Source organism: Rhinopithecus roxellana, chromosome 12 (genome assembly GCF_007565055.1).
Source record: "Rhinopithecus roxellana isolate Shanxi Qingling chromosome 12, ASM756505v1, whole genome shotgun sequence".
Lineage (NCBI taxonomy): Eukaryota > Metazoa > Chordata > Mammalia > Primates > Cercopithecidae > Rhinopithecus > Rhinopithecus roxellana.
The window spans coordinates 114,606,500-114,659,297 of record NC_044560.1 but is presented as its reverse complement, the minus strand read 5'-3'; the positions used below and the strand labels follow the sequence as shown (position 1 = coordinate 114,659,297).

Below are 52,798 nucleotides of genomic sequence, written 5' to 3'. Positions count from 1 at the left end.
GCCCATTTGGCTGCAGCCTCACTCCCGCCTTCCTGCAAGAGCTCGCTGCTGCCTGGGGCCTTTGCAGGACTGTTTCCTCTGCCTGCAGGGGCTCGTCCATGAGAGGATCCTGTGGCCCCCTCCGTCCAGGCTTCTCAGATGACAGCTGAGCAGACAGCCCTCCCCTTACATTCAGACTGGCCCCACTGCCCCACGCTCTCTGCCCTTTCCCTGATTTATGTTTCTTACAGCACGTTGCACTGCTGCACACAGTGCATTTATTTGCATTTTGTCTCCCACCACGAGGTGAGCTCAGGAGGCGGGGGCAGCTTTGCTCCCTGCTGTGTCTGCAGCTCCCACTGGGAGCCCGATCCACAGTGAGCTCCCTGGGAACACTCGCTGGATGAATGAATGAAGGGGAGCCCAGGGGACCGGGGTGGTTCATTTATTCCTCATCCTCCTGAGGCCTGGGGAGCACTCTAACAACCAGACGGCCAAACAGAGGAGGAGGAGCAAGAAGGGGACCCGGGAGGAGGCCCACAAGGTCCCAGGACAGCAGGAGAGAGTGAGGTCACAGCAGGTGGGAGGCAGCGTGCTGGACAAGGAGGGGTCCACCGTGATGATGCTGAGAGCCGGGGGAAGAGGACAGAGAAGTCCTCCTGGATTAGATCTGGCACCAGGAGGCCTTTGGTGCCCGGGACAGGGGCGGGGTCTCACCCGACTGTCCAGCTCCACCCCGTCCTCAGGCTGTGTGTCCTTCACGGCAGCATCTGCTGGGACACAGCAAGGCGTTCGTCTCCTAGGAAGCTTCCCTGAGACCTCTCAGTCCTGCCGGCACCTGCCCAGCTCCCAGATGGGGCCACTGCGATGCAGGGAGGGGCTGCGATGTCCCCGAGCTCCCACAGTGTGGGGTGAGATCATCTCACCCTGAGCCCCAGACCCTTTCCAGCCTGTGTCCCTTTCCCCTTTGCCACAGAAACTTTGGGGCCCCCATCTCCCTCCTGGCTGGTCGCCTCCCCCATCTCCCTCCTGGCTGGTCACCTCCCCCATCTCCTCCTGGCTGGTCGCCTCCCCCATCTCCTCCTGGCTGGTCGCCTCCCCCATCTCCTGGCTGGTCGCCTCTTCCTGTCACTCACAGAGATTTTCTTCCTGGGTGTCGGCAGCTGGACTGGACCTGGGGGAGGAACGGGAGCTTTAGGGGCAGTGTATGGACCAGGGGCCGGTGGGAGTCTCGGGTCTTCGGGCAGAATTACCTCCTCTGAAGGCCTCTGTCTCTGGGCTCTGGCTCCACAGCCCCTGCAGGATGTTGGAAACCAGCCTTTCTCTGGGCTGGGGGAAGAAGGACAGAGCCTCAGCCCTGGGAACATCGGAGCCCCCTGCCCCCTCCCACAGCTCGAAGGTAAGGAAGGAAACCTGAAAACACTCCTGCCTCCGAGTTCCAAATGCCCCATGAGATGGACAGAGCCCGAAGGACACTTTACATTTGCAGATGGGACTGACATTAAGTGCTTTCTCCACTCGCCTGGTGAGAAATGCTGGAACAGTTCCTCAAAGCTGCATTTGCCCAGTGGTTTGGATTCCCTTTGGCTGGTGCTCTGAGCCCACCCTCAGTCGTCCCACAGGGTCTCCCCTTCCCTACTCACCCGATGTCCAGCGTTTGCCCTGACCTCGATGTCGGAGGACGAGGAAGAGGAGGAGGAGGAGGAAGAGCAGCAGGACGAAGGCCACCAAGACGCCGGTCACAACCCCCAGGTGCCTTCCCAGACCTTGAGCATGATGACATCAGAAATGGGGGTGATGTCATTGACATGAGCACCTACTGTGTGCAGGTGACTGCTGGACCTTCTGTTCGCCACCTCCAACCCCCACAACAGTCGTACAGCACGGAATGGAAACACAACCCACCCACCTTACAGATGGAAAACTGAGGCTCAGAGAGGGGAATCGCCTGCCCCAGGAGCCCCAGCCAGGAAGCGGCAGAGCTGGGAAGGGAACCCGGGAGTCTGACCTGCAGCCCTTATTCCCTGCACCAGAGCCGAGCCCCAGAGATGCAGGGAAAGAGCCTGACCGTCCTGAACCACAGCGCTGCTCCCCTCCCCTGCCCCAGGTCACCGTCACTGCTGCAGGTGGGACAGGACGGGCCCCTGCGGAATGGGTCTGGGAGGTTTCCCTGGGAGGCCTCCTCTCCCAGGAGGTCACAGCTGGGAGTCAGAGCTGAAAGGAACATTCCCACCCGCAGGCCTCTCTCCTTTACATTTGGAGAAACTGAGGCCCAGGCAGGGGAGGGGCCTGTCCATGTCGCCACCTCCAGAGGAGGCTGAACCTAGGACAGAAGCCACGTCTGCCTCCCCTGGATGCCGCCCACCTTCCTCTGCAGAGCCCCCACTCACCACTCTGGGGGTCCGACTCCATGGGGTTGAGGGGCTGGTCCTCAGGGCCTGCTGGGTCAGGATGGGAAGGTGAGGGCTGGGGCTGCCCTGCTCCCCACGTCAGCCCGGCTGCTCCTCCCCCAGGCTGGGCCCCATCACCTCCCTCTGCCTCGACCCCCGGCCCCTCACTGGCCCAGCCTCAGAGCCCCTGGGAGCCTGTGGCCCCTCCTCTGGCTCTGCCCAGCTCCCGAGATGGAAGCCCGAGCTTGAGTCCTTGAGGGGAAAGGGTTTCTCTGGGAGATTCAGGGCTGCCCCGGGGGAAGCCATGTTCCCTCCGAGCCCAGAGGCCTCAGGGACTCACCAGGTGTGGGGGTGGGACCGGTGGGTGGTGGGCTGGGACTCCCGGAGGGTCCTGGGTAAAAGAAAGAGAGGAGGCTAAGGAGCGGGGCTTCCCTGAAGAATCCCCCTCAAACCAAATTTCTCTACATGAGCCCTGTGGCCTCCTCAGGCCCCTCCCTCCACCCACCTCTCCTCTTCATGATGCTGTTGATACCGCTGAGGGTGGGCATGCCTGGGAGGGCCCTGTTGTCCTCCTCCCCTCTGAGGGTGAGCCCCCTCTGGCTGAGCCCCTCTCAGACCCCCGCTCACTCCATCCCAGCCCAGAGCTCTCCTGGGGCAGGATCTGAGCTGAGTCTTTGAGCTCAGAGAGGACAGGGTCAGGGCCCTCACCTGAGATCACGAGCTCCAGGGGGTCACTGGGGTGAGACAGCAGGTAGGGGTCAGAGCTGCGTGAGCCGTAGCACCTGTAGGTCCCCGCGTGGGCTGAGGTCACAGGACTCATGGAGAATTCAGCCTGGTACTTATAAGATTCCTGCATTGATCTTAGATGTAGTGGGGGATGGGCTACCCCCTCTTTGGTCAGAAGGAAAGTATGGAACTGCCCCCGTGACTGACACAGCAGGGTCACGTTCTCTCCTGAGGCCACCTTGGGGCCCGGCTGCACCGAGAGGGAGGGTCTGGCACGGATCTGTCCTGGAGAGAAGAAGGATGGATGAGGGGCTCCCACCTTGCTCTGAGCTGACACCTCCCCAGGCCTCTCTCTGGGGCCCTCAGTCTCTCTGTCTCTGTTTTCTCTGAGTCTCCCCCTCCCCGCCCATCCCCTGTCTCTGTCTGTCTCTCCCTTCCTTGGGACCCCATCCCTCATCCCAGCCATCACCACCTGGGCTCCCCCGGCAGGGCCTGTGCAGAGCCTGGGTCCCTGACTGAACGCTCAGGGCTCCTCACCCGAGATCAGGATGTCCAGGGGGTCACTGGGGGCCGACCACTCGGAGGAGAGGTTGTGTGCACCGTAGCATCTGTACTGGCCCCCGTGGGAGCGGCTCACAGGGCCCAGGGTGAAGTTGGCCTGGGAGAGCCCAGCATGGGGCTGCCGGCCAGGGCGCTGGAGGAAGTCACATCTCCACTCCTTGTACAGAGCGAATCTGTCGTAACCGGCATCAGAGCCACACTGGAGGGTCAGACTCTCCCCAAGGGCCACAACAAGACCCGGCTGCACTGAGAGTGATGGCTTCTTAGAAACACCTGGGAAAAGGTGCTCATGGTTTCCAGGAACTAACCCTCAGGCTTCCCCACAAACCCTCCCTCTCCCCCTGGGCCTCACCACTGCTGATCTTCCTGTGTCTCTGGCCCCAGGAGCCCTGAGCCCTCTCGTCCCAACATCATCCCACCTGGAGCTGCCCTGAGACGCGGCTTCTCCCCACCTGCCCGGAGACTCAGGGAACTCCAGGCAATGCTGTGAATTTCTCACCTGGGACCAGGAGCTCCAGGAGATCACTGGGTAAAGACCACACATAGGGAGCGCGTGAGTCATAACCATAGCACCGGTACCACCACCTGCGACTCGGTCTTACGGGGCCCACAGAGAAGACGGCCCAGGACCAGCCATGGGCATGGGACTGGGAGTTGAGATGTTGTGGGTGTTCATCTTCTCCTTCCTCACACAGGATGAAGCGGTCAAATGCCACCTGTGAGACACACTGGAGGGTCACATTCCCTCCTGAGGTCACCACAGGGCTGGGCAGGGCTGAGAGGGTGGGTTTGCTGTAGGCTCCTAGGAGAGAAGGTAGCACCGTGTTAAATGGGACTCCCACCTCCCACATCATCCCCAGGGCTGGGCTGTGAGAGGGAGACGCCCCTAAGAGCCGACCCCCTTCCTGAGGACAGAGCCTGGGGCTGGGACCCCTGAGTGTTCTCTCACCTGTCACCATCAGCTCCAGGGGGTCACTGGGCTCTGACCAGACTGCAGTGTAGCTACCATAGATACAGCGATACCGCCCTCCATGTTCCCAGGTGATGGATGCAATGGCGAAATAGCCCTTCTTGACAAGCTCTTGTCGTATCCGTCTAACCCAGGATGCTGGTTTTTTTTCCCTATATAGATGGTACTCATGAACCTGAAAGCTCCCCTGACACCTGAGAGTCACAGGACTCCCCTCGCTGATCACAGACCCTGGTTCAGCCCAGAGAGTGGGCTTGGGAAGGGTCCCTGGAAGGAAATCAGAGATTGGATTCTAAGTCATTTCCCACCCAACAGATCTCAGCTCTTGATGGCAGGACCCTCCACACGCCCCCATCAGTCAGCCCAGATCTGCTAATCCCCATGCCCAGCTGCATGGAGGAGGCCCCTTGTCCCCAGTGAGGACGAGGAAACTGGGACAGCTGGGGACCAACTCACCTGCCTGCACGTGGATCCTGGGGCCCAGACTCAGCCCTGGAAGAGAGTTCCCTGTGAGAGGTTTGCCCCTGAAGCCTGAGCAGGTCCTCCCCTCCCTGGATCTTTGTGAGCCCCTGGGGTCTCCTTATGGACCAGAGTTTGGCTGTGGGGTGAGGTCCCTCCTAGGTTAGAATCTCCCCTCCCTCTTCAAATCTCACCGAGACAGATCAGGACCATGAGGATGGCGGTCATGGCGTCTCCTCCCACTGCCCTGCTCTGCGGATGGATGAGCCCTTGGTACTGGCAGGACAGAGACACACAGGTGTGGTCACTCAGAAGCTGGGTCCTTCTTGTCATGGGGTTTTGTCATCTGCAGCCACACAGGAAGTGGAACTGCCCTCCCCAGGAGCCTGGCTGTCATTCCTTTAGGGCTGAGGTAGGGGCAGGCCCAACCCCTTTGTAGACATTTCAGACTGTAATGGGGTCTTTCCTGACCCGCAGCCACTGTCTGTCTGGTTTATCCTCGTCTCACTGAGAGCCGGGATGTAGCGGCAAATAGAACTGGTGCTTCCTGTGTCTGTCCTTCCAGATAAGGGTAGCGGAGGCTTCCCCTTCACAGTCTCCCACGAGGTCTCCCTCCCTCCTTCAGCCGTCCATCAGCACAAGGTTGTGGGGTCCTTACCTTGCCAATTATCTCTCCAGCCCTGGAGATGCTTCAGGGAAGACGCAGGTCCATGCTGCAGGCAGACTCAGATCAGCAGAGACGCATCTCCCATCTCGCTGTGCCGTCCAGGCTGAGCTGCGTGTGGCAGTGAGCACAGAGGAGAAATGCAGGGAAATAGGGGAAGAAAAGTTGACTTCTTTCTTGGCACTGGATTGTGAATTTTCTTGCAAGCAAATCGTCCCCTTCTCAACTTCCCTTTTAAAACTTTTTTGCTACAGCGTCCAGCCCCACCCAGCTGGGAACAAACCGCTGAGTCTTTCCTTCCTCTTTAGTGCTCCTGTGCCCTTGGCCGTCCCTCTGCTCCTCCATTCCTGCTCAGCATTTCTGGAACAATGACTTACGTTTGAGCTTTGATTTGGGGAGTGGGAGAGGGAGCTGATATTTATTCAATGACCGGTTATCATCCACTGCCTGTGTGACCTCGGGCAGTAATGAACCATCTCTGAGCCTCAGTCTTTTCCTTTGTGGACTGTTTTCACAAATCCCACTCGTCACCATGGTTGTGGGGTCAGTGGTGCCTGGGACATTGGGAGGGGCTCATTTGTGCTTCATTGCCAGACCAGGGTAAGATCTGAGGTGTCTGGGACATGAGAGGATCTTGGTGTTGGATGGTTGATGCGTCCACTCATGATGTCGCCCCTGACCCTAATGGAGAAGTGTACATCAGGCATTTCTGAAATACCCAGAGATTCAAGGTCATGAGCAGAAAAAGAGGTATGGAAGTTCTCAAGGGTAGACGGATCCACAAGAAAGAACAGAGGCCAGAGATGAGATGCCACAGGGTGGCGGGACCATCGAGGGGTCATTAGGGTGGAGGTTTCCACCACTGAGTGGAGCCGGGAGAGGAACCTTGGGATCTGCAATGACAGAGAGGGGCTCAGGGCTCCAGATGAAGGTGGGAGGCTGCGTCCTCCAGCCACACCTGAGGCTGGAGTGGACCCCAAGCAACCCAGGGGAGTCACCTCAAGGGAGTGCACCCAACCGTCCTGTGATAGAGCTGCTGGGATTCCAAAGAAAGAAGCACTGAACACCAGGGTGTGCATAGAGCATTTATTAGGGAGACTTCCATATAGTGAGGCATTTTTGTCTCCTTGCCCAGTGTCTGCTTGTGCATCTCAAGGATGTGCTTCCACATAGCAGTATGTTCCTGAGATGGACAAGGAGACACTGGGTGTTCTACACAAAGCTTTAACCAACCCACCAACCAACCAAACAAACAAAAAACCCTAGAGAATATTATCTCTCAGTACAATTGCTTTTTGGAATACATGGCAATTCGTTTCAGTACCCTCTACATGTACCCAAATCTGACCGTACTCCAGTCTCGATGTTGTCTCTGCTTGACCTGCATATAGGAAAAGTTTGCTGTTCATACACGCAGGTCTTGCTTCTCACAAATGCCATAGTTTGATCCCTGTTTGGTTGAAAAAAGTGTGTATATAAGAGACCCCAGGAACTCAAGTTTGCCTTGCTCCAGGGTCGCCTGGATTTTGAGTGTATTTGGGAATGAGAAGCAAGGATTACAATCTGGAGTGCATGGCATGGCAAGCCACAGTGCATCCAGAGAGGGAAGTGTGATATTGGGATATATACCGGTTTTCACCCGCAGTTCCTTGCTTGTAACTCCCATAGCCCTTGTTATAGTCTTTTGTTATAACATTGGCTGTGTTGGGCCTCAGGGGAGGCCTCTGACTTCCTCCTGCCCTTCCTTCACCTGCTCAAGGCAAGAATCTAATGTTCCCTGCCTTTCTGATGGTGGATCTTAAGACCCTCCCAGAAGACGGTCTCACCCTGTTCCTTGTGGGAGGAAATGCTGACATCATGAAGCTTCCATAAAAGCCCAAGAGGACTGGGTTTCATAAGTTTCTGGATGGCTAAGCATGCAGTGGTTCCTGGAGGGTGGCACCCAGGGAGGGCATGGAAGTCCCGTGCCCCTTCCCCCATGCCTCCTCCTATGTGTCTCTTTATCTGTGTCCTCTGCAGTGTGCTTTGTATTCAACCAGGAAATGTCCATGTCTCCCTGAGTTCTGTGAGCTACTACAGCAAATTAAACCCAAAGAGGGGGTCATGGGATCCCCAACTTGAAGTCGGTTGGAGGTCTGGACTTGGCAATGGTATGGAGGGCAGTCTTGGGGACTAAGCCTTCAATCTGTGGGATCTAGGACTGTCTCTGGGTAGACAGCGTCAGAACTGACTTAGACATCCCAGCTGATGTCTAAGTTACTGGGTTTGCGGAAAAAACCCCACACATCTGATCCTACAAGTCTTCTGTGTTGATGAATGTTGATGATTGGTGTAAGAGTAGAGGAAAAACACCTTAGAGAGAGCTCTCTGTACATAGAGAGGTAAAGGAGGTTCTTATCAGCAACAAAGGAGAGGCTGACAGAGCTGCTTAGAAACAGAGTTCCCTGATTCCAGAGGTTCAAAGCCAGAGCTGCTGTCAGTCCGCTGCAGGAGATGTCGTTGCTGGGAAAATGTTCTCTCGAGAGCATCTTATCTGAATTCCTGACATCCTAAAGAATATCTAGTGATAAACCTTGTCAAAGCAGGAGATGGGTGAAGGACATGAAAGAGTTTCTTGTGGGGTTTTTTAAAAGTCCTTAGAAACAGTTCTCATCTGAGACCTGGAAGCATGAGCGTCCCCTCCTTCAGGCCTTTCTGGCCCTGTGGGGTATGAGTTTGACCAAAGTCATCTCATCCTTGCACCTGTGACTTTCCTACTGGGTGTCTGCAGTGAAGCGATTGGGTTACGAAGTTTAACTTGAGAGTTTCAGGAATTTGGTTGAGGGGAGGGCTTGTTTCTACATCATTAGCAAAAGGGTTAATTTTTCAGTGTTTTCTAGAAACAACCTAAAGTGCTTTATCAGTACCTGGGAATACTCAAGACCTCAGCTTGGGTTCCAGCCTGCAGGTGGAAACAGGCATCTGTCCAACCCACAGAGCAGTCATGGCACTTTGTCTCTCTCTCAGAACAAAGCAAAAGGTATAGGAAACCGTGGGACCCTAGAAAAACTGTGGTTCCCCCTCTTCTGTATTTGTGGACAGACCCTGGGATAGTTCCGCTCAGTGACCCCAGCCACACTCAGCACTAAGCCACTTTCCCGGATGGGCATGACACAGACTCACTTTATCATTGCTGGACCGGGCATCTCTCACACATGAGTGTGAGACTCACATGGGCCCCACCATGCGGGGCACAACACAGAGCTGATACTAAGCTTGGAAGCATGGACACTGCAGGGTAGAAGCAGCTACAGCAATGCTCCTCATCAGCTTTCATTCCTGAGTGAGCACTGGGAGAAACTGTATAGAAGATCACGCGTATAGGAGAAAACCCCACCCAAGAGAAATAAAAATCAAAGCGTCCATTACAAAAAAAACAGGCAATTATAGAAACGAATTAGGAAGCTATTGTGACATGAAAAATAGTAAATCATATCAACACATTTAGAAATAATTGCTTCAAGGACAAGACACAGCTGAAATGATGAACATTGTATTGGTGTGGAATATCAATTAAGTTTTTCGTTAGTCATCAGAGAAAAACTAGAAATGAATAAAACAGAAAAAATAATTAATGCACACAAGAAACAGAATGGAGAGGAAACAGATATCTCTCTATGTGTCACACTTTCAGAATGAAGGAAATGAGTATGTTAGTCAGTAAATACTTGCAAAGAAAATGGTTGACATTTTTATAGAAATGAATAAAGAACATGAGTTTAACGCAAACAAATTAATAAATAAAATTCATGTCTTAACTATGATAGAGTAAAAGCTACCTAGAATAGATTAAAAGTAATTTCAAAATTACTGGAGAAAATGAAAACTATTCTCAAAGGAAAGACGAGCACATTGGGACTGGATTTCCCAAGAGTAAAAAGTGACAAGAAAATGACTGGGGGTTGAGGTTCCAGTTGGCTGAATGGAGAGGGCTGGAGTCTGCCTACTCACCAAGAGGACCCAAAATGGCGAGTAAATACCAACAGGTCAAGTGGATCTTCCAAGAGGACGCTGGGGTTCACCTGAGCACCATGAGGACACGGAGAGAAGAGAAGAGTAAAGGTGGGAGCCAGGAGAGGATCCTAACATGAGGAAGGGGTGAGTGATGAGAGATTCCCTAACACGGGGAAGGGGTGAGTGAGTGAGAGATTCCCTAACACAGGGAAGGGGTGAGTGATGAGAGATTCCGTAACATGGGGAAGGGGTGAGTGATGAGAGATTCCGTAACACGGGGAAGGGGTGAGTGAGTGAGAGATCCCCTAACACGGGGAAGGGGTGAGCAAGTGAGAGATCCCCTAACACGGGGAAGGGGTGAGTGATGAGAGATTCCCTAACATGGGGAAGGGGTGAGCAAGTGAGATATTCTCTAGCATGGGGAAGGGGTGAGTGAGTGAGAGGCCCCCTAACAAGGGGAAGGGGTGAGTGAGAGGCTCCTTAACAAAGGGAAAGGGTGAGTGGGTATGAGGCCCCTGGGATCCACACCCCTGCCTTGGCCCTTTACAATTCTGGTCACAGGAGAGCCCCTGACCCCCCTTGGCCTGCAGAGGCACACAGGGAGTTTCTGGAGATGGTGCAGAGGCGCCTCTGGACCCCAAATGGAGTCCCACAGGCTTCTGATCCCTGAGCAGCCTGGATCCAGCTGCCATTGCCTCAGCAGGGAGGGAGGAGGCCAGGCACCTCTGTGGGCCCCAGAATCAATATGACAGCTGGGGCACAGGAACAGCCAAGCTGAGCACCACATAGCTCCCCACCTCTGTTGCGTTCTGCTAATGGGGCTTCCTTCCTGCTAATGGGGCTTGCCAGCTGCAGGGCCCCAGTGCACCCGTCCTGCCCCCACCTGAACACCGTGGCCCTGGCTTGGTGCCCTCTGTAAGCCCAATGCTCAGAGGACCCTGACAAGCCCTTTGCAGTCACTGCCACCTCTGCCTCTGCCCCTAGGGTGCCCCAGGCCTAAGGAGGGTGGGGAGGCCTGGCACTTTCGCATGTCCCCAACAGCAAAACCGAGTGCCACTTCTTCAGGAGGGCAGTGTGAGCGGGCCCTGTGCCCCACAGCTGCCAGTCTCCAGTGCCCCAGCCAAGGGGCCCTGCCCTCCCTAGTGACAGGCCCACAGCACAGCCGCCCTGCCCCCACCTGGCCATTTCAGCTGCAGCCCCCAGCCTTTCTGAGAGCCCAGTCCCCACAAGCCTGTGATCTGCCCACAGGTTCCAACACCTGAGCCTTCTGCCTGTCCCGCCTGAGAATTCTGCCTGTGACCTGGGGACCAGCCCAGGCTTCCCTATCACAGCCAGCATCTGAAGCCTGGAAGAGCTGAAACCCAGTCAAGCCCCTACAGGACTCGCACACACTGTCTAGCCGGCCACCTAGGGGCCTGCAATCCGGAAACTGCTGGCCCTTTCCTACCCTGCTGGCACCTGACCAGTCACCCCAGGGCCTGAGGTTGGGCCCACCCAGCCAGTAACACCACCACAACTGACATCCACTCTCCCATCCAGAGACACAGAACCCCCCACATCCCACCTACATGAAGCATCTGCCACGTCGGACAACGGACAGCCACTCAGGGTCTGCACTGGGCTGAGGGAGCAGGCTCTGCCTTGGAACCATGCCTGCAGAGAGTGGCAAGGCAGGCGTTTCCCACGGCTCCCAGCCACACTGTGGCCTGGGGAGAGACAACAGTGTGTGTCTGCACTGAGACTCATGAGCCCTGGAGCAGGGGTGTGATAGGGAAACAGACAATGTCCCCTACGGGACTGGAAGCGGGTGTAGCTCCTTCATCCCCCGCAGAGACCTCAGAGCATTTCACCAGGTGCTGCCCCAGCCACGTCCATCAGGACTGATGCCTGCACTCATCATTAGCATATTCGTGGGCAAGCCAGGGGTTCCAGCTCTGCCCAGCTGTGTTCCCTCACCCCATTGGAACAGGAAGCTCAGGGCTCCAGACACTCCATGGTCCAGCCCTTCCCCTGAAACGACAGACAGCACCTTACAGGAAACACACCAGGTCCATATGCACCTGCTTGTGCTGAGGGTGGCTCTTACCCTTAAGCACCAGCTCCCGGCCTGCAATTTGAACTGAACAGCCCAACACAAACCCTGCTGCAGAAGCGCCCAAGGCTATGGGAAAAAGCCAAAAGACCCTTCCCAACATGCTCTGCAATCAGGCTCCCCACGGGGCTGGAGGGAAAATGCGCAAAAGAAATCCCATCCAAATGAAAATAAATTCAAAGAGAGTAAGTGGCAGCCTCTCCAGGTGAGAAGGAATCCGTGCAAGGATTCTGACGCCGTGAAAAACCTGAATATTGTGGCGCCACCAAAGGATCTCACTAGCTCTCTAGCGATGGACGCTGAAAACAACGGAAACTCAGAAAGGACAGGTAAAGAATGAGAGGGAGACAGAAACATTACAAGAGTCAGTGAAAGAGAAAGTTGGTTTTTTGAAAGTATAAATAAAATTGAGAGATGGCCGACTACACTAACCAAAAACAGGAGATTTAAATAAGTACAGTCAGAAATGATCAAGTTGACAGTCCAGCCAACACCACAGAAATACAAACGATCATCAGAGACTACTTTGAACAGCTTTATGCACATAAACTAGAAAACCTAGAGAAATGGATGAATTCCTAGACACACACAACTTCCCAAGATCACACAGGCAAAAAATAGAAACCCTAAACAGACCAGTAACAAGTAACAGAAAAGAATCAGTACTAAACATCTTCCAGCAAAAAAGCCCAGGAACAGATGGATTCACAGTTGAAATTTGCCATATATACAAGGAAGAGCTGGTGCCAATCACACTGAAAGTTTCCAAAAAATCAAGGCGGTGGGATTCTTTCCTAGCTCATTCTATGAAACCAATATCACCCTGACAACAAAATCAGACAAGGACCCAACAGAAAAATAAAACTACAGGCCAAGAAACCTGAGGAACATAGGTACAAAAATCCTCAAGAAAATACTAGCAAATGGAATCTAACAGTGTATCAAAAACATAATACATCATGATCAAGTTGACTTGACTCCAGAGAGGAAAGGATGGTTCCATATATGCAAAGTCAATAAAGGTGACTCATGACATAAACGTGAACTAAGAACAAAAAGCATACGATCATCTCAATAGATGCAGATAAAGCATTCAGTAAAGTCCAATAGTCCTTCATGATAAAATCCCTCAACAGACTAGGCATGAAAGAAACATACCCCAAAATAATAAGAGCCTTATATGACAAACCCACAGCCAGTATCAAATTGAATGGGGAGAAATGAAAGCATTTTCCCAAGAAATGGAACAATACAAGGATGTCCACTCTCACCACTCCTATTCAACAGAGTGCTGGAAGTCCTAGCCAGAGCAATCAGGCAACAGAAAGAAAGAAAGTGCATCCACATTGGAAAAGAGAAAGTGAAATTATCTGTGTGTGCTGATGACACGATCATATACCAAGAAAACCCTGAAGATTCTTCCAGAAGACTCGTAGACTTGATAAGTGACTTCAGGAAAGTCTCTGGATACAAAATCAAGCTACAAAAATTAGTAGCCTTTCTATACATCAATACCATTCAAGCTGAGAACCAAATTAAGAACACACAAACACAAACACACACTGAGGAGTATATTTAACCAAGGAGGTGAAACACCTCTACACAGAGAATGACAAAATGCTGATGAAAGGAACTGTAGGCAACACAACCAAACAGAAAAATATTCCTTCCTCACAAATGGGAAGAATCAATATTGTTAAAATGACCATATTGCCCAAAGCATGCTACAGATTCAACACAATTCCTATCAGATTACAAATCTCATTTCTTTAACAGGATTAGAGAGAAAGCAATTTTTAAATTCATTTGGAACCAAAAACGAGCCTGAATAGCTGAAAGAATTCTCTGTAAAAAGAACAAACCAGGAGGCATCATATTACCTGATTTCAATTATACTGTAAGGCCATAGTAACTAAAACAGCATTTACTAGTACGAAAATATACACAGATGCCACATGGCTCGCATACAAAGCACATTCACTGCTTCATCTGGGTGCTGCATTTGGTGTTTTATAGAGAGTTGGCTAGTCCCCTTCTCAGGGCCAACAGACCTGTTAGTGGCATTGTCTGGTCCACTAAGCTGGTTGTTCTCTCCAGAATAACCTCCTGTGCATTTAGATCACATATACTCATTAGTGATTGCTTAATAGAGATCTATGGGTCCTGCATCAACCCAAACAAGCTCTTAAATTCTGAAACATTTAAAATTAAGAATTTGGCCCTTAAAGTGGTTATTTTTTACAATCTACTACGTAGATTTTTTTTTTAAGAAACTGATAACAATCTAAAAAGTGGAACAATTCCTTTGCATTATACCCTCTGGTTTTAATAGTTACTTGTTTTTGCCCTTCCTCCATATCAAGTATCTTCTCGGTAATCTCAGGTCTCAGAATTAACTTTTGTTGTCCTGGCTAAATTGTTCTTTTTATTTACTTTTATCTGTGTAATTTTTCCTTCATTTTAAAGCAACTCTTAAATAGTTTCCTAACTAGAAAAAAACTACTTTTTTGGCAAAATCCATATCCTTGTGTTTTATAAACTTCACCAAAAACATTTTATGCTCCCACTGTTTTAATTTAGTAACCCAAATTTCAAGTGAAAAAAAAAAATGAGGTTCAACATAACATAGCTGTAAGATTGCAAATTACTCGAGAGAGTTTTAAGATTAAATTTACCAAATTAATTTTACTAAATATTAAAGTTATGTGAATTCAAAGGCATCTGAGTTAGCCTCTGCCGATCTGATAAGCACTTACTTTTTTTTTAAAAAAAAAAGACAATTGATGACTTTTTTCATGGAGTTTGGTAGTGAAATATCACATCCAGATAACACATCTGAAGATAGAGATATAACAGGCATACAGAATAAAAAGAGCAGGTCTAAAAGATATTTCATTTTTCTGTTTTTAAACAAAAATTCCTCTCTTACTTTAGATAATTAATAAAAGTTACAGAAGCCAACACAAGGTGAAAGAGAGAGCTATCATCCAAGGCCTTTCAAAAGAGAAAGAGCCAAACTTTGATATATTCATCAGAAGAATTTCAAAAAGACAGATTACAGAATTTTAAAATTAAAAACTTTTTGCATTAAGAATAAGTTAATATTTTAGTAACACCTTGTTTTAACCAATTATTTAGTTTGGTATCAGTGTGCGTTTTTTAAATATCAAAGACCCATCTGTAGAATGACTATTATAATTTATTTCTTAATCATAATCAACTATATTATACAACCTTTCTTTTTTAAAAAAAGTCCTGTTTTTACTAACTTTATTGTGACTTACAGAGACCGTTTACATCATGCTTAAACTGCCTGTTTTGTCCTAAATATCCCTCTTTCTTGAACTATCAGTTATTTTATTTCAGGACAAAAATTCACTACATAAGACACTTTCTTGTGTAAAATTACTTTCCTTTTCATCTTTTTTTACCCAAATTCCTGTTTATATTTATAACTTTCTTTACATCTCTCTTCTTTCCTGGTTTCATTTATCTTGTTTTATACATGAATTTTAAGTAAGCTCTGAATTAGACACAGATATTTATCTCTTAATAAGAATTGTTTCTTAAAAAATGTTTTCCTATAATTTTTAAATTATAAATTATCCAGCTAGTCAATTAATATCTATTATTTAATATAACTTTAGATTCCAAATTATGTGATAAGTTTGTTTATAAGCATTTATTCCATTGCATTTACTTGATAAGTTTATTTAATAGTTTACTTAGATTATTTATGAACACTGTGACAGTCATCACTTCAAGTTAATTCCCTGTTAACCAATGTTATAAACTATGAATTTCAGGTGTTTACTTAAGTAAGGGAACTTATGGTTAAATATAAGGGTATTTTTTTAACCAGTATCTCAATAGTTAGCTGTTTTCACATAACCAACAATATTACATGGCTTCTTTATTAAAAATTATACAAGCAAAGATCATTCTGTTTTGGGCTGGGTTTATAATTTTGTTTTGTGTGTGTAAGGCTGCTCTTGAACTCCCAACCTCAGGTGATCCACTGACCTCGGCCTCCCAAAGTGCTGGGATTACAGGTATGAGCCACCGTGTCCAGCCAGGTTTGTAGTTTTATAACCCCTTGTGGCAAATCTCATACTATTCTGCAGGGATAAGCCCAAAACCACTTGTGCAATAAATGCAAACAAAAATGCTAACAATTCTTAAGACATTTCTAATCTTATTTTACCAATAGTTTTAAAGCCAGCTTATTTATTAAAGATTTTACTTAAGTCAGATGAACTTGAAGACGCATTTTGTTCTGATAAAGTATTTGATTTAAGCACTTTTATTTTCTTTAAGCCAATTAATTAGAGCTCTTTTGTATATTTTTAGTAGTGAAACATAATGTATACCACACACAGACACATGGATGCATTAGGCATGCTGATAGAAGTACATCTTATAGATTCAAAAATCCTCTTTTTTTTTTTCTATCTCAAACTTTCAAACTCTTTTTTTTTTTTTTTTTTTTTTTGAGGCAAGGTCTCACTCTGTCACCCAGACTGGAGTGCAGTGGCATGATCTCAGCTCACTGCAACCTCCATCTCCCATGCTCAAGCGATTCTCCTGTCTCAGTCTCCCAAGTAGCTGGGATTACAGGAGTGTGCCACTACTGCCTGGCTAAGTTTTACGTTTTTAGTAGAGACAGGGATTCACCATGTTGGCCAGGCTGGTCTTGAACTCCTGACACTTACCTCAGCTTCCCAAAGTGCTGGGAATACAGGTGTGAGCCACTGCACCCAACCCTTTCAAACTCTTCATAACCTGTTTCCTTACCCCAGGCAGTTATCAGCTAAATATCCCTGAATTTCCATATTACAGGAAACAATTTTTAGAAGAAAAAATTAGATAGCAAAACTTACATCTCAAAGTACAGAGGAAGAAGTCTGGTGTGTTAGAGAGACATTAAAATGGGTTCATTGCTAATTAAACATAAGGTTATAGAAATCTATCATAAAGGCTTTTAAACACACCACACACACACACACACACACACACACACACACACACACACATCCTGTAGCTTTTACTTCAAAGCTCTAGCCATGAAATATTACTATAAATTTACCAGTTTGCAAAAACAAATTTGGACCTGGACAGTGGTTTTTATCTCAGTAGAAAAGTAACAGCAGATGTAAAGCAAGCAGAAAAGAAAATAGAGAAAGAGAGAACTTAGGAACTCTATAGTTTGCAAGCCGTCATTAGGGCTCTCTTACCTTGATGTAAATGTGCACAAAGACCATAATATTTTTGTTTTACACAAACTCCAGCAGGTAGAGGCACCATAAAACCAGTGGAGTGCCTACAAGGGGGTCATTCTTCTTGTTTTCTCCTCATTCTTAGATTATTTGTTTCCCACTTTTTCTTTTCTTTTTTCTTTTCTCTTCTCTTCCCCCTCTTCTCTCCTCTTCCCTCCCGTCCTCCCCTCTCCTCTCCTCTCTTTTTGTTAAAGGAGGAAGTGAGTTGTGGCCTAGGGGTTTGTGCAGTGGGCCACAGTGTGCTGGTTGTGGGTGGGACTCCACAGGGTCTCACCACTGAGTCATTTCTTCCCTTTCATGTGTGTCAGTTTTTCTCTCCGAAGGTCTAAGCACCTCCAGGAGTGCTCAAAATGTGGAGTGACCAACTCCCATCTGTGCTTCCTGGACAAACCTTTTTAATACTAATTTTGCTGTGGGTTCCCTGTAGGCCACGCACATCACGGTGGGGTCCACCCCCCCAGACACTCCCACAAGCCCCCCTCATCACTTCCCACATTTCGGCTGGCAGGAGCAAAATGCCCTTTCTTTTTTAAGCTGAGGAAACACATTCTCTCATTTCCCTATGAAAACAACAGTTCAGTTCCTCATGCAAATGTGAACAGGCAAGCCAAATCGAGATTAATTTGGGGAGAAAAGCAATGGAGAAGAACCTTTAGAATGTTCTGCCAACTAGAAGTAGGATCCTTAAACAACAACTTCCTAGAAAGAAAAAGAAATAGTAGCTCAGAATAAATAAAGGGCCGTCAACCAAAGGGAGGTCGGGGCTCAGGAGGACTTACCACTTCCAGCAGAGAAGCTCAAAATCCCGGAGGCTTTCAGTGGGCCCCTGCTGGTACCTTAGCTCCAGGTTGAGACAACTCCTTTGGGGTCCTGAGTCTTATCTGAGACCTCACGTGTTCAGGCACCAAATTATTGCGGACAAAAAGAGTCAAACTCTGTAATACATTAAAAGAGATTTATTCTGAGCCAAATATGAGGGACCAGCCTTCAGGAGGTCCTGAGAACATGTGTCCCTTGACTTTTTAATAATAACCCTTCTGACAGGCATCAGAAGATATCTCATTGTGGTTTTGATGTGCATTTCTCTCATGATCAGTGATGTTGAGCTTTTTTTATATGATTGTTGACCGCATGTATGTCTTCTTTTGAAAAGCGTCTGTTCATGTCCTTTGCCCACATTTTAATGGTTGTTTGTTTTCTTCTTGTAAATTTGTTTAAGTTCCTTAAAGATATTGGAGAGTAGACCTTTGTTAGATGCATAGTTTGCAAAAACTTTCTCCCAGTCTGTAGATTGTCAGTTTACTCTGTTTACAGTTTCTTTTGCAGTGCAGAAACCCTTTAGTTTAATTAGATCTCATTTGTCAATTTTTGCTTTTGTTGCAATTTCTTTTGGCATTTTAGTCATAAAATCTTTGCCCGTGCCTCTGTCCTGAATGTATTGTCTAGGTTGTCTTCCAGGTTTTTATAGTTTTAGGTTTTACATCCATCAATCAATCCATCTCAAGTTAATTTTTTTGTATATGGTGTAAGGAAGAGATCCAGTTTCAATTGTCTCCATATGGCTAGCCAGTTAACCCGGCACCGTTTGTTGAATAGGGAATCCTTTCCCCATTGCTTGTTTTTGACAGGTTTCGTAAAGATCAGATAGTTGTAGGTGTGTGATACTATTTCTGGGTTTTCTATTCTGTTCCATTGGTCTATGTGTTTGTTTTTGTACCAGTACCATGCTGTTTTGATTACTGTAGCCCTGTAGTATAGTTTGAAGTCAGGTAACATAATGCCTCCAGCTTTGGTTTTCTGTTTTTGTTTTTGCTTAGGCTTGCCTTGACTATATGGGCTCTTTTTGGGTTCCATATGAATTTTTAAATTTTAAATTTTTGGTTCCATATGATTTTTCTAGTTCTGTGAAGAATCTCAATGATAGCTTAATACAAATAGTACTGAATCTATAAATGGCTCTGAGCAGTATGCCCATTTTTAAGATGTTTATTCTTCCTATTCGTGATCATGGAATGTTTTTGCATTTGTTTGTGTCATCTCTAATTTTTTGAGCAGTGTTTTATAGTTCTCCTTTAAAAAATTGTTCACCTTCCTAGTTAACTATATTCCTAGGTTGTGTGTGTGTGTGTGTGTGTGTGTGTGTGTGTGTGTAAACTATAAATGGGATTGCATTCCTGATTTGGCTCTCAACTGTTATTGGTATATAAATGCTAGTGATTTTTGCACATTTATTTTGTATCTTGAGCCTTTGCTGATGTTGTTTATCAGCTTAAGAAGCTTTTGGGTTGAGACTATGATGTTTTCTAGATATAGGATCATGTCATCAGCAGACAAAGATAGTTTGACTTCCTCTCTTCCTATTTGAATACACCTTATTTTTTTCTCTTGCCTGATTGCCCTGCCTAGTATTTCCAATACTGTTGAATAGCAGTGGTGAGAGAGGGCATTCTTGTGCCAGTTTTCAAGTGGATTGCTTCCAGCTTTTGCCCATTCAGCATGATGTTGGCTGTGGGTTTGTCATAAATAGCTCTTATTATTTTGAAGTATGTACCTTCCATACCTAGTTTAATTAGAGTTTTTAACAAGAAGTGATGTTAAATTTTATCAGAAGCCTTTTCTCCATCATTGATATAATCATGTGGGGTTTTTTTGTTTTAGTTCTGTTTATGTGATGAATCTGTTTATTGATTTGTGTATGTTGAACCAATTTCAGGCTCATTATTGGTCTGTTGAAGAATTCAATTTCTTCCTGGTTCAGTCTTGGGAGGGTGCGTGTGTCTGGGAATTTACCCATTTCTTTTAGATTTTCTAGTTTATGTGCATACAGGTGTTCATTATATTCTCTGATGGTTGTTTGTATTTCTCTGGGATCAATGGTAATATTCCCCATGTCATTTGTGATTGCATTTATTCGAATCTTCTCTTTTTTAAAAAGTAGTCTAGCTAGCAGTCTATTTTATTAATTTTGTCAAAAAAACAGCTCCTGGATTTGTTGATCTTTTGAATGATTTTTTTGTGTCCCAATCTCCTTCAGTTCAGCTCAGATTTTGGTTCTTTCTTGTATTCTACTAGCTTTGGAGTTTGTTTGCTCTTCATTCTTTAGTTCTTTTAGTTATGATGTTAGGTCATCACAACTAATGCGATGTGGACATTTAGTGCTAGGCATTTTCCTCTTAGCACTCCCTTAGCTGTGTCCTGGAGATTCTGGTATGTTGTATCTTTGCTCTCATTCATTTGTAATACTTCTTGATTCCTGCCTTACTTTCAGTATTTACCCTGATGTCATTCAGGAGCAGGTTTTTTAATTTCCACGTAATTGTATGATTTTGAGTGAATTTCTTAGTCTCAATATCTAATTTGATTATGCTGTGGTCAGAGAGTGGTTTGTGCCGATTTCAGTTGTCACAAACTGAATTTGCTGAGGAGTGTTTTGCTTCCAATTATGTGACTGAATTTAGAGCATGTGCCATGTGGTGATGAGAAGAATGTAAATTCTGGTTTGGGGGCGTGGAGAGTTCTGTAGATGTCTATCATGCCCATTTGATCCAGTGCTGTGGTCAGGTCTTGATTATCTTAGTCAATTTTCTGTCTTGAGGAGCTGTCTAATATTGTAAGTGGGGTATTAAAGTCTCCCACTATTTGTGCGTGGGAGTCTAAGTCTCTTTGAAGCTCTTTACAAATTTCTTTTATGAATCTGGGTGCTGCTGTGTTGGATGCATAGATATTTAGGAAAGTTAGATCTTCTTGAATGGAATGAATGGAATTCTCATGGGAACATGACCAAGGTTCTAAGATCCATGAAGGTGTCAGTTTGAGTGACATACTTTTTTTTTTTTTTTTTTTTGAGACAGAGTCTCACGCTGTCACCCAGGCTGAGAGTGCAGTGGGGCAGTCTTGCCTCACTACAACCTCCTGCCTCCCAGGTCCAAGCGATTGTCCTGCCTCAGCCTCCCGAGTAGCTGGGGTTACAGATGCTTGCCATCATGCCCAGCTAATTTTTGTATTTTTAGTAGAAATGGGATTTCACCATGTTGGCCAGGCTGGTCTCGGACTCCAGACTTCACGTAATCTGCTGGCCTCTGCCTCCCAAACTGCTGGGATTACAGGCGTGAGCCACCGCGCCCTCCTGAGTGATATATGTTTTTACCTGCAACCCCAAACTCTTACAGATCATCACAGGTAGCTAGAGAAAAATATAAGACCAGATCGTTTATAATTTCCCTTGATTCAGACAATTGTTGGTCCTACGAGAAACTTAATCTGGTACTTTCTCAGTGTGAACTAGGAATAGTTTCACTTTATGGGAAATTGCAACCTACTTATTTTAGAAAACTGAGTGATATTAGAGTATCACATCCTGTTTGTACTTCTCCATGGGTGTGGGGAAAAAAAGACAAAAAGGGTTTTGTGTGATACTTGGGAGATGTGAGCTTTTATAAAGACAAATATATACATATATACACACATATATACACATGTATAGTTACTATTACAATTATCTGGCCTAAGAAAAGAGACAGGGAACCAAGATTCTTCTTTTATAACACCTTTTTCGGACCAAGAATGGAACAGAAACACATACTTTTTCTCCTCAGACACCAAGACTCAGGGCTGTCTCTTTCCTCTCAGGCCAGTAAGGAGTCTCCACTTTCCACCAGTAGTTCTTACAGATAAAGCCCAGTTGTTCCTACACACCCATATATACAATCACATTTATAGTTGTTTTAAATTTCAAAATCTCTAACACTCGGGCCTCTTCCATTTTGTACTTGAGTTTATATTGCTAAGATGCATGCCTATTAATTTTTAGTTCCATATTATTATTATTATTATTTTCAACGTTTATTTTAGAATGTGGGGAGCACATAACGCAAGTTTGTTAGAAAGGTATATTACGTGATGCTGAGGTTTGGAGAACAAATGAAGCCGTAAACGCAGGTAGTGAGCATAGCACCCAACAGACCCACTACCCAAACGCAGGTAGTGAGCACAGCACCCAACACCCAACCCAACAGTTTTTCAGCCCTTGCCCTCCTCCCTCTCTCCCCACTCTAAGTGTCTCCAGTGCCAGAGCCAGACTGTCTCAAAGGAAAAAAAAATCACAGGAAACATCCCGTTGTTACAAGCATTGGCAAAGTGTTTACAGCTAAGTCTTCGAAAGCAATTAAACACAAACAAAAATTGATGAGTGGGACGTCATTAACCTGCAGATCCAGTGAAGGCCTAATATTCAGAATCTAGAAGCAACTTACACAAATCAGCAAGCAACAAACAGCCCCGTTAAAAAGTGTGCAAAGGACATGAACAGACACTTATCTATGCACACGTGTGCCCAATGTTTAGCTCCTGTTTATGAGTGACAAAGTTCTATGTTTGACTTTCTGTTTCCACATTACATCACTTAGGCTAATGACCTCTAGCTCCATCCATGCTGCTGCAAAGGGCATGATTTCCTTTTTGATTGCTGTGTAGTATTCTATGGTGCACCTATCTAATCCATTGTTAGTGGACACCTGGGTTTATTCCACGTCTTTGTTATTGTGAATGGTGCTGCAATGAACATATAGGTGCATCTATCTTTTTGGTAGAATAATTTATTTTCCTTTGGGCATATACCTACCAATGGGTTTGCTAGGCCGAATGGTAGTTCACCTCTTAGTTCTTTGAGAAATCTCCCAACTGCTGTCCACAGTGGCTGAACTAATTTACGTTCTCACCAACACTTGTTCCATTTTCTTTGCAGCCTTACCAGCATCTGTTATTTTTTGACTTTTTACCAATAGCTGTTCTGAGTGGTGTGGGTATCTCCTTGTGGTTTTAATTTGCATCTCCCTAAGGATGAGTCATATTGAAGATTTTTTCATATGCTTTTTGGACATATGTGTGTCTTCTTTGGAAAAGTGTCTGTTCATGTCCTTTGCCCACTTTTTAACGGGGCTGTTTGTTTTGTGCTTGCTGATTTGTGGAAGTTGTTTGCAGATTTTGAGTATTAGACCTTCGCTGGCTCTGTAAGTTAATGACGTCCCACTCATGAATTTTTGTTTTTGTTTAATTGCTTTTGAGGACTTAGCTGTGAACACTTTGCCTGTCAAGGAAGATGTTTCCTATTTATTTATTTATTTATTTATTTATTTATTTATTTATTTTTTGAGACCGAGTCTGGCTCTGCTGCCAAGGCTGCAGTGCAGTGGCCCAATCTCGGCTCACTGCAACCTTTGCCCCCCAGGTTCAAGCAGTTCTCCTGCCTCAGCCTCCCAAGTAGCTGGGATTACAGGTGCCTGTCGCCACACCAGGCTGTTTTTTTTTTTCTTTTTTGTATTTTTCGTAGAGATGGGGTTTCCACCATGTTTTCTTCTAGGATTCTTACAGGTTGAGATCTTACATTAAAATATTTAATCTGGGCTGGGCTCGGTGGCTCACGCCTGTAATCCCAGCACTTTGGAAGGCCGGAGGGGGCGGATCACAAGGTCAAGAGCTCGAGACCATCCTGGCTAACACGGTGAAACCCCGTCTCTACTAAAAATACAAAAAAAAATTAGCCGGGTGTGGTGGCGGGCGCCTGTAGTCCCAGCTACTCGGGAGACTGAGGCAGGAGAATGGCAGGAACCTGGGAGGCGGAGTTTACAGTGAGCCGAGATCGCGCCACTGCACTCCAGCCTGGGTGACAGAGCGAACCTCCATCTCAAAAAAAAAAAGAAAGAAAAAAATATATATATATATTTAATCTGTCTTGCTTTAATTTTTGTATATGGTGATATGTAGGGGTCTGTCCAGTTTCATTCTTTTGCATATGGCTAGCCAGTTATCACAGGATTATTTTTTAAATAGGGAGTCTTTTCCCCATTGCCTGTTTTTGTTGGCTTTGTTTAATATCAGATGATGATGGTAGGTGTGTGGCTTTATTCTGTTTCATTGGTCTATGCGTCTGTTTTTGTACCAGTACCATAATGTTTTGGTTCCTGTAGCCTTGTATTATAGTTTTTTCTAAAAAATGTATTTTATTTCAATAGCTTTTGGGGTACAAGTGGTTTTTAGTTGTATGAATGAATTGTACAGTGGTGAAGCCTGAGGTTTTAGGGCACCCGTCACCCAAGTAGTGTACATTGTATTTGGTACGTAGTATTTTATTACTCACTCTCCACCCCCTCTCTCCCTTCTGGGTCTCCAGTGTTCATTATACCCCTTTATATGTCTTTGATTACCGACAACTTGGCTCCCACTTATAAGTGAGCACACACGGTATTTGGTTTTCCATTGCTGAGTTAGTTCACTTAGTGTCATGGCCCCCCGCTTCATCCAGGTTGCTGCAAAAGACATTATTTCATTTTCTTCAATGGCTGAATACTATTTTCTTGTGTGTGTGTACCACATTCACTCATCGGCTGACGGGCACTTAGGTCGATTCCACGTCTTTGCAATTATGAATTTTGCTACAATAAACATATGTATGCAAGTGTGTTTCTGATGTGATGATGTCTCTTCCTCCGGGATGTGCACATTTGTTGGCTGCAGTGGGTTGCCGGTGGGTGCAGGGGTGCTGGCCTCCGCGTCGGTGTTCAATGCAGTGGTGTCAGCAAGGCTGGGTGGGGTGGGCAGGAGCCCAGCAGGTGTTCGTATGAGCATTTGCACTGGTAGTGGTGTTAGCACGGTGGTGGGGCTCTGGCCTCACAGGATTGTATACACCCTCTGTGTGCGCTTCCACGCTGGTGGCAGCTGCTGCTTGCAGTGGGGGCGGATCCTCTGGTCTCCCTGTGTGTGTGCACACCAGTGGCAGTGTTGGCGTGGGGAGGTCAGAGAGCTGGTGGGCACTGGACAGGCAATCTCTGCACCCACGAATGCTCTGACAGCAGTCCCAGTGCTCGGGGTCATTGGTGAGTGGGTGAACTCACACCAGCAGCTATGGCATGGCGAGATGCATGTGCACCCACGTGCTGTTGGGGAGGGGAGAGATTTCTTTGTTCTAGAGGGTAGTTGGCAAATGATAAGATTTCTTTATTCTAGACAGTAGAGGGTGAATGATAAGATTTCTTTATTTTACACGGTAGATGGCAAATGGCTGCTCCCTTTGTCCTAGAAAGTTCAAGAGTATTTGGTCCCTTGTGTTTCTCAGGATCCTCCCTCCAGACATTCTATTCTATGCATCAGGGTTTTACATCCTTCCAACACAACAGTGGTCTTTGACCTAGACATGTTGAACTCTTTAATGCTAGGACTCAAGTCCTCTTGCTGTTTTGAGACAATTCAGAAAAGAATCAGCCCCAGTCATTTTGCATACTTCTGTCTGACTGTCCTAGGTGAGTAGAAAGAAACAGTTCAACTGCTTGACAAGATTCATTGACCTGAGGTCTTGTCTGCAGCTGGATTTCTCTCCTACTTCTGTGATTTTCCTGTCGTGGATCACTGACACACTGCAAATGGCTATCATTGCTTTTGACAAGGTGTACTTTGGTTCTGCCTGGAAAGGCAGGAAGTCTCAAAGTGAGGAGCTCACAGATCATAGGCAGATTGAAATGTTTTCAGCAAGAATAGGCAACTCCGTAGAGACAGAAAGCACACTCGTGGTTAGCAGGTGCTGGAGGGAAGAAGGAATGGGGAGTGGCTGCTGACTGGGTGTAGGGTGATGACAATGTGTGGAACAGGATGGCAGTGATGGTTACACAATGATCTGAGGCAAAGCTAAACAGGTAGCATCTGAGAAGGAGCGAAGGGCTCACAGGTTTCAGAGAGGGTGTCAGGGCATCAGGGTGGATTTATCTTTTCCTGGTGGAAAGCCAATACTGCTGCATTGATTTAGTTACTGACGTGTGTTTGGAACTCTGAACTGAAGAGATGGAGGCTCAGTAAAGCACACCAGGGAGTGTGGCAATGAGGAATAAAGAAGACTGTGTTACGCATCATGGACCAGAGCACGCAGGTGTGCAGAGGTGTGGACCCAACACTGCCATGTGGGTTGTAGCCTCATGTCTGGGGGTGGGAAAAGAAGGGGATCCAACCAAGGGAAGTCAACATTAATAGAGAGGAAAGGTATCACATGCTAATAGTCCTCCATGGATCACCCAGGAAAATGTCTCTGCAATCCAACACTGATTCCTCCTTCTGGAAACGATCGGCAGACAGTCCAGATAGCATTGGCCCTAAATTGTCTCCTGGAACTTCCTGGGATCATCAGATCTGTTCCTAAGGCCCCGACACTCTGAAGGGTGCATTCTTCTCTCTCCTGTTCACCTCCTGGCTGCATCTTGGAGGCTTCTCTGGCTGTGCTGAGGATCAAATAGCAGAATCCCAAGGACCACCAGGATTAAGCCAGCCATGCCCATGCGGATGAGATTCTCTAGTGTGTAATCCTGGGAGTGTGAGGCTGGAGATAGTGGACAAGGTGGTCACAGAGGTCGGGACAGATCAACATCACCCAGGACCTCTGGATGTCCACCCAGAGCACATCCTTACCCTTGACAGGACCCAACCCTTGTGCCCAGCCCCGTAAATGAGAGCATCTCCTCACTCACCAGTCTTGGGGTCTGAATTGTTTTGTGATGGACCGAGGGTGTCAGCTGCTCCTGAGAATGAAAACAGAGGGGAAGAGCCCTGAGCCAGCCTCTCCCCCGGGCTCTTCATGCTTATCTTCCCCTATGTCTCCTGACATGAGTTCTAGTGAGTTCCTCAATAAACCCTTCCTCCGCTACAGCAGCATTTCCTTCAGTCTCCTTATTGAATTATTTCAGACTTCCTGTGTCCTACAAATCCAAACGTTGCTCCTGAGGCATTTGGAGAGGGCATTTTCCCGCACTCTGGGAGCTCAGAATCTGAAAGGTAATACAGAAGTCACTGAGCCCTGTGCACTGTCTCTGCAGGCAGGGACACAGGAGCACACAAGCCAATTCCCCCGGAGAGGAGAGTTTCACTTATTCACCAGCTGAGGACCCAGGCTCCACGCATGAGAGGTTGGTCCGCAAGGGCTCCCCAGTGTCAGAAGCACAGAGCGGGGAAAGTCTGGGGGTGCTTCTTCTTCACACGGCCTCAGCCAGTTCAGCTGGGGTTTCATCTTCCATTTAATCTCTAGTTAACTAATTCCTCATATAGGCAGGAACACCTAGAATGCGACGCAGGTGACCACATTCACACACCTACAAATAGATGTACACCAAGTGGTGGTGTCACTCAACGTTCATGAATCAGTATTTGTTTTTATGAAGTGTGAATCTAGGTGAGTCTAGACCAGGAACAAACATGTAAACACCTATCCCTTCAAATGTATTAAGCATAGGTGTGAACAGACATCAAATGAATTTGGATATACTTCCATATTCAAATGTATCTTACCTAACCCCATGGAAATATGTATATATGTAAAACTTCAGCTCTGTATTTAAGATGTCGTGACATACATGTGGGCATTTGAAGCGAGAAGTGTTGGCACATGATTTAGAAATAAAGAAGTGCCGGGCGTGGTGGCTCAAGCCTGTCATCCCAGCACTTTGGGAGGCCGAGACGGGCGGATCACGAGGTCAGGAGATCGAGACCATCCTGGCTCACACGGTGAAACCCCGTCTCTACTAAAAAATACAAAAAAACTAGCCGGGCGAGGTGGCGGGCGCCTGTAGTCCCAGCTACTCGGGAGGCTGAGGCAGGAGAATGGTGGGAACCCGGGAGGCGGAGCTTGCAGTGAGCTGAGATCCGGCCACAGCACTCCAGCCTGGGTGACAGAGCGAGACTCCGTCTCAAAACAAAAAAAAAAAAAAAAAAAAAAGAAATAAAGGAGTAAAATTTCCCATTGTCTCATGGTTTACACACGTTGCATTAGTAAATTAGAGGAGATCCGTGGAAAATCAATTAGCATGGGGCACTTTAGTAGTGAGTTGGTATGAAATACAGTGAATATACTCAAGTAGCTTTCTCAGGGAGAGTTGTCTCTTCTTTAAAAAATATAAAGGAAAGAAATGCTTCACTTATAAATTGTTAAAGGTGGTGAAGAATTCTTTACATTAGAATGGATGTAATTTTTTAAAATGTCCACCCAGGACACCCAGCTCCCCTTGACAGGACCTGACCCTCTGTGACCAGCGTCCTCACCACGAGCATCTCCTCACTCACCGGCCTTGGAGTCGGACTCGGTTTGTGGTGGGCTGAAGGTCTCAGCTGCTCCTGAGAATCAAAACAGAGGAGAAGAGACATATTCAGATGTAACTTATATAACAAATTCTGTATAAGGTGACATATAACTTATATAACCTCCCTGTCAAGGAGAGGTGGGTGTCCTGGGTAGACATATAAAAAAGTAAATTCAGGCCAGGCGTGGTGGCTCACGCCTGTAATCCCAGCATTTTGGGAGGCTGAGACTGGTGGATCACAAGGTCAGGAGTTCAAGACCAGCCTGGCCAACATGGTGAAACCCCGTCTCTACTAAAAATACAAAAATTAGCTAGGTGTGGTGGTGGGCACCTGTAATCCCAGCTACTTGGGAGGTTGAGGCAGGAGAAGTGCTTGAAACCGGAAGGTGGAGGTTGCAGTGAGCTGAGATCGCAACACCGCACTCCAGACTGGACAACAAGAGCAAAACTCCATCTCAAAAAAAATTAAAAAAATATATATTCATTCTAATTTAAAGAATTATTCAACACCTTTCACAACGTATAAGTGAAGTATTTGATTCTTTACATTTTTTAAAACAAGAGATAAGTACCCATGAGAAAGCTACTGGTTTGGGTATATTCATTGTATTTCATATTAACTCACTACCAAAGTGCCCCCTTCTAATTTAAATCTAAATTAACAATTTAAAGCACTTTTTCATATAAAAAACGTTTAGCTAGATGTTAGAATCATCCAGTGACTGGACAAGATTAGGCATGAACCCACTCAGGCCCAGGGTTGAACTGCACTGCAGCCCCCGCTGACCTCCCGTGGGTTTCACGAGCCACAGCGAACCGCCCGGTCAGTTTCCCTCGGGCCACTGTGCTTTGAAACATCCAAACACTTCTGAAGTTCATTAAGGAGACCTCAATTTTTAATATGTACGGGAGGAAGACTTGAGGTTAATGAAGAATGGATGTGTACATTGAATATATAAATTAAATCAAGACCCAATGAAAGGCAAAGTAGAATTAAATATTTTTAAAGAATAGGTTCATATAACTGAAATAAAAAATATACATTTATATATTGAAGTATTGCTTTAAAAGTTTTAGTAAAGGAGAGGGCAACAATGGACAAAGGCGTATAGAAAACACAGAGTAGAAATGAGTGACACACGACACGCTCTGTGACTAATTCCCTAACTCGTGCAGGGAGCAGGTGCACGGTCCCTCCTTAGTCTCAAGGTGCCCTGAGCACGGAGCCTCGGTGGGATCTGACTGTGATGAGGCTGGAGTCCACCCTAAACGTGCTCCTTTAGAGAGAAGCACCCCAGCTGTGGGTGCCGCTCACATGACTCCTGCTGTGCTCACCTGGTGGGCTCAGGCTCAGGGCACTCCTGAGACTAAGGAGGGACCGTGCACCTGCTCCCTGGCAAGTTAGGGAATTATTGACAGCATGTGTTGTGTGTCACTCACTCATTTCTACTCTGGGGTGGACTCCACCCTCATCACAGTCAGATCCCACCAAGGCCTCCTCTCCTGTCTTGAGATGGCCCAGGGACCCCACAGGTGTGGGTGAGGGGCTCATCCTCAGGGGCTCTCGGAAATAAGAAACGAGAGCTGCCAAAGGACCGTCCATCTGTCTTATCTCCAACTTGCCCGCCTCTGTTCCTCCTCCATCAGTCCCAGCATCTTCCCTGGGTCCAGCCTGACTTAGAGCAGGTGCACGGCCCCTCCTGCTGACCCGACCTGTTCTCCTTCCTCTACTCATCACACATCCCGCAGGACAAGGTCGGGGTGTGGGCTCCTGCAGAGCTGTGTCAGGTGTTGCTTTTGGTAGAAAATTGGAGAGATTTTGTTTTGTACATGAGACAGTGGAGAGTCTCAACCAGAGGTGATGGCTCCTGGGAATCCTGCTCCTGGAGGGGGAAAGTCCCCGCTGCTCCACTCGTCACTGTCGAACCTCAGACACCTCCCTCCCCTCTGACCACCATGGAGGGAACACCTGCCCCATCCCTGGAGCCTCAGGAAGCCACACGGACCACACCCTTACTGTCCACCCTGCCCTCTGCTGCCCTGGAAATCACACCATGAATATTGAAGGTACCATTGAAACGAGTCTAAACACTTCTCTTGAACTGGGAGTGATGGTGTTTTTGTCACCCAGGGAGTCAGGACTTAGAGGTTGGGACCCCCAGAGGCTCTGATTCTGAGGTGGAGACATCAAGAGGGGAGCGGGTGGGGCCTCCGTCTTCCACCGTCGGTCTAATCTCATCTCCTCTGAGGTTCACCCCGTCTCCTCCCAGCCCTCCCTGCTCTTTACCCTACTGAGAGTCCAGGGGTTGGAGCCGGGGTGGGAGGTCCCAGTCTATTTCCACCCTCTCATGGACTGGACCCTCCCCTGCAGACCCTCCCCATTCACTCCCCTCTTTTCTTTTGTTTTCTTTTTATTTGAGACGGAGTCTCGCTCTGTCGCCCAGGCTGGAGTGCAGTGGTGTGATGTCAGCTCACTGCAACCTCCACCTCCCGGGTTCACGCCATTCTCCTGCCTCAGCCTCCCCAGTACCTGGGACTACAGGCGCCCCCACCACGCCCAGCTAATTTTTTCTGTTTTTCAGTGGAGACGGGGTTTCACCGTGTTAGCCAGGATGGTCTCGATCTCCTGATCTCGTGATCCACTTGCCTCGGCCTCCCAAAGTGCTGGGATTACAGGCCAACTCCCCTCTTTTCTTAGTGTCCAGAGCTCTGCTGGGAGCAGGGCTTGAGCTGAGCCTTTGAGCTCAGAGAGGACAGGGTCAGGGCCCTCACCTGAGACCACGAGCTCCAGGGGGTTACTGGGGTGAGTCAGCAGGTAGGGGTTGAAGCTGAGTGAGCCGTAGCACCTGTAGGTCCCCACGTGGGCTGAGGTCACAGGACCCATGGGGAATTCAGCCTGCTACTTATGAGATTGGTACTTTGATTTCAGATGCAGGGGGGGATGGGCTGCTCCCTCCTTGGTCAGAAGGAAAGTGTGCATCCATCCCTGTGACTGACACAGCAGGGTCATTTTCTCTCCTGAGGCCACTGTGGGGCCCGGCTGCACTGAGAGGAAGGGTCTGGCACGGATCTGTCCTGGAGAGAAGAAGGATCGGGGAGGGGCTGCCCTACCTTGCTTTGAGCTGATACCTCTTCAGGCCTCTCTCTAGGACCCTCAGTCTCTCTGTCTCTGTTTTCTCTGAGTCTCCCCTCCCTGCCCATCCCCTGTCTCTGTCTGTCTCTCCCTTCCTTGGGGCCCCCATCCCTCATCCCGGTCATCACCACCTGGGCTCCCCCGGCAGGGCCTGTGCGGAGCCTGGGTCCCTGACTGAACCCGCTGGTCTCCTCACCTGCGATCAGGATGTCCAGGGGGTCACTGGGGGCCGACCACTCGGAAGAGAGGTTGTGTGCACCAGAGCATCTGTACCGGCCCCTGTGGGAGTGGCTCACAGGGCCCAGGGTGAAGTTGGCCTGAGAGAGCCCAGCCTGAGGCTGCCGGCCAGGGCGCTGGAGGAAGTCATGTACCCCCTCCTTGTACAGAGCGAATCTGTCGTAGCCAGCATCAGAGCCACACTGGAGGGTCAGACTCTCCCCAAGGGCCACGACAGGACCCGGCTGCACTGAGAGTGATGGCTTCTTAGAAACACCTGGGAAAAGGTGGTCACGATTTCCAGGAGCGACCCTCAGGCTTCCCCACAAACCCTCCCTCTCCCCCTGGGCCTCACCACTGCTGATCTTCCTGTGTCTCTGACCCCAGGAGCCCTGAGCCCTCTCCCCAACATCATCCCACCTGGAGCTGCCCTGAGATGCGGCTCCTCCCCACCTGCCCGTAGACTCAGGGAGCTCCAGGCAATGCTGTGAATTTCTCACCTGGGACCAGGAGCTCCAGGAGATCACTGGGTAAAGACCACACATAGGGAGCGTGTGAGTCATAACCATAGCACCGGTACGACCACCTGCAACTCGGGCTCACGGGGCCCACGGAGAAGACGGCCTGGAATGACCCACGGGTACGGGGCTGAGAGTTCAGGCATTGGGGGTGTTCATCTTCTCCTTCCTTACACAAAAAGAAGCTGTCATGTGCCACCTGTGAGACACACTGGAGGGTCACTCTTCTTCCTGACGTCACCACAGAGCTGAGCAGGGCTGAGAGGGTGGGTTTGCTGTAGGCTCCTAAGAGAGAAGGAGGCACCATGTTAAATGGGACTCACACCTCCCGCATCATCCCCAGGGCTGGGCTGTGAGAGGGAGACGCCCCGAGAGCCGACCCCCTTCCTGAGGACAGAGCCTGGGGCTGGGACCCCTGAGTGTCCCCTCACCTGTCACCACCAGCTCCAGGGGGTCGCTGTGCTCTGATGAGTGAGTGCGGCTGTAATACCAACAGCGATACCGCCCTGCGTGCTCCCAGGTGATGGATGCAATGGGGAACTGGCCCTTCTTCACAAGCTCTTGTTGTATCCGTCTAACCCAGGATGCTGGGTTTTTTTCCCTGTATAGACGATACTCCTGAGCCTGAAGGCTCCCCTGACACCTGAGGGTCACAGGACTCCCCTGGCTGATCATAGACCCCGCCTCAGCCCAGAGAGTGGGCTTGGGAAGGGTCCCTGGAAGGAAATCAGAGATCGGATTCTAAGTCATTTCCCACCCAACAGATCTCAGCTCTTGATGGCAGGACCCTCCAGATGCCCCCATCAGTCAGCCCAGAACGGCTATTCCCCATCCCCAACTGCACAGAGGTGGCCCCTTGTCCCCAGCGAGAAGGAGGGAACTGGAACAGCCGGGGACAGACTCACCTGCCTGCACGTGGGTCCTGGGGCCCAGACTCAGCCCTGGAAGAGAGTTCCCTGTGAGAGATTTGCCCCTGAAGCCTGAGCAGATCCTCCCCTCCCTGGGATCTTTGTGAGCCCCTGGGGTCTCCTTATGGACCAGAGTTTGGCTGTGGGGTGAGGCCCCTCCTAGGTTAGAATCTCCCCTCCCTCTTCAAATCTCACCGAGACAGACCAGGAGCATGAGGATGGGGGTCATGGCATCTCCTCCCACTGCCCTGCTCTGCGGATGGATGAGCCCTCGGTGCTGGCAGGACAGAGACACACAGGGTGTGGACACTCAGAGGCTGGGCCCTTCTTGTCAAGGGATTTTGTCATCTGCTGCCACACAGGAAGCGGAACTGCCCTCCCCAGGAGCCTGGCTCTCATTCCTTTAGAGCTGAGGTGGGGGCAGGCACCAGGCCCTCTGCAGACATTTCAGACAGAAATGGGGTGTTTCCTGACCCCCAGCCACTGTCTCTCTGGTTTGTCCTCATTTCACTAAGGCCTGTGAGATAGCAACAAATAGAACCGGTGCCTTCCTGTATGTACCCTTCCTGATCAGGGTGAGCCAAGGCTTTTCCTTCCTTCTCACAGTCTCCCACAAGGTCTCCCTCCCTCCTTCAGCCTTTCCATCAGCACGATGTTGTGGGGTCCTTACCATGGCAGTCATCTCTTCAGCCCTGGAGATGCTTCGGGGAAGACACACAGGTCCTTGCTGCAGGCCGAATCAGATCAGCAGAGACGCACGTGACACCTGACTGGGCAGTCCAGGCTGAGCTGCGTGTGGCGGTGAGCACAGAGGAGAAATGCAGGGAAATAGAGGAAGAACAGTTGACTTCTCTCTTGGTACGGGATTGTGGGGTTTTTTTCAACCAAATAGTCTCCTTCTCAACTTCTCCTTTTTATAATATTTTGCTGCAGTGTCCACCCCCTCCCCCCAGGAACAAACTTCTGAGTCTTTCCTGCCTCCTCGGTGCCCCTTGTATCCTTGGCCGTCCCTCTGCACCTCGATTCCTGGTCAACATTTTGGGAGCAATGACTTACGTTTGCGCTTTGATTTGAGGAGTTGAGGAGGGAGCTGATACGTATTTGATGACTGGTTGTCATCCGCTGCCTACGTGACCTTGGTTTGTAGTGTCCCGTCTCTGAGCCTCAGCTCCTTCCTTTGCAGGCTGTTGTCATGAATCCCACTTGTCACCGTGGTTGTGGGGTCAGTGGTGCCTGGACATTGGGAGGGGCTCATTTCTGCCTGATTTCCAGACCAGGGTAAGACCTGAGGTGTTTGGGCCATGAGAGGATCTTGGCGTTGGACTCCACAGTCTATGAAGGTGATTGATGTCTCCACTTAAGACGTCACATCTGACCCTAATGGAGAAATGTACATCAGGCATTTCTGAAATATGCAGAGCATCAATGTCATGAGCAGAAGAAGACACGTGGAAGCCCCGAGTGTAGATGGATCCGCAAGAAAGAACAGAGGCCAGAGGTGAGATGCCACAGGGTCCCGGGACCATCAAGGGCTCATTACGGTGGAGGTTTCCGCCACCGAGTGGAGCTGGGAGAGGAGCCTCGGGATCTGTAATAACAGTGAGGGACTCAGGGCTCCAGACCAACGTGGGAGGCTGCGTCTTCCAGCCACACGTGAGGCTCAAGTGGACCCCAAGCAGCCCAGAGGAGTTCCATCAAAGGAGTGCACCCAACCGTCCAGTGATAGAGCTGCTGGGATTTCAAAGAAAGAAGCACTGAACACCAGGGTGTGCATAGAGCATTTATTAGGGGGACTTCCGTACTGTGGGGAGTCCTTGTCTCCTTGCCCAGTGTCTCCTTGCGGACCTCAAGGATGTGCTTCCACATAGCAGCACGTTCTTCAGATGGACAAGGAGACACTGGGTGTTCTATCCAAGACTTTAACCTAAAACAAAAACAAAAATAAACCCCTAGAGAATATGTCTCAGTAGAGTTCTTTCTTGGGATACTCAGGGAATTCGTTTCAGCATTCCCTACATGCACCAAAACCTGATGTACCAAAGCAACTGACAGAGCTGCTTAGAAACAGAGTTCCCTGGTTCCAGAGGTTCAAAGCCAGAGTCGCTGTTGGTCCATTGAGGGAGATGCTGTTACTGGGCAAGTGTTCTCTTAAGAGCATCTTATCCGAATTCCTGACGTCCTAAAGAATATTTAGTGACAAACCTTGTCAAAGCAGGAGATGAGTGAAGGACATGGAAGAGTTTCTTGTAGGGTTTTTAAAAAGTCCTTAGAAACAGTTCTTATCTCAGACCTGGAAGCATAAGCCTCCTCTCCTTCAGGTCTTCCTGGCCCTGTGGGGTCAGAGTTTGACCAAAGTCATCTCATCCTTGCACATGTGAATTTCCTATTGGGTGTCTGCAGTGAAGGGAGTGGGTTACATAGTTTAACCTGAGAGTTTCAGGAATTTGGTTCGGGGATGGCTTGTTTCTACCTCTTTAGCAAAAGGGTTAATTTTTCAAAGTTTTCTAGAAAAAACCTAAAGTGCTTTATCGGTACCTGGGAATGCTCAGGACCTCAGCTTGGGTTCACGCCTGCAGGTGGAAACATGCACCTGTCCAACCCACAGAGCAGTCATGGCACTTTGTCTCTCTGTCAGAACAAAGGAAGAAGTGGAGGAGACCGTCGGACCCTAGAGAGAATGGCTCCCCCTCTTCTGTGTTTGTGGACAGACGCTGGGATAGCTCCCGTCAGTAACCCGGGCCACACTCAGCACTAAGCCACTTTCCCGGGTGGGCAGGACACAGACTCGCTTTATCATTGCTGGACCGGGCATCTCTCATACATGTGTGTGAGGCTCACATGGGCCCTGACGTACTGGGCACAACACGGAGCTGATTCTAAGCTTGGGAGTGTGGACACCGCAGGACATGAGCGGCCACAGCAGTGCCCCCCATCAATTTTCATTGCTGAGTCAGTCCTGGGAGAAAACCTGAATAGAAGATCAATTGTGTAAGAGAAAATCACCCAAGAGGAATAAAAGTCAAACAGTCTACTAGAGAAAAAACAGGTAATTATAGAAATGAATTACAAAGATATTTTGAGGTGAAAAATAGTAAATTATATTAACACATTTAGAAATAATTTCATCCAGAACAAGACACAGCTGAAATGATAAATATTATATTGGTGTAGAATATTTATTAAAATTTTCAGAAGTCATCAGAGCGACTTTAGAAATGAAAAAATAGAAAACATAATTAATGCACACAAGAAACAGAATGAGAAGGGTTATCTCCCTATGGATCACACTTTCAGAATGAAAGAAGGAGTATATTAGTAAAACTTGCAAAGAAAACAGTTGATGTTTTTACAGAAATGAACAAAGAGGCCGGGCGCGGTGGCTCAAGCCTGTAATCCCAGCACTTTGGGAGGCCGAGACGGGCGGATCACGAGGTCAGGAGATCAAGACCATCCTGGCTAACACGGTGAAACCCCGTCTCTACTAAAAAATACAAAAAACTAGCCGGGCGAGGTGGCGGGCGCCTGTAGTCCCAGCTACTCTGGAGGCTGAGGCAGGAGAATGGCGTAAACCCAGGAGGCGGAGCTTGCAGTGAGCTGAGATCCGGCCACTGCACTCCAGCCCGGGCGACAGAGCCAGACTCCGTCTCAAAAAAAAAAAAAAAAAGAAATGAACAAAGAACATGAGCTTAATGCGCACAAATTTATAAATAAAATTAATGTCTTGACCATGGTAGAATGAAAGATATCTAGAATAAATACAAAGTAATTTTAAAACTACAGGAGAAAATGAAAATTATTCTCAAATGAATGACAAGCATGTTGGGACTGAATTTCCCAAAAGTAAAAAGTGGTGGAAAAAATGACCAGGAGATCAGGCTCAATTTGGGTGAATGGGAAGGGCAGGCGTGTGCCTCTCTCCTTAAGAGGAATGAAAATGGTGAGTAAATACCGAAACGCCAAGTGGATCTTCTCAGAGAGCACCCTGGGGCTCACCAGAGAAGCACAGGGACATGGGAAGCACAGAGGAGAAAAGCCCAGAGTCAGGGGAGCCTCCTAACAAGAGAAGCGAGTGAGTGAGAGGCCCCCTAACACAAAAAAGGGGTAAGTGCGTTAGTCAAGGTTCTCTAGAGGGACAGAACTAACCTAAAGCCTTTTGATTTGTGATGCTGGGATGACTTTTTCCTCATTTACATCTTTCGTTATTTCTTTGAGCAGTATTTTTAAATTGTCAGTGTATATGTATTGCATCTCTTTGGTTAGATGTATTTCATTTCTTTTCTTTTTCTTCTTTTTCTTTTTTTTTTTTTTGAGACTGAGTCTCACTCTGTTGCCCAGGCTGGAGTGCAATGGCAGGATCTCAGATCACTGCAACCTCCCCTTCCCAGGTTCAAGCAATTCTCCTGCCTCAACCTCCCAAGTAGCTGGGATTACAGGCACGTGCCACCACCACGCCCACCTAATTTTTGTATTTGGTTAAATGTATTTCTATGCATTTTTTAAAATATAAATTCACTTGTTCCCCTAATATACATGTTAAAATTCTGAGACCCATTAGCTATAAATGTGAACATAGTTGGAAATAGAGTCTTTGCAAATGCATTTAAGGTATGATCAAGGGATCATAACGAATTAGGATGGGTCCTACTCTGATCTGACTGGTGTCATAATCTGAAGAAGAGAAGAGACACACAGAGAAGAATGGATGTGAAAACAGAGGTACCCAGGTAGACGTAGGCACTGAGAAGATGGAGGCAGAAATTGGCGCTATGCTGCCCCAAGTCAAGGAGTGTCTGGACCAGCAGAAAATAGGACAAGTCGTTTAAGAATTATTCCATCAACTGGGCGCGGTGGCTCACGCCTGTAATCCCAACACTTTGGGATGCCAAGGGGGCGAATCACCTGAGGTCAGGAGTTCAAGATCAGCCTGACTAACATGCTGAAACTCTGTGTCTAGTAAAAATAGAAAAGTTAGCTGGGCATGGTGGCACACACCTGTAGTCCAGTTACTTGGGAGGCAGAGGCGGGAGAATTGCTTGAACCCGGGATCGGGAGGTAGCAGTGAGCTGAGATCCCGCCATTGCACTCTAACCTGGGTGATGATAGTGAAACTCTGTCTCCAAAAACAAAAGAATTCTTCCATTGAAACTGCATAGTTCCGGTAACACTTTTCTTATGTTGTACTTAGATTTTTAAGTGAGCCGTGTTATCTCTCACATCAGATATTAACATGTTTGTCTTTTGTGGATATGCTAGGATAACAGTCTCAGAATTTCATTTGACCTGTGCCATAACACTGAAATAGAAGTAATCATTGCCTCTGAATTAGAAAGGACTGTAGGTAGATGCGTGAACTCTCAGTGGGATGTGCCACAGGTGGCTGGTGCTCATTAGTGAAGACAGCTCTGTCCCTTGATTCCCAACCCTGCATTCAGTGAGAACTCATTGGCGCCTTGATTGGGGCCATGAAAAAAAAATTTATGTCACAGAAACTGGTAGATACCACTAATAATAGCACTTTAAAGATGTATTTTTCAGAATCAACATAGCTGTGGTGTCACTTGAAATGTGTGAGTGATGATTCCAAGAGATGATATTTCAGGAGAAATTACACAGATAGTACCTAAGAAAGAGGCAAGGGCTCACAGGGTCCAGGGAGGGCGTTAAGTCTTCAGGGTGGATTTATGTTTTCCTGGTTGGAATCTGATCTCCTGTTGTCAATGTAGTTGGTGGTTCAGGTTTGGATCTCTGAACTGAAGAGATGGCGACTCAGTAAGGGACATCAAGGAGTGTGACAATGAGGAATAAGGAAGACTGTGTTACATGCTGTGGACCAGAGCACGCAGGTGTGCAGAGGTGTGGACCCAACGCTGCCTTGTGGGATGCAGCTTCATGTCTGGGGATGGGAAAGAAAGGGGATCCAGTCAAGGAAAGTCAACATTCAGAGACAAAAATATGTATCACAGTTTGATGATCTTCTAGGAATCACCCCAGACAGTTTCACTGCACTCAAATATGGATTCCTGTCTCTAGAAGTGACCAGCAGACAGTTCAGATAACGTAGGTCCTAGATTGTCCTCCAGAACTTCCTGGGATCATCAGATCTGTTCCTGAGGCTCCACCACTCTGAAGGGTGCATTGTCCTCTCTGCTGTTCACTGGCCAACTGCATCTTGGGGGCTTCTCTGGCTGTGCTGAGCCTCAAATAGCAGAATCCCGAGGAACACCAGGACCAAGCCAGCCACGCCCATGCGGATGAGATTCTCCACTGTGTAATCCTGTGGGTGTTGGCCTAGGGATGGTGGACAAAGAGGTCACAGAGGTCAGGGCAGGTCAGAACCACCCCAGGACTCCTGGATGTCCACCCAGGGCACCCACCTCCCCTTGACAGTCCCTGACCCTCTGTGCCAGCCCCATAACCGAGAGCATCTCCTCACTCACTCGTCTTGGAGTCTGTCTGGTTTTGTGACGGGCTGAGGGTCTCAGCTGCTCCTGAGAATCAAAACAGTGGGGAAGAGCCCTGAGGCCAGCCTCACTCCTGGGTTCTGCATTCTTCTTTTCCCCCGTGTCTCTTGACATGAGTTTTATGGAGTTCCTCAAAAACCCTTCCTCTGCTGTAGCAGGGTTCCCTCCAGTCTCCTCATTGAATTATGTCAGACTTCCTGTGCTCAATAAATCCAAGCTCAGCTCCTGAGTCATTTGGGAGAGTATTCCTGCACCCCGGGAGCTCAGCATCTATAAGGAAAGTGGTCCTCAGTCCAGAAATAACCAAGACCTTGGGTGCTTTCTGTGCATCCTGGGACCTTGTGTGCTCTCTGAAACCCTAACAGGCTGCAAGGAGCAGGTGCAGGACCACAGAAGCCAATGGCCCCAGAGATAAGAGTTTCACGTATCCATCAGCTGAAGACCCAGGCTCCACGGAGGAGGGGTTGGACCTCAGGGGCTCTTCAATGCCAGGAGCACAAAGGGGTGAAAGTCTGGGCCTGCTTCCTCTTCATGCCCTCAGCCACTTCACCTGGGGTTTCATCTTCCGTTTAATCCCTAGGTAACGAATTCCTCATACAGGCAGGAATCCTTAGAATGCAATACAGGTGCACACATGCCCACACACACACAGAGAGATATGCATTTGCCAAGTGGTGGTGCTATCCGAAGTTCATAAATGAATATTTCTTCTCTAGCTAGTGTGAATCTAGATGAGAAGACCAGTAACAAACATGTAAAGACCTGTCATGTCAAATATATTAAGTATATGGACGAATACATATAAAAATGTATTTAGATATATCTCCACACACATCAGGTGTGATGTATAGAACCTGTGTACATATGTAAAACTTCAGATATGTATTTCTTATGTATTTATTTACGTGATAAAATTTGAGTGAGAAATAAGGGCATGCAATTCAGAAATAAATAAAATTTCCATGTATTATGGTTTATATAAATTTTACCACAAATTAAGGGAGATCATTGAAAAGTAATTAGAAAGGAGCCATTCTCTAGTGGGTGAATAACAAATAAAAAGAACATAATGAAACCAGTCACTTTCTCATGGATACCTATCTCTTCTTTAAAAAAAATATAGGAGTCGCTTCCAAGATGGTCAAATAGGAAGGGCTCTGGTCTGCAGCTCCCAGTGAGATTGACACAGATGACGAGTGATTTCTGCATTGCCAACTGAGGTACCTGGTTTATCTCACTGGTACTCATTGGGCAGTGGCTGCAGCCCACGTAGGGCGAGCTGAAGCAGGACGGGGCATCAACTCACCTGGGCAGCACAAAGGGTCGGGGGTCAGGGGATTTCCCTTTCCTACCCAAGGGAAGCCGTGACCAACTGTATCCAGAAAGACAGTACACTCCTGACCAAATACTGTGCTATTGCCACAGTCTTAGCAACTGGCAGACCAGGAGATACCCTCCCGTGCTTGGCTCTGCAGGTCTCACACCCACGGAGCCTTGCTCACTGCCAGCGCAGCAGCCTGAGATCGATGGAGGGAGGGGCGTCCACCATTGCTGAGGCTTCAGTAGCTCACAGTGTAAACAAAGAGGCCTGGAAGCACGAACTGCGTGGAGCCCACCACAGCTCAGCAAGGCTTCTGTGGATCGCACCTCTGGGGGCAGGGCATAGTAGAACACAAGGCAGCAGACAGCTTCTGCAGACTTAAACGTCCCTGTCTGACAGCCCTGAAGAGAGCAGTGGTTCTCTCAGCACAGCATTCGAGCTCCAACAATGGACAGACTGCATCCTCAAGCAGGTCCCTGACCCCTGTGTAGCCTGACTGGGAAACACCTCCTGGTAGGGGCCAACAGACACCTCAAACAGGCAGGTGCCACTCTGGGATGAAGCTTCAAGAGGAACGATCAGGCAGTAATATTTGCTGTTCTGCAACCTCTGCTGGTGATACTCAGGCAAATAAGGTCTGGAGTGGACCTCCAGCAAACTCCAACAGACCTGCTGCTGAGGGGTCTGACTCTCAGAAGGAAAACTAACAAACAGAAAGGCATAGCATCAACAGCAACAAAAAGAACATCCATGGCCGGGCGCGGTGGCTCAAGCCTGTAATCCCAGCACTTCGGGAGGCCGAGACGGGCGGATCACGAGGTCAGGAGATCGAGACCATCCTGGCTAACACGGTGAAACCCCGTCTCTACTAAAAAAATACAAAAACTAGCCGGGCGAGGTGGCGGGCGCCTGTAGTCCCAGCCACTCGGGAGGCTGAGGCAGGAGAATGGCGGGAACCCGGGAGGCGGAGCTTGCAGTGAGCTGAGATCTGGCCACTGCACTCCAGCCTGGGCGACAGAGCGAGACTCCATCTCAAAAAAAAAAAAAAAAAAAAAAAGAACATCCACATCAAAACCCCATCTGTAGGTCACCAACATCAAAGACCAAAGGTACATAAAACCACAAAGATGGGGAGAAACCAGAGGAGAAAACCTGAAAATTCCAAAAACAGAGTGCATCTTCTCCTCCAAAGGATCCAAGCTTCTCACCAGCAAGGGAATGAGACTGGGCGAAGAATGAGTTTGATGAGTTGACAGAAGTAGGCTTCAGAAGGTCAAACTTCTTTGAGCTAAAAAAGCATGTTCTAACCCATCTCAAGGAAGCTGAAAACCTTAATAAAAGATTAAACAAATGGCTAACTAGCATAAACAGTGTAGAGAAGACCTTCAATGACCTGATGGAGCTGAAAACCACGGCACAAGAACTTCACGACGCATGCACAAACTTCAATAGCAGATTTGATCAAGTGGGAGAAAGGATATCAGTGATTGAAGATCAAATTAATGAAATAAAGCAAGAAGACAAGATTAGAGAACAAAAGAGTGAAAAGAAACAAACAAAGCCTCCAGGAAATATGGGCCTATGTCGAAAGGCCAAATGTATGTTTGATTAGTGTACTGGAAAGTGACGAGGAGAATGGAACCAAGTTAGAAAACGCTCTTTAGAATTTTATCCAGGAGAAGTTCCCTAACCTACCAAGGCAGGTCTTCATTCAAATTCAGGAAATTTGAGAACACCACAAAGATACTCCTTGAGAAGAGCAACCCCAAGACATATAATTATCAGATTCACCAAGGTTGAAATGAAGGAAAAAATCTTAAGGGCAGCCAGAGAGAAAGGTCGGGTTACCCACAAGGGAAAGCCCATCAGACTAACAGCAGACCTCTCGGCAGAACCCCTACAAGCCAGAAGAGAGTGGGGGCAAATATTCAACATTCTTAAAGAAAATAATTTTCAACCCAGACTCTCATATCCAGTCAAACTAAGCTTCATAAGTGAAGGAGAAATAAAGTCTTTTACAGACAAGCAAATGCTCAGAGATTTTGTCACCACCAGGCCTGCCTTACAACAGCTCCTGAAGGAAGCACTAAACATGGAAAGGAACAATCAGTACCAGCCACTGCAAAAACATGCCAAATGGTAAAGACCATTGATGCTAGGAAGAAACTGCATCAATTAATGGCAAAATAACCAGCTAACATCAAAATGACATGATCAAATTCAAACATAACAATATTAACCTTAAATGTAAATGAGTTAAATGCCCCAATTAAAAGACACAGACTGGCAGATTGGATAAAGAATCAAGACCCACCAGTGTGCTGTATTCAGGAGACCCATCTCATGTGCAGAGACACACATAGGCTCAAAATAAAGGGATGGAGGAAGATCTACCAGGCAAATGGAAAGCCACAAAAAAAAAAAAGCAGAGGTTGCAATCCTAGTCTCTGACAAAAGAGACTTTAAACCAACAAAGATCAAAAGAGACAAAGAAGGCCACTACATAATGGTAAAGGGATCAATTCAACAAGAAGAGCTAACTATCCTAAATATACATGCACCCAATACAGGAGCACCCAGATTCAAAAATCAAGTTCTTAGAGACCTACAAAAAGACTTGGACTCCCACACAATAATCATGGGAGATTTTAACACCCCTCTGTCAATATTAGACAGATCAATAACACAGAAGGTTAACAAGGATATCCAGGAATTTAATTCAGCTCTGAACCAAGAGACCTAATAGACATCTACAGAACTCTACACCCCAAATCAACAGAGTACACATTCTTCTTAGCATCACTTTGCACTTATTCCAAAAATGACCACATAATTGGTAGTAAAACACTCCTCAGCAAATGTGAAAGAACAGAAATCACAAAAACTATCTCTCAGATCACAGTGCAATCAAATTACAACTCAGGATTAATAAACTCACTCAAAACTACACAATTACATGCAAACTGAACAACCTGCTCCTGAATGACTACCAGGTAAATAATGAAATGAAGGCAGAAATAAAGATGTTCTTTGAAACCAATGAGAACAAAGACACAATGTACCAGAATCTCTGATACACATTTAAAGCAGTGTGTAGAGGGAAATTTATAGCACTAAATGCCCACAAGAGAAAGCAGGAAAGATCTAAAATCAACATCCTAACATCACAATTAAAAGAACTAGAGAAGCAAGAGCAAACAAATTCAAAAGCTAGCAGAAGGCAAGAAATAATTAAAATCAGAGTAGAACTGAAGGAGATAGAGACACAAAAAACCCCTTTAAAAAAATCAATGAATCCTGGAGCTGTTTTTTTGAAAAGATCAACAAAATTGATAGACCACTAGCAAGAAGATCAACAAAATTGATAGACCACTAGCAAGAAGAAAAGAGAAGAACCAAATAGATGCAATAAAAAATGATAAAGGGGATGTCACCACTGATCCCACAAAAATACAAACTACCATCAGAGAACACTATAAACACCTCTACACAAATAAACTAGAAAATCTAGAAGGAATGGATAAATTCCTGGACACATACACCCTCCCAAGACTAAACCAGAAAGAAGTTGAATCTCTGAATAGATCAATAACAGGCTCTGAAATCAAGGCAATAATTAATAGCCTACCAACCAAAAAAAGTACAGGACCAGATGGATTCACAGCCGAATTCTACCAGAGGTACAAGGAGGAGCTGGTATCATTCTCTCTGAAACTATTCCAATCAATAGAAACAGAGGGAATCCTCCCTAACTCATTTTATGAGGCTAGCATCATCCTGATACCAAAGCCTCGCAGAGACACAACAAAAAAAGAGAATTTTAGGCCAATATCCCTGATGAACATTGATGTGAAAACCCTCAATAAAATACTGGCAAACTGAATCCAGCAGCACATCAAAAAGCTTATCCACCATGATTAAGTCGGCTTCATTCCTGGGATGCAAGTCTGATTCAACATATGCAACTCATTAAATGTAATCCATCACATAAACAGAACCAATGACAAAAACCACATGATTATCTCAATAGATGCAGAAAGGGCCTTTGACAAAATTCAACAGCCTTTCATGCTAAAAAAAAAACTCTCAATAGACTCGGTACTGATGGAACCTATCTCAAAATAATAAGAGCTATTTATAACAAACCCACAGCCAATATCATACTGAATGGGCAAAAACTGGATGCATTCCCTTTGAAAACCAGCACAAGACAAGCATGTCCTCTCTCACTCACTATTTCAACATAGTGTTGGAAGTTCTGGTTAGGGCAATCAGGCAAGAGAAAGAAGTAAAGGGTATTCAATTAGGAAAAGAGAAAGTCAAATTGTCTCTGTTTGCAGATGACATGATTGTATATTTAGAAAATCCCATCGTCTCAGCCCAAAATATCCTTAAGCTGATAAGCAACTTCAGCAAAGTCTCAGGATACAAAATCAGTGCGCAAAAATTACAAGCATTCCTATACACCAATAATAGACAAACAGAGAGCCAAATCATGAGTGAACTCCCATTTGCAATTACTACGAAGAGAATAAAATACCTAGGAATCCAACTTACAAGGGATGTGAAGGACCTCTTTAAGGAGAACTACAAACCACTGCTCAGTGAAATAAAAGAGAACACAAACAAATGGAAGAACATTCCATGCTCATGGATAGGAAGAATCAATATCGTGAAAATGGCCACTCTGTCCAAAGTAATTTACAGATTCAATGCTATCCCCATCAAGCTACCACTGACTTTCTTCACAGAATTGGAAAAAAACTGTTTTAAAGTTCATAAGGAACCAAGAAAGAGCCTGCATAGCCAAGACAATCCTAAGCAAAAAGAACAAAGCTGGAGTCATCACACTACCTGACTTCAAACTATACTACAAGGCTACAGTAACCAAAACAGCATGGTACTGGTACCAAAACAAATGTATAGACCAATGGAACAGAACAGAGGCCTCAAAAATAAAACCACACATCTATAACCATCTGATCTTTGACAAACTTGACAAAAAGAAGAAATGGGGAAAAGATTCCCTATTTAATAAATGGTGCTGGAAAAACTGGCTAGCCATATGTAGAAAGCTGAAACTGGATCCCTTCCTCACACGCTATACAAAAATTAACTCAAGATGGATTAAAGACTTAAATGTAAGACCTAACGCCATAAAAACCCTAGAAGAAAACCTAGGCAATACCATTCGGGACATAGGCATGGGCAAAGACTTCATGACTAAAACACAAAAAGAGCTTCTGCACAACAAAAGAAACCATCATCAGAGTGAACAGGCAAACTGCAGAATGGGAGAAAATTTTTGCAATCTACCCATCTGACAAAGGGCCAATATCCAGAATCCACAAAGAACTTAAACACATATACAAAAATTTAAATATATATATATATATCAAAAAGTGGGGAAAGGATACGAACAGACACTTCTCAAAAGAAGTCTGTTTATGCAGCCAACAGACACATGCAAAAATGCTCATCCTCACTGGTCATTATAGAAAAGCAAATCAAAACAGCAGTGAGATACCATCTCATGCCAGTTAGAATGGCAATCATTAAAAAGTCAGGAAACAACAGATTCTGGAGAGGATGTGGAGAAATAGGAACGCTTTTACACTGTTGGTGGGAGTGTAAATTAGTTCAACCATTGTGGAAGACAGTGTGTTGATTTCTCAAGAATCTGGAACTAGAAATACCATTTGACCCAGCAGTCCCATTACTGGGCATATACCCAAAGGGTTATAAATCATTCTATGATAAAGACATATGCACACGTGTGTTTATTGTGGCACTATTCACAATAGCAAAGAGAACCACCCAAATGTCCATCAGTGATAGACTGGATTAAGAAAATGTGGCACATATACACCATGGAATACTATGCAGCCATAAAAAAGGATGAGTTCGTGTCCTTCACAGGGACATGAATGAAGCTGGAAACCATCATTCTAAGCAAACTGTCACAAGGACAGAAAACCAAACACCGCATGTTCTCACTTATAAGTGGGAGTTGAACAATGAGAACACATGGACACAGGGTGGGTAACATCACACACTGGGGCAGATCCAGGCGTGGGGATCTGAGGGAGGGATAGCATTAGGAGAAATACTTAATGTAAATGACCAGTTGATGGGTGCAGCAAACCAACATGGCACCTGTATACCTATGTAACAAACCTGCACCTTGTGCACATGTACCCTAGAACTTAAACTATAATAATAAAATATATATAATAAAGAAATCAAATACCTCACTTCTAAATTGTTAAAGATGTTGAATAAGTTTTTAAGTTAAAATGAGCATACAATATTCTTAGGAGTAAAATTTTGAAACGTGTCTTAAATTCATTTTAAAAATCTTCATTTTTAATGTGTAAAGGAAGAAGACTTGATATTAATGAGAAATTTGTTTCTACATTGAAAGTATAAATTAAATCAAGACTCAGTTAAAGGGGAGTATAATTAAGGATTTTTAAATCATAAATGCGTACAACAAATAAAAATTATAAATTCATATATTCAAATATTGTTTGAAAAGTTTTAGAAAAAAAGTAACAATGGACAAGTGCATACAGCAAATGCAGAGTAGAAATGAGTTAGACACAAAGACGCGCTGTGAATAATTGCCTAATTCATCCAGGGAGCAGGTGCAGGGCCCCGCCTTAGTCTCAGGGGTGTCCTGAGCACAGACACCTCCAGGTGAGCACAGGAGGGCCTGTGTGAGAGGCACCCACAGCTGGAGTGCTTCTCTCTAAAGAAGCACATCTGGGGCGGACTCCAGCCTCATCACAGATCCCACCAAGGCCCAAGCAGCCTCCTCTCCTGTCTTGAGATGGCCCAGGGACCCCACAGGTGTGGGTGAGAGGCTCATCCTCAGGGGCTCTTGGAAATGAGAAATGACAGCTGCCAATGGACTGTCCATCTGCCCTCTCTCCATCTTGCCTGCCTCTCTCCCTCCTCCATCACCCCAGCATCTTCCCCGTGTCCAAGTCAAGCCTGGACCCCAAATCCTTCTGACCCAGCCTGTTCTCCTTCCTCTACTCATCTCACATCCCTCAGGACAAGGTCAGGGGCTGGGGGTCCTGCAGAGCTGTGCCAAGTGTTGATTTTGGTGGAAAATTGGAGAAATTTTCTCTTGTACACGAGAGAGGGGAGACTCTCAACCAGCGGGGTTCTGTACACTTTTGTTTTTTCCAAAATATTGTGGCTTTGTTTTACTAAGCTGAGATTCCAGGAGGGATGAGTAAAACTGCATGCACCTGCCCCCATCTCCGTTGGTTTTTTAACACTTACAAGTCTCAGTTATTGGAAGAGTTAGGAGAGGGCCTGAGAGGGCTGCAGATGGGAGCAGGTCTAGGAGGAGCCACGTCCCAGATGCCCCAGAAGATCAGAAATAAAGGGGCTTTGGGGTGGTCACATCCAGGCAGCTCCCCGTTATTCAGATGGGGAGTCCAGGGTGCGAGGAGAACCAGCTTTTTCAGAAGTTCCACCTCCCAAGGAGAGGCTGAGCCATCACAGCCCCAGCCCCACCTCCCCAGGCTCCTCCCACCTGACTCCCAGAGCCAGCACCTGCCTGTGATCGCCCCTGGCCCTGGCACCCCATGAGAGGTGATGGCTCCTGGGAATCCTGCTCTGGGAGGAGGAAAGACCCCGCTGCTCCACTCATCAATGCCGAACCTCAGACACCTCCCTCCCCTCTGACCACCACGGAGGGAACACCTGCCCCAACCCTGAAGCACCAGGAAGCCACATGGACCACACCCTTACTGTCCACCCTGCCCTCTGCTGCCCTGAATCAGACCCTGAATATTGGAGGTCACATTGAAACGAGTCTGCAAACTTCTCTTGAGCTGGGAGTGGCTGTTTTTGTCACGCATGGGGTCAGGACTTAGGGGTTGGGACCCCCAGAGGCTCTGATTCTGAGGTGGAGACATCAGGAGGGGAGTGGGTGGGGCCTCCGTCTTCCACCCTCAGTCTAATCTCATCTCTGAGGTTCACCCCCGTCTCCTCCCAGCACTCCATGCTCTTTACCCTACTGAGACTTCAGGGGTGGGAGCCAGGGGTGGGAGGTCCCCATCTATTTCCACCCTCCCATGGGATGGATCCTCCCTTGCGGACCCTCCCCCCTTCACGTCCCTCTTTCATTATTGTCCCAGAGCTCTGCTGGGGGCAGGGCCAGAGCTGAGCCTTTGAGTTCAGACAGGACAGGGTCGGGGCCCTCACCTGAGACCACGAGCTCCAGGGGGTCACTGGGGTGAGTTAGCAGGTAGGGGTTGGAGCTGCGTGAGCCGTAGCACCTGTAGGTCCCCGCGTGGGCTGAGGTCACAGGACCCATGGGGAATTCAGCCTGGTACTGCTGAGCTTGGTGCTCTGATCTCAGACGCAGTGGGGGATGGGCTGCCCCCTCCTTGGTCAGAAGGAAAGTGTGGAACTGCCCCCATGACTGACACAGCAGGGTCACGTTCACTCCTGAAGCCACCCTGGGGCCTGGCTGCACCAAGAGGGAGACCGTGTCATAGAACTGTCCTGGAGAGAAGAAGGATGGGTGAGGGGCTCCCACTTTGTTCTGAGCTGACAGCTCCCCAGGCCTCTCTCTGGGACCCTCAGTCTCTCTGTCGCTGTTTTCTCTGAGTCTCCCCCTCCCCCCATTCCCTGTCTCTATCTGTCTCTCCCTTCCTTGGGACTCCCGCCCCTCATCCCGGCCATCACACCTGGGCTCCCCCGGCAGAGCCTGTGAGGAGCCTGGGTCCCTGACCAAACCCACAGGGCTCCTCACCTGAGATCAGGATGTCCAGGGGGTTACTGGGGGCCGACCACTCGGAGGAGAGGTTGTGTGCACCAGAGCATCTGTACCGGCCCCCGTGGGAGTGGCTCACAAGGCCCAGAGAGAAGTTGGCCTGGGAGAGCCCAGCCTGGGGCTGCCGACCAGGGCGCTGGAGGAAGTCACGTTCTCCCTCCTTGTATAGAACAAATCTGTCATAGCCAGCATCAGAGCCACATTGGAGGGTCAGGTTCTCCCCAGGGGCCACGACAGGACCCGGCTGCACTGAGAGTGATGGCTTCTTAGAAACACCTGGGAAAAGGTGGTCACAGTTTCCAGGAGCCGACCCTCAGGCTTCCCCACAAACCCTCCCTCTCCCCCTGGGCCTCACCACTGCTGATCTTCCTGTGTCTCTGACCCCAGGAGCCCTGAGCCCTCTCCCCAACATCATCCCACCTGGCGCTGCCCTGAGACGCGGCTCCTCCCCACCTGCCCGGAGACGCAGGGAAATCCAGGCAATGCTGTGAATTTCTCACCTGGGACCAGGAGCTCCAGGAGATTGCTGGGTAAAGACCACACATAGGGAGAGCGTGAGTTATAACCATAGCACCGGTACGACCACCTGTGACTCGGGCTCACGGGAACCACGGAGAAGACAGCCCAGGACCAGCCACGGGCATGGAAGTGGGAGTTGAGACGTTGTGGGTGTTCATCTTCTCCTTCCTTACACAGAATGAAGCCATCAAATGCCACCTGTGAGACACACTGGAGGGTCACGTTCCCTCCTGAGGCCACCACAGGGCTGGGCAGGGCTGAGAGGGTGGGTTTGGTGTAGGCTCCTGGGAGAGAAGGAGGCACCATGTTAAATGGGACTCACACCTCCCACATCATCCCCAGGGCTTGGCTGTGAGAGGGAGATGCTCCTGAGAGCTGACCCCCTTCCTGAGGACAGAGCCTGGGGCTGGGACCCCTGAGTGTCCTCTCACCTGTCACCACCAGCTCCAGGGGGTCGCTGTGCTCTGATGAGTGATTGCGGCTATAATACCAACAGCGATACCGCCCTGCATGTCCCGAGGTGATGAATCCAATGGGGAAATAGCCCTTCTTGACAAGCTGTTGTCGTATCAGTCTAACCCAGGATGCTGGTTTTTTTTCCCTGTATAGACGATACTCCTGAACCTGAAGGCTCCCCTGACACCTGAGGGTCACAGGACTCCCTTGGGTGATCACAGACCCTGGCTCAGCCCAGAGAGTGGGCTTGGGAAGGGTCCCTGGAAGGAAATCAGAGATCGGATTCTAAGTCATTTCCCACCCAACAGATCTCAGCTCTTGGCTGCAGGACCCTCCACCGCCCCCATCAGTCAGCCCAGATCTGCTGTTCCCCGTCCCCAGCTGCACGGAGGAGGTCCCTTGTCCCCAGTGAGGAGGAGGGACCTGGGACAGCTGGTGACAGACTCACCTGCCTGCACGTGGGTCCTGGGGCCCAGACTCAGCCCTGGAAGAGAGTTCCCTGTGAGAGATTTGCCCCTGAAGCTTGGGCAGGTCCTCCCCTCCCTGGGATCTTTGTGAGCCCCTGGGGTCTCCTTATGCACCAGAGTTTGGCTGTGGGGTGAGGTCCCTCCTAGGTTAGAATCTCCCCTCCCTCTTCAAATCTCACCGAGACAGATCAGGAGCATGAGGATGGGGGTCATGGCATCTCCTCCCACTGCCCTGCTCTGCAAATGGATGAGCCCTCGGTGCTGGCAGGACAGAGACACACAGGGTGTGGACACTCAGAGGCTGGGTCCTTCTTGTCAAGGGGTTTTGTCATCTGCAGCCACACAAGAAGCGGAACTGCCCTCCCCAGGAACCTGGCTGTCATTCCTTTAGGTCTGAGGTGGGGGCAGGCACCAGACCCTCTGCAGACATTTCAGACAGAAATGGAGTCTTTCCTGACCCCCAGCCACTGTCTGTCTGGTTTATCCTCGTCTCACTGAGAGCCGGGATGTAGCAGCAAATAGAACTGCTGCTTCCTGTGTCTGTCCTTCCAGATGAGGGTAGCGGAGGCTTCCCCTTCCTTCTCACAGCCTCCCCCAAGGTCTCCCTCCCTCCTCCAGCCCGTCCATCGGCTCAGCGTTGTGGGGTCCTTACCATGGCAGTCGTCTCTCCAGCCCTGGAGATGCTTCAGGGAAGATGCAGGTCCGTGCTGCAGGCAGACTCAGATCAGCAGAGACGCACCTGACACCTGGCTGTGCAGCCCAGGCTGAGCTGCGTGCGGCAGTGAGCACAGAGGAGAAATGCAGGGTCTACGGTGGTGGCTCACGCCTGGAATCCCAGCACTTCAGGAGGCTGAGACGGGAGGATGGCTTGAGGCCAGGAGCTTCAGATTACCCTGGGCCAAATAGCAAGACCTTGTCTGTAAAAAAAAAAAAAAAAAAAAAAAAAGCAAAAAATTAGCCAGGCATGGCAGCTCACACCTCTAGTCCCAGCTACTCAGGAGGCTGAGGTGGGAGGATCATTTGGGCCTGGGAGGCAGAGGCTGCTGATCACCCCTCAGCATTCCAGCCTCGGTGACAGAGTGAGACCCCGTCTCAAAAGGGGAAATGCAGGGAATAAATAGAATAAAACGTATTTGTTCTGTTTCTTGAGTGTGTGTTTCCTTCCTACCAAACAGCCCCTCTCTTGTACTTCCCCTTTTTTCTTCGTTGCAACATCACCCACCCCCGACCCTGGGAATGAGGCTCTGAGTGGGTCCTGCCTGCTCAGTGCCCCTTGTGTCCTTGGCCGTCCCTCGGCGTCTCCGTCCATGTTCAGGATTTTCAGAACAATTTGTCAGGTCTGTAATCTGCTTCTGGGGGAGGAGAGCTGATTTTTATTTAATTCCTGATTATCATCCAGGGTTTATGTGACCTTGGACATTAATGTCACCTCTGAGCCTGTTGTCATGAACCCCACTCATCACAGTGGCTGTGGGGTCAGTGGTGCCCAGGACATGGGAGGCTCAGCCATGGTGAATTTCCAGACCAGTTCAGACCGGAGGGTGGGACGGGAGAGGATCCTGGTGATTGACGCCCCCACTCAAGAGCCGACATCGGCTGCAAACACCAAGAAATGCTCCTTGTGACACGTCTGAAATATGCGGATCACCACAGCCATAGGCCCAGAAAGAGAAAGAAAAGTTCCCAACATAGAGACGCGTCCCCGCAATGAACAGAGTTCAGAGCTGAGTGGCCACAGGTGTCCGGGACCACCCAGGGTCACTAGGGAAGAGGAAGTTCCCACC

At 47.8% G+C, this 52,798-nt stretch overlaps 3 protein-coding genes across 3 annotated transcripts in view; all 3 read right to left on the bottom strand.

The window, feature by feature from the left end:
* LOC104675307 (leukocyte immunoglobulin-like receptor subfamily B member 1) overlaps positions 1 to 5,628 on the bottom strand; it is a 38,462-nt gene extending 32,834 nt beyond the window's left edge. The window contains 12 exon segments of the mRNA XM_010379801.2: positions 697 to 749; positions 1,116 to 1,153; positions 1,233 to 1,308; positions 1,623 to 1,745; positions 2,370 to 2,420; positions 2,710 to 2,760; positions 3,078 to 3,380; positions 3,633 to 3,929; positions 4,156 to 4,458; positions 4,606 to 4,893; positions 5,083 to 5,118; positions 5,280 to 5,628. Coding sequence (XP_010378103.2) covers positions 697 to 749; positions 1,116 to 1,153; positions 1,233 to 1,308; positions 1,623 to 1,745; positions 2,370 to 2,420; positions 2,710 to 2,760; positions 3,078 to 3,380; positions 3,633 to 3,929; positions 4,156 to 4,458; positions 4,606 to 4,893; positions 5,083 to 5,118; positions 5,280 to 5,418 — 1,758 coding nt within the window. The 5' untranslated portion in view covers positions 5,419 to 5,628.
* Positions 5,629 to 25,078: 19,450 nt separating this feature from the next.
* On the bottom strand, positions 25,079 to 34,452 carry LOC104675309 (leukocyte immunoglobulin-like receptor subfamily A member 3). Its single transcript, XM_010379818.2, is given in 10 exon segments — positions 25,079 to 26,468; positions 26,617 to 26,667; positions 28,202 to 28,252; positions 30,991 to 31,293; positions 31,548 to 31,844; positions 32,068 to 32,370; positions 32,517 to 32,801; positions 32,991 to 33,026; positions 33,189 to 33,270; positions 33,664 to 34,452. Coding segments are annotated over 10 exon segments (1,557 nt in total). The 5' UTR covers positions 33,676 to 34,452; the 3' UTR covers positions 25,079 to 26,331.
* Positions 34,453 to 38,005: 3,553 nt separating this feature from the next.
* Positions 38,006 to 51,934, bottom strand: LOC104675310 (leukocyte immunoglobulin-like receptor subfamily A member 2). The gene is given in 10 exon segments (XM_010379819.2): positions 38,006 to 39,171; positions 39,174 to 39,281; positions 39,431 to 39,481; positions 48,999 to 49,301; positions 49,552 to 49,848; positions 50,073 to 50,375; positions 50,523 to 50,807; positions 50,996 to 51,031; positions 51,194 to 51,275; positions 51,667 to 51,934. Coding segments are annotated over 10 exon segments (1,551 nt in total). The 5' UTR covers positions 51,670 to 51,934; the 3' UTR covers positions 38,006 to 39,088.
* Positions 51,935 to 52,798: the final 864 nt, after the last annotated feature.